Source organism: Juglans microcarpa x Juglans regia, chromosome 3S, assembly GCF_004785595.1.
Source record: "Juglans microcarpa x Juglans regia isolate MS1-56 chromosome 3S, Jm3101_v1.0, whole genome shotgun sequence".
Classification (NCBI taxonomy): Eukaryota; Viridiplantae; Streptophyta; class Magnoliopsida; order Fagales; family Juglandaceae; genus Juglans; species Juglans microcarpa x Juglans regia.
In genome coordinates, this window is record NC_054599.1 from 12,135,777 (window position 1) to 12,207,865 (window position 72,089).

The 72,089-nt window shown below is 37.3% G+C and overlaps 2 protein-coding genes and 2 long non-coding RNA genes across 5 annotated transcripts in view; all 4 read right to left on the reverse strand.

The window, feature by feature from the left end:
- Window positions 1-1,843: 1,843 nt before the first annotated feature.
- On the reverse strand, window positions 1,844-14,587 carry LOC121257134. The gene is made up of 8 exons (XM_041158037.1): window positions 14,363-14,587; window positions 14,109-14,235; window positions 13,368-13,443; window positions 11,427-11,499; window positions 10,922-11,017; window positions 10,605-10,655; window positions 3,944-4,306; window positions 1,844-2,245 (listed from the first exon to the last, which is right to left on the reverse strand). Exons 1-8 carry the CDS (start codon window positions 14,429-14,431, stop codon window positions 1,910-1,912), a joined length of 1,191 nt encoding a protein of 396 aa, XP_041013971.1. The 5' UTR covers window positions 14,432-14,587; the 3' UTR covers window positions 1,844-1,909.
- On the reverse strand, window positions 5,703-6,748 carry LOC121257136. The gene is made up of 2 exons (XR_005939160.1): window positions 6,391-6,748; window positions 5,703-6,232 (listed from the first exon to the last, which is right to left on the reverse strand). It is a non-coding gene; the product is annotated as an uncharacterized LOC121257136 (long non-coding RNA).
- On the reverse strand, window positions 8,552-8,758 carry LOC121257135. The gene is made up of 2 exons (XR_005939159.1): window positions 8,616-8,758; window positions 8,552-8,582 (listed from the first exon to the last, which is right to left on the reverse strand). It is a non-coding gene; the product is annotated as an uncharacterized LOC121257135 (long non-coding RNA).
- A 52,513-nt stretch (window positions 14,588-67,100) lies between the features above and the next one.
- The window catches only part of LOC121257137 (RNA demethylase ALKBH10B-like), a 6,635-nt gene continuing 1,646 nt past the window's right edge, over window positions 67,101-72,089 (reverse strand). Inside the window, exons 2-8 of one of the 2 annotated variants that reach the window (XM_041158038.1) lie at window positions 71,473-71,598; window positions 70,565-70,662; window positions 70,354-70,471; window positions 69,251-69,373; window positions 69,028-69,140; window positions 68,794-68,948; window positions 67,101-68,112 (exon numbers count right to left, since the gene is read on the reverse strand). In XM_041158038.1, the coding sequence (XP_041013972.1) occupies window positions 67,398-68,112; window positions 68,794-68,948; window positions 69,028-69,140; window positions 69,251-69,373; window positions 70,354-70,471; window positions 70,565-70,662; window positions 71,473-71,598 (1,448 nt within the window). In that variant the 3' untranslated portion in view covers window positions 67,101-67,397. The remainder of the gene's footprint in view (window positions 68,113-68,793; window positions 68,949-69,027; window positions 69,141-69,250; window positions 69,374-70,353; window positions 70,472-70,564; window positions 70,663-71,472; window positions 71,599-72,089) is intronic. The other variant, XM_041158039.1, reaches the window with a different exon arrangement.

Here is a 72,089-nt window from a genome sequence, read left to right on the forward strand (position 1 = left end):
AAGGACACCACGCATGATCTACCCAAGGATTGTCTCTACCAATGTTAACAACTAAGGCCAATACAAAGACGTCCCACCCCGATCATCACAGGAAATCCCTTTACCCATATGAAACTCGTGGCAACGTGTTGTAGGAATGGCTCGAGGATTCCTCAACCCGTCTATGATTATTAGACACACAATAAGACACGATACTTGGAATCACATCGTCTCAAATAACATCTCAAATCATCTCAAAATCATAACGTAAAGATACCCAATAAATATAATGGAAAAGGAATGTACTTTTATGTAAGAAATAGGTGAGATTACAGAATATGCAAACCCTGAACATACTCACAAACATTCACCCCAAATTCCCAGTTTAGTCATAGGAGCTAACCTACGTGAACAACATTTCTAATTCTACGGTTGCGCTTGTGTCGATCCTCTCGTCGTGAAGCCCTAAAGTCACTTGCTTTCTTGACGATTTTGACTAGAAGAAAGAGTAGAGACTTCATATCTCAACGTTGATATGTTAACTCTTGTCCAAGGCCTTTTTATACAACAGGACTATCAGCCACAGTCCTGACGTTCTTTTGACTCCTGACATGCTTGAATGAGAGACCTCTGATCTCAAACGTCCATTTGCCCTCTGGACTTAAAAAATAGTAAAGACTGAGTGACTGATAGGACAAGGCTAGCACGTTCCTGCATCTTGCCTTGGATCCAATCTCGCAGTCCTTCCCTTAGTAAGGGTCTCCTACGTGGTGCTACACCATACCTTGGAGATCAGAGGATATTGCCTGGAGGTCAGTAGTCTGTCTTCTCCAAGCTCACCCCAAATATGACGTCTCTGGTTAAGTACAAGGCTCTGGGTACGACACCTACCATCCTCTGAGCACCTCTGTGTTATCTCGGAGAGCTTCCATGTCTGCTTCGAGCTTGTCCTCGTTTGTTGCTCGTTATTGTATGGTCAGGGCATCATTTGCTCGCCTGTTGTTGGGCGGACTATCCTTCATCGCCCTATGATATATCTCACATCTATCAAACTCTCTACAATGTGCTACTCACCTTACGCCTTGATCGGTTGCACGTTGCCCTCCCGGCTACCTCCTTGTTGCCAGTATTTTGTTTGCAAGAGGAGATCTCTTCATTCAATTCGACGCAGTCCTCACAGCAACATTGACGTGCAAAGCCACCCTACTACGCTTGGGTGTCATCTTCTCCAAAGGACAAACTATAACCTTCAGGATTTCAAATCCAATACAAATGCTCGGATCCAAGTACAGATCGATCTTGTACTTGGGTTTGTTACTTTGATTTTGGAAAAATTTCTGCTTGATTTCTTTTTTATTTTGTGCTGGACTTTGGTTTATTTTTATTTTGGAAAAATTTTTCCAGGGCCTAAGCAACATGTCTGCCCGGTTAATGTGGACACGAACCAAGTTAGTCATCTAATCCACCCGCAAGTCTAGTGTTTTGCATTATGAAAAAATAAATAAATAAAATGCTTGGAGATCGAGAATGGTGCCCTCCAAAATGACCAATATTTTTTTTGCTTAATGATTAAAGAATTGAGTTTTAGTGAGTTTGTGACTTTTTTTCTTAATATTTAGTGTTTAAAAAATGTTTGAAAAAAAAAAAGTGCAATCACACTTATCGGTACAATGCAGAGCACTTTTCTCGATCCCCTAGCATTGTCTTAAAAAAATTTCAAAAAATTTTTCCTTTTATTTTGTTTTTAATAAAATAAGTATAGTTTCATGATTTGCCGTCCATTTTTAAGTATAGCAAGCACTTCTAGTCGGGGAAATCAACCAAATTTCTTGCTCGATTTTAAAGCAGATCAAAACCCAAAAGAGGCAGAGGGTAAATTTTTGGTATCATGCATTTCGAGTAGGTTAAATTAAAAGAATGTACAAGTTGATCAGAAAGATCCATTCGATGGAACTTCAAATATTGATTGATGGGTCCTCCAGTATGGTAAGCTTCTAAGAAATTCTTCATGTAACTGCGAGGAATAATCTTCCCATGCAGCAAATGCGGAAGCAAAATCTGCCCAATCGAACATATATTGTCTGCTTTCATTGCTAATCATGCAGCTGAAGAACATCTCGGCCTGCTGATGATCCTTCGATAATACAGACTTCAACCGATTAATTTTTTCCATATGCGATTGAGAGAGTACTCCCACCTTTCCATGGTCTATTTGGACTTTGGATGTATGCACCGCGGAGGCTTTCCAACAGTAAAACTGCGCAACCTGGTCAGCAAATTGAATGGCTTCCGGTTTAGAAACCCTGAATAGAAAGCTGTTTTAAAGCAAATAGAAAGATTGGGAGACAGGTACTTAATGCAAATGGTGACGAAGGGAATATGCACAATTCTTAGCAAAAATATACCGAGACAGCAGCATTAGGTGATTGGCTGGTTTGGTTACACAAAACCAAACCATTTCATTTTATCTCATATAATCATTACAACTTTCTCAAGCTCCTACACAAAATATAATAAACAATTCAATTTTTTCAAATCCCAAAAAAATAAATAATATTAAAATTTTATATTATAATAATATTTTATTCAATTTTCAATAAAATATCTTATCTCATCTCATCTAAACAGTGTAACCAAATGAGACCTGAATGTTCTAAAGAAATCTCGTTATACAAAATTCTCACCATGAAGAATTCAATAAGACATTAAAAAAGAATCTTTTTTTATGAGCAGATATTAAAAAAGAAAAGTGCTACATTATAACAATTGCCCAGAAATCCGAGTCCTTATATCCTGCCAATTGGAGAACACTCCTAAACTTTGAAGAAGCAATTATTGAATAGTTTCTTTGGCTGGGTTGATTCCCAGCACACAAATAACAGCTTTTACATAAACCCGGAACCTCTATATATGCAAGGGAACGTGCCAGGATGACAAACATCAACCACTGTCCTGGCCACCCTGTTGCCAGCGTTTATACAAGATTTCTCTTGAAGGGGAAGAAAGGGATAAGAAAGAAGGAACAACTAAAAAGAAGGAAAAAAGGCTTGATATTTCATGCAGTTATATGTTATAGCACGGAATACTTTAAGATAGAAAAATAGTTTTGAAACAAGAGGAGAGAAGAAGCAATCAGAGAGAATGACAAAGAAGCAGAAGAAGCTTAGGAGAGAAAGAAACTCGAGAGAGAAGAGTCAGGAAGAAGAAGCTAAAGAGAAGAGAATGAATAGAGAAGAAGCTCAGAGAAGAGAGAGGAGGGAGAGAAAATCCTTTCTCAATAAATTTTATTCCATTCAAAATCTCTCAATTAGGTACAAAAGATGCTTAAATTTTGTTTTCTTATAAGAGCAAAAGATGCTTAAATAGACTAACAACTATAGTATAACTTTTAATTCAAATAGAACACCGAATGAGATGAAATTCAAATAAAAGATAAAAATTCAAATAGACTCCTAATATCAACTAGATTCTGAATGTACCCTAATCCTACTTAGACTGTGACTTCATTTATTGAATTACAAAATAAAGCATAAAAATCCTGAATCAATCCGCATCAAATAAGATATAAGTTGCAAAGAGAACATCATGCAAAACTCACGAAGCTCTTTTAGGTCTCGTTTGTTTTCACAATTTCTCTTAACTCATCTCATCTCATCTAATCATTACAACTTTTCTAAATTCTCACACAAAATAAAATAAATAATTCAACTTTTTCAAATCCCAAAATAAAAATAATATTAAAAAAATATATTCTAACAATATTTTATTCAATTTTTAACTTTAATTTCAACTCATCTCATTTGCAAAAACAAACGAGGCCTTAGAAGTCAACAAAAATATGATCAATAACCATTTGTTGTCTCATTAACATCAACGAGGAAAAAATAGTACACTTTGAGGGAGTTGTCCCATTAACATCAACGAGGAAAAAATAGTACACTTTGAGGGAGCATTGAAAGAATACCTGAAGAGCATGCAAAATGTTGACAAATTCCACATTGAACAGCTCAATACCCCTTGCTAATTGCAGAGGCAACGCCAGTAACTCTGAAAAATCTGAATTACAGCTTCTGTCTTGATACGAGTAAACATCAAAGCCAAGAACATGCAGTCTTGCCCAGCATATATCAAAACCCAACTGGCGATGAGAACTTTGGTCCAAAGAAAACCAGTACATGTTACTGGATGCCAGCAATGGTAGGCATGGACCAGGCACATTATTGTGTAAGAGCCTCTGTGAGAGAAGGGAAACAAGTTTGGCATCCTCGTCATGGGATGCATCACGACTAAACCATAACGTAAGCGTAAGTCTTTCCCCACCAGTTATCTGTCAGATAATAATTTGGTATGACAAAATGCTGAGACTTGGAATAACAAAATACCAAGACATAGCAGCATGAGGCGAGATTCAAACTGAAGTAACAGATGGTACAACTCAGAAAATGTGGCTGGTTCAAGATCTACGGTGACAGCATGGCTCAATTTCATTAAATAGAATGAATAGCTCGGCTAGGAGGCATAGCCGAGCCAGAACAGGCAAAAAAAAGGATTAGATATAAATGAAAATGAAAACAAAGGAACATGAGCGAATCACTTTTGAGGCCTCTCAATGCCCACATTCAAAATAGGGTGTAGGAGAAAGAACCGTACCTACATCAATTCACATTTACATTTCTTAGGATTTAAATTGCTTGTTTGGTCGAATTCAAAGCCTTTCAGAAACGTAGGGTAAAGGAAGCAGGCTATTCAACCAACCATAATGTAACACACCTCAAGAACTTGATAAGGTAACAATGATTTGCTCTCTTCGAGGAGAGCTCCTCCAGAAAAATGAGAGGGAAAAGAGAGAATAAATGAGAGAAAATGATAAAGAAGGTTGAATAACATTCAAGAATGTCTTACACCATCCAGCATCTGAGGACATATACTCCCATGAAAATCCTAAAAATCTTACGGGGAGCTAACTAGAGGCCATGGGCCTTTTAAGTCCTAACAGCAAATAAACATAAATGGGGATAAAGCAACTGGGCTTACTAACACAACCCAAGCCCATATAGAGAAATACAATAAAACTAAGTAAAGAAAACATTAGCAATCCGAGCCCACAGAAGCCACTGAGCCCAGCCCAACCTCAACACAAGTACTTCAGTTTAACTAAGATCTCCCTGTTCTGAACCTCCAGAATCCTTGTAAACTGAACTGTGACACATAAGTAAAAGCTTTAAGCTAAGTGCCTTACCAAACACAAGCCCTGCTAAGCAGCAACATTTATTTTTCTTTATTTTGAAATTTATATCGAGAAGTTAGGAAGTATTTTTATTGCCTTTCTCGCCTCTAGCTCTAATCTGGTCTCATCACTCACGGTCAAAGAAAGGTGCTCCATTCTTTGGCTAGCGTTCATCAACAGCTCTGTTTCCAGCTTTTCATTTAATTCATGTATACTCCCAGAATCAAGAAAAACGAAAGCAATTACAACCAACATTTAAATTTGGAGACAAGGAATTCTTACCTTGGGTCCAAACATGGAGAAATAGAGGAAGGAGGAGGACACAGTGAGAAGTGACCAGGATTGCTGATGCTTCACTTGACAAAGGAAAAACCATGAGGGAAGAATATAGAGGAAGGGATATGGGGAAGAAGAGAGGGAGGAAGAGTCTTACTTGGGGAGAAAGAGAAAACAGGGATTTGGTGAGGAAATGGGCAGGCAATGGAATAAGTAGAGGTTTATCATTCACTGCAAGCATTTAGTAATTACTCTAGTAACCTTACGATTTAGGTGCCTCTGAGAACTTCAAATATACGAACCTAACCCTAAGGGGTTGGGGGCGTTATGGTTTCACAGTCTCACTTTTACCATCATCATGCCTATGGCGAAATGACAATATAACAGGTGTTGGAATGGGATAGTGTTCGAACTCCAGTTGAAATTACAAATACCACTGACACCTAAAGTAAGAATGTTTTCTTAGAAGAAGATTTTCAACATTTTTCCAAAACCCTTGCTGCATAGTAATTGACGGAAAGTTTTCTCATTTTATTTGGCAGGCTTTCAGACAATTGGACAAGAATCAATCAGGGGTTTATGGGTCGGAGTAGGTGGTAGCGTACATCATCGTAGATGTGAAAAAATATACATCATCATTCATCATTGTCTTTTCTAATCTCAAACTTAATACTTTTGCTGAAGTTTGGACTGAACCCTAGATGTACTCCAATGCTGTACCCAAGTCCAAGAAAAATGAAGTCTCCATACCTTTTACCCATTAACTAAATATTTGTGTATCTTCATAACTATATAAATCACAGCTATTATATACCTCAGAAAATGAAGGATTCTGACTCTCCAAGCATGTTTAAGACATAAGGAACAGTGACCTTTTTGAAGTCACCATTCCTATGAAGTCTCCATACACAAAGCCCCCATACCTGAACGCATTAGCTAAATATTTGTGTATCTTCATAGCTTTACACATCACAGCTACTATATACCTCAGAATACGAAGGATTATAACTCTCCGACCACAACATCTTTAACGCATAATGTTACCTATTCGAAGCCACTATACCTATGAAGTCTCCATACACAAAGTCCCCATACCTAAATATTTGTGTATCTTCATAGCTATACACATCACAGCTATTATATATACCTCAGAATACGAAGGATTCTAACTCTCCAAGGACTGCAACAAGTTTAACTTATAATGTGATCTTTTCCAGGTAACTATTCCAAGTCAAAACTTCTGGTCAAGCTAATGCAGGACTTATGCCAAAGTGTAACACTCCGTTCCCATAGGATAAAGATGTTACTAACATTCATAACATATTGCCTGGTAAAGAGATTCATATCCTGAAATACCTCATTTATTGAAAAACGGTAAATTGTTAAAACTGATTTAAACATAATCGTCTCGAAAACCGAACATAAAATAAAAGAACATAGACTAATCCTATGAATGACGTAAAAGAGATCTAATTCTTGTGTGAATATCACTTATTCCTTCCTAATTCTTTAGACTAAATCTACTCCTGGCCATCCAGCTCTGCATCGTTATAAACGTCATCTGTAAAAATTAGACATGAAAGAAAATAGGAAGACAAACAAAAATGAGTCGAATACTCAGTAAATAGCACATTATACTGAAAAACATAATCTGACCTAGCATGGATTTAATTTCTGAAGACTCTTAACAAATACATATAGCATCATAAATTCTCAATCATACACGTAACATCACTTTCTAAAAGAAAACTTCACATATATACCTATACCGTCATATATCCACATAGCACATATATATTCATAATCATGAGCGGAAGAATACATAATTAGAACAAACATGTAACGTGAATGCATAATAACTTGTTTATCTTATCTTAACATGGAGGGAAACACGCTTGAGTCCGTGTTCCCCCTTAATTGAATAACATGTAGTGAAACACGCTTGAGTCCGTGTTTCACTTAACTGGGTAACATAGAGTGAAACGCGCTTGAGTCCGTGTTTCACTTAACTGAAATACATGGAGTGAAACACGCTTGAGTCCATGTTTCACTTAACTTGTGGTTAACCACGCTTGAGTCCGTGGCACCGTAACATTTCTTATCTTTCTTAATGCATTAGAATTTATTGGACTTCATGAACATTTCTAACATGGCATATTCTTGTACATGGCATAGCATAACATAACATATCCTTGTCCATGGCATGGCATAACATGGCATATTCTTGTACATGATATAGCATAACATGGCATATTCTTGTACATGGCATAGCATGGTATGGCGTATTCTTGTACATGGTATATCATGACATATCATAAGATGGCATTTTCTTATACATGGCGTAGCATAACACGACCTGACATAACATGCTCTGAACGTTTTATGACATTCCATGGCATACATGATCTAAGTACTACATGAACATGGCATACATGATCTACGTACTAACATGAACATGGCATCCATCATCTAAGTACTACTACATGAACATGGCATTTATAATCTAAGTATTACATGAACATGGCATACATAATCTAAGTATTAAATGAACATGGCATACATAATCTAAGTATTAAATGAACATGGCTTGCATAATCTGGCTATTCCATTACATGGCATACTTGAATTACTACATGAACATCTCATGGCTTTCATATGATTTTAGTAACATTCAATCAATTGAACAACAAATTCATTCATTCAAGCATAATCTCATATTTCATCAAAGATCATAAGAGGAATCTAACCTTGACTTGCCTCTTAGCATAAAGTAGTCAACCATCATAAGCACATCGTATTTTCATACAAAACAATGATAATCACAGTATGCATGCATTTATATGATCATACTATTTACCTCTTAGCATTGCTTCCTGATTTTCAACTTATAGCGCGTTATCTATACGAGGTACTAATCGTTACTAACCTTTCTAGAAAGATGTGTCATAGCATTCTAAATACTTAAAATCATATATAATAATATTATTCAAAACTCATAACATATTCCTTAACTTATATTTAAAATATAACTTAATAATTTTATACAAATCTTAGTTAAAAGTCGATTGGAATATTACTTAAATAATGGACTCAAAAGATACTTTAAAAATTATACTTTTTTTTTTATAAGTACTTTAAAAATTATACTTTAAAATTATGCTTTAAAATCCCTTAAATACTTATCTATAAAAATGAGTCTATGACTAATATATTTGTTCAATTAAAAGCTTCGGCCTACTTAAAAATTAGCCCAGTTTAAACCTCAAACCCGTATGAAATCAAACCACTTAACCTAATACTATAGTTTCTGAAATAATACAAGTCCAACCAAATTTATAAGCCAGTCAACTTACAACTAAACCCAGCCCCAATAGAACTCAGCCTAGTAGAAAGGGTATTTTGGGAAAACTGAAGCAAAAGAAATAAGAAGAAAACAGGTTTACAGGAGAGGGGCTGTGTGATGCTCACCGAGAGAGAGCTGAGTGCGACGGCGGCTCTGGGTGGCTGGGAGTGACCGGCGACGTGACTGGGGGTCCCTATGGTGGTGCGACACCGAGAGAGGGCGAGAGAGAGAGAGTTTAGAGAGAAAACCAACAAGCCGAAAAACACTAGGGAAAGAAGTTAGTGGCCGACGGTGATGGGCTTACCGGAAGGGAGTGAGTGCAACGGGACTAGGTTGGCCGGCGTTTTCTGTGGTGGTGTGGGAGGTGGTCTTGCGAGGTGACTCTTGGTTGCCGAGAGGGGCTATGGTGGTGCTTGCGGGAGTAAGTTTATTTTCTCTGCGTAAACGAGTTTTCTCTAGCAATTTGTGTGTGTAATTCAGAGGCTTTGTGGGTTTCTTATAGGCGATGGGAGGGAACAACGTGAACCTTCAGGAGATTGCCTGAAATTTGAAGTTGCCTAGACTTTAGGAACTTATTCTTACGAGGATACAGATTCTGAGAGGATTTGAAGAGTTTGAGTTGGAGTTAATCTCAAACTGGAAACCGAGTCTAACACAGGAACTTAATGGATAAAGTATACAAAGGTTTTGGATAGGGAAGGAATCACTAATTTAATCTATCTGTTAGCACATTTTCTAAAATGATAATAAAAATATAAAACAATAAAAATAAATAAATAAATAAAATACTAGTTTTAAGCCCTAAATTTGGACCTGTATGTTACACAAAGAGATCTGAAAGTTACAAAAATTCTATTTAAAGATGGGCATAGAACTAGGAAAGTGGTGTCTCTGTTGTTGGCTGAGGCTGCATATTTATGTAGACAAAAATATTGGTAATCAACATTTTTGTTTGATAGGTAATCAAAAAGTCTCATTAATTAGATAGCAGCCTATAAATATAGCCGAAGTACGTAGGACGTATACATGAGTATTACCTAACTAGGATGATATATCCCACCTATTTGTTTGAAATAAGAACACGTGAATACATATAAGGAAGCCAATTGGATTGGTTCATAGAAAATAAAAATAGTTTTACAATATATAAGCCCCCTCTTGCCCATTTTAATTTTCATTCTTGTTACTAGCCTCACTGACAAACCAAGTGTCAAAACGCTTTTTCCTTTCTCACTTCCCAAGATTTGAATGTAGAACCTACCCTAAAGTCTTGACAACCCACTTCACACTGGACAGAGTGAGGCTTCGTTTGGAAACCAAACTCATCTCAACTCATCATTAGAACTTTTTCAAATTCCAACACAAAATATAATAAACAATTCAACTTTTTCAAATTCTAAAATAATAATAATATTAAAAAATAATATTCTAACAATATTTTATCATCTCAACTCAACTCACTTCAACATCTAAACGCAGCTTGATATTTCATATAGAACCTAAAAGACCAGAATCAAACCAAGTAAATAAATAAGCACGTGACTCACATGTCATTTAAAAATACAATTCACCAATAATGAAACAAGTCCACATCCCATATTTCATCTACACGTGGAAGCGCTAGGTGTACAATACTGCAAATAACATGCACAGCGCAAGCCACAATCTTATGACAATTTTAAAGGGATATCCAAACCGCATTAGATTTTAATTTGCATCTTACAATGGAAGACTGAGTTCTCTATCCTAGAAGTGAGAAAGAGAAAGGAATGAGGGTACCTCATCAACAGAATGAATGTTGTGGCCGTCAGCTGTGTACATCACAACATCCTGATGAAACAAAATAACATAATGTTATTTGCCAGGTCTTCACTGAAATTACTCTATAAAACAAATAATGCACCAACTAAACTTGAGAAACAACCATTTCAAGCACTGCAGTGAATGGTTAGAAATTTTCATTATTTCTTCCTTTCAGACATGGAATAATCATAAACTGATGATCATATCCAAAGCTTATGACACTCTCCACCCTTCATTGATGGCAAGTACTGAATAAAAAGATACCATAAGGAGCCATAACCAACTTCACTTACTCCAGCCAAGGGCTCAACAGTTCTTGGTTCCCCATCCTGGAAGTGAAAAAGTCCACCTGTGAAATCCTTCCCAAAACTGTTCAAATAGCAGACTGCCTTTGACCAACCCAAACATGAAATTGTCAGCAGGAGAACCAGGTATCACATTAAAAATAGATCTAACTGGAACAAGATTTTTTTTCTGACCGGAAAATATTATTTTATTGATGAGAACTAGGCATAGCTCAGGTACATGAGCTAACTGGAACAAGAAAATTCCAAAGAAAAGGATAGAAACAAAAGAGACCGTATGGGGCAAACTGACCGAAAGAAATGGGGAGGGGTGGCAGAAATAGATAGTTTACGGCCAACAAATAAAAGATAAGTAGATTGAAAAATGACAAAAGGGTTTACATCACCACTCAACAAATAGGTTGTGAACAACAAAATCGCTTCTTGTAATGATAAGTGACTAACAAAGAAATAAACATGAGTGATATGAGACGCCAAACAAGCTGATACACACCGCAAAGGCACGTTGTTTAAGATAGGGTCTGTTATCATCACTATGCCATCCAATGCTTGCCCCTCTGCACCAGCTGATTTATAATGTGAAACTTCATCAGATATATAAGTGACAAAAATTGCTAAAACTGGAAGATTGCAAGATTACTCCACAATACAGTTAAGAACAAGGTACTGTTTACTTAAACGTTGGAAAGACACATCAAATAAAATCTCGATGTCAAACCCGAATCCTAGGGCTTCCTTTTGGTGTGTACTGAATCCTATTGGATGATAATTTGCTAATTTTCTGGCATGTGTCTGAAATCTTTCTGAATTGCATGATTTATTGCTCATACAAAAATTTGCATGATTTATTTAATTTGATTAGATTGCAGTTTGTGGATAGAAAAAAGAAGGGAAATTATTTTTAATGGAAGTTCAAAGAACCTATGAAGTCTGCCATACAGTGGCTGGGCTGAGATTGATTTCAACTTGATAAAGCAAAATCTAAATAAATAAATGAATTGGTTCATGTTGTTTTTTTATCTGTGTTTGTGTAACATTATCGTGCAAACTATTTGGGTTAACATTTTTCCCAGTTTTGTTTGTCTCTAGCAAGACAAACTGTAACGATTTAAGTTAAGCGCTAGTCACATCCGTGCATAACCCGAAAAAGACAAGTTAATTTAAAACTTTCCTAGAATGATCACTTTTAAAGCCCAGTTTTACCAAGTAAATAGCCCACGTGGGACTTAGCACCCATGACTACGTTTAAAACTACTCTCTCTATGTCACTATTCATATTTCAATTGAAGCATTAGGGGCATTACAAACTCCCCCTCTTAATTCTTGACGTTTCTATATGTCATGCAGTGTTTCAAAATCACATGGTTAACCTTCACACCATGTAGCCTTATATCGACTACAACCCCAAAATGACTAGTTAATTTGGAGCTTCTCCAGAATCACTAATAAAACTCAACTCAATCTAGTAGGACTTAGCACCCATGACTACCTTTATTTTATTTTTTTGATAAGTAAAGCACCCATGACTACCTTTATAGCCTACCCACTCTACGTGGATTATTCATATTCCTAATGTAGGAAGTGGTGTTACACAGATAGGGACCACCATTTTAAAAACCTTTTTCTTCATCTTGTTCTTCTGTACTTAATTAGCAAATGAGTTTTTAAAACTGCTAGGATGCCAAATTGTTTAGAAGAGTTATCATTGACTACAGAAAACTCTTTTCAGTTGGTGAAATTCCCATTTATACAATCTAAAAAAAAATACTTCTTACTTATCAAAACAAAATTATACAATCTAATATCTCAATGCTACTGTTGATAGAAGGCCAACAATTTTACAACTTTCTGTGGGGGCAATCCCACTCACTGTAACATGGCTATAGTACTGGTTAAATAATCCATCTAAACAGAGTTGACAAAAGGCTTTTGACTCTTACTCGGTCAAGTTAAGAATGATGCCAGCCCATCGACATTGCTAACTATTTATAATTGTTTTCAGACAGAAAAGATGTAACTTACAAAGAATATTCTCGTTTTGATAACAAGCTAACTTATATTCCACTGTTTTATATAAGAAATTGATCATTATTCTGATACTTTCTTTTTATTGGCACCGGCTGTCCGGGAACAGCCTCTTAACTAATCCCGGGGTGCACAGGCCCTCGGCAAGGAGTTTCCTGCTAGTGCACCTCGGGTAATTCAAGGGAAAAATCCCCCAGTCCAATGGCCCCTAGAGATTGTTTGCATCCAAGGGGATTTGATTCTTAGACTTGGGGGAATATACCCCCAAGCCCAAGGCCTTTACCACTTGAGCCAACCCCTAGAGGTTTTATTCTGGATACTACTTTGCCCCAACATTTTGAATCTAGGACTCTTCTGAAAACATATGGTATCAAATATTATCACCTAAAAAAGGAAGCTGTTGGCTAACCTGATTAAACCAGTAAATTCAACAAAGAGCTCATACTCACACCCAAAGAATTCCTCTACCTTCTCTTTTAAACTCTCTGTTATTGAAGTAAGTACAACATCAGATTGCAGAACATACTTGAGTAACACACAACAAGGACTGAAAAATAGCAAGCAGATGTGAGAAATAAAAAATAAATATATGCAATTTCTATATGGCGGATTCCATAATGATAAAAAAGGAAAGAAAGAAAAGTCGTAAAATAAAAGAAAATTAAATCTCAACAATGCAGCTCTAGAAATTGGTATCCAAGAAACGATGAGAGGAGAGGGACTGCTTTTGGCCACTTGAAACTTTTTTATTTCTACAAAATTAAAAGAATATATAAGTATAAGATCCAGAGTGTTGTTGTTTTCGGTTCCCCTAACTTTTCAACAAACAATTAGAGTGCTACTTCATTCGGGTCATAATAGAATCAAAATCAAATACTCAGATGGCTGAGACCAGCACCTCTTCATATTCGACATGCTAAGGCCAATTTCCATTATTTTTTGAAAAGAAACAACGACCAAATATAAAGTCTTCTTTCGGTAGCCATTGCAATAAGTTCTCAACTTTCTCATTCGCCAAAACTGAGGGTTCTCAACCTAGTTTCAATGACGTAATCAATAATAAGCCTCTCCAAGACGAACGTATAAGAACGAGTCGGAATCACTAAGTTTGATTTTTTTCTATGGGTTTTTCTGTGAGCCTGTGGGTTACCTCGGATTGGAACAAAAGGCATGACGAGGTGTGGGGAGTTGGTGGCAATGAGATGGGAAAGTGTGGTGGAGAAGACGTTGGGTCTGTAACCAACCGTGCTGTTGCTCTTGTGTATGAACTCCAGCTCCTGTTTGTTTGTGGACGGTGGACCCGAACCCCACACACAAAATCAACGATCATCAGCTCTGTACACGTGTATTTATGCAGAATTTATATACCTAAACTGATGATGATGCATGGTGGTGACGACGAACCTTGCATTGAAAAGGGGTAAGGAAATTGCGGAGGATCAGACGAGGGTGCTTTTGCTTCGCCTCCGCCATTTTCTTTGCCTTCTTAGCTTCCTCGTGCCTCTGTTCACTCGCAAACTCTTCGAGTCTTTTCCACGCTCCGCGGTCGCCTCCAGTGCAAAATCTGAATTCAGCTTTTCGGTTAAAAACTCACCAAATACAATAAAGATTCAAATTTAAAATAATTAAATTAGAAACATTAAAAATAAATAAATGATATTTGCATCTGTATATAAAATAAATGAATAAAACTACTATGCCTCTCTATTTTGACTGCTGGTTAAAAAAAATTTTTTTTTACTTAATGATTAAGGAAATTATTTTAAATATATTGGTATATCTTTTATATTTTTTAAAAATATTTAAATGTATTAAAAAAATGTAAAAAAAAAAAAAAAAAAACCATTGGGCAATACGCCCAGTGGTAAGAGTGAGGCAGCATAATAACTCCACTCAAAAGAAATTCAGATAAATTATATTTATTTTTAAAATGAGTGCATGATTTTTGGATAACTTATAATTATATTTAATATTACTCTTTAAAAAATATAATTCTTCTATTCATCATCTTTACACTACACAACAGACTTGATTATTTATTTGTTTACTCAATGTATATTGTATGGATGATAAGTAGAAAAGTTTTTTATAAAAAATAAAAAAAAAATCAAGTGTGATACGTTGTGTAAAGATGATTTAGATCTCGTTTGTTTTCGTAAATAAGATGAGATAAAAGTTAAAAATTATATAAAATATTATTTTAATATATTTTTTTAATATTATTTTTGTTTTGATATTTAAACAAGTTGAATTTTTTATTTTATTTTGTGTGAAAATTTAAAAAAATTGTAATGATGAAGTGAAAAATTTTATGAAAGTAACTAGACCTTATATAGATATTTTTCTATAAACAAATATAGGTAGATGGTGTTTTTGGTTTTATTATTCTTAAAACAATTGAATTATTCTACTCATCATCCATATACCACATATTTGGTAAGAGAAAAAAATTAAAAAAAAATCACAAAAATAGTAGTGTGAAGTGTATGAGGCTTATGAATAGATTTTTTTTAAATTAATTGTTCATGTTTGTAACATCCCGCTCCTTCCTTCTAACTTATGTTCTTTCTTTCTGACGTAAGCAAATTTCAGAGATAGAATTTATTACGATGAGGAGAGGACGTAACTGTCCACTTCTCTCTAGTGTCTAAGAGTCTCGTTATGCGTGTCAGGCCTCGATAGCGTGTTTTTAAAGATACTATATGATTTCTAAAGCTAGCTTTGTGTTTTGAAGTTATGTGTATTCTAAATGGAATATTTCCATCATTATTTAACTAAGTAATATTTTAAATAACTCAATTATAATATATTTGAAGAGCTCCAAAAATATTATAATTGTGGGGAATCATTTTATATAAATGATTCCAGTTATTTAAAACATTATGACATTTAAATTATGTTTAAAACTCTAATTAAATTAAATGATTTTATTCTTTAAAGATATTAAACAAGACTTCATCATTTTATTAATGATGAAGAAATATTATTTTATAAACTAATATTTAGTTTAAATAATATTCTACCTTAATTCCTCTCAGTGTTTTAATTAAATTAACGTTTAAGCATTTTTAAATCAGTGTTTGAGGTCCGTTGTTAGATTGTTGCGTAGATCCCCAGACATTGGGTTTTAGAATAAAACCCTAGCCCCTCTCTCTTTCTCCCTCACTTTTCCTTCCTCTCTCTCTCTCTTCCCTCTCTCCTTCGGCTTGCACTGCACGACACCCTCTCACCCGATTCCTCCACTACCCAGCCCGTCGCCGCCGTGCACCGGTGAGCTTCACTGCCCCTTCCACCGGCACCACCTCACTCCGGCAAGTCCCCCTACACCGGTCTCCCTCTCTCACGCTCTCTCTTCCTCTCTCTCGGCAGTGCATAGCCCGAATGGGCTTGATGTTGCTACGCCACTGTGCGCCATCCTCTAGTGCCACCACCTCCACGATAGCCTCCCCTCCCACCGGCCATCCTCCTCCAGCAAGCTCGGCCTCCATCTCCCCGCCATCTGCTCCCTCGAAATATACCTCTCTCTTGCACGGGTTCTCCCCGCAACCGTCGTACGCCACCACCCACGGCGTGTGGCCACCCTCTTCGGCATCCTAAGGCCACCACCGACACATCCCGACCACCCATGGCCCCGATCTGCCACCTATGCTCCCTCACTCTCCCTCACTCTCTCACAGCATCTCTCCCCCTCACACACGGCCAGTTTCACCTCCACCACCGTGGACCGCCATGCCACCACCACCGAGCGTCCACGGCTCCACCAGCAGCCTCCCTTGACCTCCCTTAGCCGAACCCTAGGTCCAAACCACCACTTTATGTGGTGGGCAACCACTACGCATGGTGACAGCCACTGCGCGTGGCTGACCGCCACTATACACGGCTAGATCCATCGTGTTACGCTCATTGCCACCATTACAAGGCCAGCACGAGCCCTTCCAAGACCACACTTAGTTATCTAAATGCCTAAACAGCTACCGTACGTGGGTTAGCCGCCACTTACAACCCTCCCGACATCATCGACCGTGAGGATCAACGAGCAATGCACGGGTTATCCCATCGATGGTATAACCCTCTATCCCTCATTATTTATGTTAGATGTTAAGTAGTTGATTAGGTTGTGGACTGTGTTGTTAGTATTTGTGGAGTTCGTTGTTTTGTGATGTGATGTGTTATGAAGTGTTAGGCATATCTGTGTAGTGCACTGTGAAGAGTTGAACGTAGTTGGGAAGTGTGCTGTGAAGTGTTGTAGACTGTGCTGTGTAGTATGATTGTGGAGTATGTGCTGTATTGGTGATGTGGCATGTGGAATGGAAACAGTACACACTGAGTGTACTCTGTGTGTGGCGTAGTGTGTATGAAGGGAGTACACACGGAGTGTACTCTATGTGGTGGAGTGATGCACCATATGGCATGTACGCCATAGTGGTGATGTGACGTAGCATGTGAAAATGGAGTATACGTGGAGTGTACTCCAAGAGGTGCAGTGACACATTGTGTGGCGTGTCGCCAAGATAAGGATGATTGTGTGGTTGATGGGCGTAGAGCGTGGTGAGTACTGTAGGGAACTGTCGAATAGTGTCCCAAAGTAGTTATAGTGTAGCCTGTAGTCTGAGATGACAAATGTCATCGTAATTGACTTATGGTTGGGAGTATGTGTGAAGTGGCAGAACAAGTGTAAGAGTGCGCAGTGAAAGCATGACTGAGGAATGTCATGAAGTGACATGGTTACCAGCAGTCGTGCTTATGACGGGTGAGGAGTTAGGATAGGCATGGCGCAGTGGGATCGTGACGAGATGTCACGATGTGATAGGAGTACGTGAGGAATCGTACTTGTGATGAGTTAGAAGTTGGCGTAAGAATGGCATAGTGGGATGTCAGGTGAGGTGACAAGGTCACGGTGTAACTTGGGAGTAATCTCGAGCTATATGACATGACATAAGGCGTGGTTGTGAACGGAGTCATGTCGTGTTAAGAGTTGGGATGAACTGTCAAAAGGGACGGGTAGCAATAAGAGTCATGCTAGCTAGGTTAAGAGAAGGTTGGTATCAAAGTATGACCTTTGTCCCTTCGAGCAAGTGATCAACATGTTATATGTTAGTCTCAGGTGATAAAGGGGTAAGGTACATGTGTGATCTGGTTAGACACATGTGCCGGACAGATTCACCATATGTAATGGGTAATCTGTCCTAAGTACAGTTACACGGTGCTTAAGCCTCAGAGTTGGCTTAGAGTCATGTGGCTTGTATGGATGAGAATGAGGATTTAGTGTGGGCTAAGATGCATGAAGGTAGTGACGGGTGTATTGTTAGGATTGAGATGCGTCGGAATGTGGTTAACAAGAAAATAAAGACGAATGTCTTAGTGTCTTAATCCTAAAGTGCATCATGGATTCACTTTAGTGATGAGCACTTGAGGCAAGAACATTGAGTTTGGAAGAGGTAGTGACTGTAAGTGGTCTCTGATTGAGCTGAGTTATTGCATATTTTATACATTTAGAACCAATATATTTTATTTATTTCATTACATTATTATTGGTTTTAGATGGAAAAATAGTTCAGATGAATAAATCTGAGTTGTGATTTAAATTGGTCAATGGCAATATTTATGCTTAATTTTATAACTTGTGATTTAATTGGATAATGTTCATTCACATGCATAATATATTTTTGAGATTCTCTTATTCTTTTTTTTTTAATTTTTAATTTCTATTGTTTTTATAGGTCAAGAAATGAAAAGTTTGAAAAAAGTCAAGGTACCAAAAGGTTAAGAAATGAAAAGTTTGAGAAAAGTCAAGTTTACAGAATGGACACACTTTAGTATTTTAATTATAACTTTCTGCTCAAATATCGGATTGATAGCGTTGGAAAGCTATCTTAAAGGGCTACAAAGTTGTTTCTAATAAGGATTTCCAAATTCGAACTCCTGGAGCACGAACGTGGCTGCTAAGTTAAGTCCTAAAATTTAAGCGATTTTGTGTGAGAGAATATGAAGACATTAGGGTTTCTTTCCTACCCTATTTAAGCATTTCATTAGCACGAAATTGGAGACTTTTGCAGAGCAACGCCCACATTTGAAGAACTCTTCCAGGGTCCAATTGTCGCTCTAGCCACCTCTTCCATTACCTACCACCTCCATCTCCATTCATTTGGCTTGCTCTTTTTACTCTCTACTATTTATTTAATTTTAGTTTAAAGTTTATGGAGTAATTTTGAGATTTTTGGGTTAGAAATTTGGGCAATTCATTTGCTATTTATTTTATTTAATGTCGCTATTTTTCTTGCTCTTTTAAGATTTCATTGAACAGTAATTACAATTGCTATGGATTAATTTTGAGAATTTGTGATTTGAATACAAGAATGAACCCTAGAATCTTGATTTTTGGGCTTTTCAATTTTCAATTCATATTTTGTCAATTACTTTCTAATCTAGTTTAATTCTTAGCTTAGTATTCCTCATCTCATAGTTCCATTGCATATTAGATTGATTAAAGTTTAATTAGGACTTAAATAATTTCAGTTTTATTGTTTAATTTTCAAATTAATTAAGATTGTTTAGTTTTAGTTGATTCTTTGATTGTTAATTTCAATTTGTTAGTCTTTTACATTTCATTTCGACACTCAAAAATCCAAAAATATGAATCTAGTCCATGACTAGTGCCCTTTTCATTCTTGTTGCACCCTTCCATCCATTGCACATACCATCATTTTTATTTTCTCTTTGTGAATATTTTTACTATTTTAAACAAGTTTGATTTTAAATAAATTTTCCTAAGGAGATGATTTATGAATTTATTCATAATTATTACGCGACACCCTCCTGCACTTGGGAGAGCATTCCAAGTGAAGTGTAGCTTATGTCTTCTAAGTTTAAGTTGCTTATGTACTAGATAGAGAATGACACTAAGGTAATGTGTATGCATGTAGGTTGCCATCTGACACGCACATGAATGGACTGCATGATATGAAGTAGCATGGAGTCCAGGTAAGTATTGCGTTCATACTCTTCTAGAGTTTTTCTAAAATACAAGAAATGAAACAAAACGCTTTTCTTTATGATGCCTTACATGTTTTACAAGAAAAACATGCTAAGTATAAGTGCTGAAATGTATACATATGTACGGCCTTCCTTGGCAGCTCCTTTTTACGCACCAAAATTATTAATTGTAGGCATATGAATAGATGACTATACGCTGTATCTATTGTATGTATTTTCTAAGAAAATCCATGAACTGATGAGAATGCATGAAAGACGATTTTCGGGCTTACGTCCCAAATGATGTTTTCTCATGAAATGATGATGTTTAAGCCCATGCTTTCAAATGACGTTTTTCCATGAATCAACTGTTAAATGAAAAGGGCTGAACTGAAAGGACTGAAATGAAATGAACGTTTATTGTATGAAGATACGTAACAGCCACATGAATGAAAAGGGATTCCCAACCCATGGCCACGGGCAGAGTCCGGGTCCAAAAGAAGACCATTAGCCCCAATACATGAGGCGTGACAGTGTGTACCGGCCAATGAAAGTAATAAGAAAGTATGGATGAATGCATAAAAGTATGGATGCACAAACTTTTAAGAAATGAAGGTACTGACGGAAGAAACGTTTTACAAAAAGAAAGCTCATTTTTAAACGAAAAATCTCGTCCAGTGATGTTTTCAAAAGAACGCACGTATGCACGCATGCATGTACGAATAGTATGTATGAATGATGAATGCATGAATAAAAACCTATGTTGTTATATTTTAACTGTATGAAGTAATGCTTACGAGTCATCGACTCATTTTAGCTTTTATGTATGCCCTTCCCCCCAAGAACTGAATGAGAAGTACGCGTCAGGTGGACATGGCTCATGGGGAAGAGCACGGAAGTTAAGCATGAGGATTTAAATGTATGAGAGGCCTTTTATTGTTAAAATTGATGATTTCCGCTGCAAACCTCTTTTATTCTCAAAGCACATTTTATTTTATAACGTAGAGTCTTGCACTCTGGGTATAGACGCAAAAAGTTTTAAATCGAATGGTAATTCCCGTCGTCTTTTCTAAAAATCATTTTGTAAAAAGTCCCACCACAAGGACGGGCGTTACAATGTTGATGTCGTGTTTCGCAACCCAAGCAGTACCACGACAGCCAAGCTCACAGAACCTGTAGCTAAGAGGAAGAATGGGCTCCGGTGACATCCAAGGTCCCTCCGATGCCAAAGTCAGTGAAGAATACTTGGGTGTTGAAGAAAGCTAAGAGAACTGGAAAAATAGTAAAGGGTTTAAAGAGCCTTCCCGTGGGAGGGATGGTTGTTATTTATGCCTGGTTTGGACCCGATTGCCGAGGGAGATCATGGGGTGTTAGGCCGTGCTTGGGTCAGACCTGCTACCACTCTCATGCCATGACAGTGTGTCAAGTCGCGGCTCAAACTGTCAAGGGAGATCATGGTGTGTCAAGTTGTGCTCGGGTCAGACTTACTACCACCCTCCCTCTTGCCGTGGCAGGGTGTCAGGTCGTGCTACGAGCAGTCTTACGATACCTTTGGCAACACGTTGTTGCGTGCTGGGTTCCCTGACATGCATTGAATGCGACGTGTCTCGGGTCTGGCATGCCCAACCACTTGCGTCTAGGGGCGATAGTCTGTAATGTACCTTATGGTAGGGCTCGATAGTTCACCGAGTCCCGAGGCAATCACTGCCTTATGGTGGGCTTCTTGGCATGGCCGAGCTCGGTGCCATATCCTTACCGAATGAGCCTGTGGTCGTGGGCTCGGTCCTGGATTTTTCGCTCTGGGCTTCTGGCCTGCTTTAGGTTTCCGCTTGGGGGCTTGGGGTCTCTGCGGCTTGATCTCTTTGGGCCTGGGCCCCTTTGAGAGGGCCCCCCTCACAGTATCCCGCGAATTCCTATCACAAAAATGTGGTGGGAATTCAATATATCTCTCAGTAATGGTGTCGCCCGTCAATTTCTCAAGGTCACCTGCCAGTTCTACGTCTCCTCGATTCTCGTGGCCTGTCTGTCTTCAGTCTTCAACGAGCCACCTGTCAATTGAGCTCTCGAGGTCACACGTTAGGCTCCCGTTGATTCGAGTTCCCAAGGCCACCTGTCCATTCAATGTGTGCGTCTTCTCGATTCCTGTGGTCCTTCCGTCTTCAATGAGCCACCTGCCAGTTGAGGCCACTCGTTCGGCTCCCTTTGATTCGAGTCCTCGAGGCCATATGTCCATGCAATGAATGCCTTTCCTCGTTTCCCCTGGTGCTTCTGTCTCCCAACGGTTGATTGGACGTGTCGGCTGCCTCCCTCCCCACATCCTGGGAATCCCATTGGTCTATGTCCCCCACAAGCCTAACATGATGGCTGCCATCCATGTCGTCACCTCAGCTACTGGATCTATGTGGCTTTCGCTGATGTCATCACTGTCAATGTCGCTTCGTTTCCCGATCACCTTCCAGCCTTCCATGGCTATATAAGTCCTCAATCTCCTTCCTCTTCCTCTATTTCTTCCTTCCATCTCTCTGAGCCTTTCCCTCCTCTATTGAGCTCCACCTCCCGACAATTTCTCCCAACTTCTTCTCTTACCGTCGCGCCTTCCTCCCCTTCCCAGGCCTTTTGCTCCTCTTCTAGTACCATCCCCCTCTCCTCTTTATGTACCGCATCCGTCAGCTTCTTCCCCTCACTTCCTGTTACTACTATGGCTCCCAAAGCTTCTTCCAATATCGTCGCTCCACGCTTTACGGAGAAAAGCTGGGTTTTGTCAGTCTCCAGCACTGACCTCAAGGCGTTCCAAGCCAAATACAACATCCCCTCCTTCGCCGTCTTGGAAATTCCCAGAGGGAGTGAGCACACGGTGAATCCCAACGATACGGCGTCTCAAGTGGCCCTCTTCCCCTTGATGTTCGCAAACAGTCTTCGCCTCCCATTCTGTCACCCCATTCTCAAGGTTCTGAATTACCTCGGGCTAGCCCCGGTGCAGCTCCACCCCAATGCGTGGCGACTCTTGGTGTCCAGCTACATCATCTTCCTGATGACCCTTAATGGAATTATTGAGGAGTACCTCGACTTGATGGCTCGAGAGTTCCTGTCTGTGTACCGTATCAACCGCTAGCCAAGGAGCATATGCAGCTTCTAGGCTCAGACTCTTGGCTGGAAGATTGCTTCGCTCCAGCAGCGCCACGCGAGCATTCAGGAGTGGTCTCGAAAGTACTTATTCGTTTCGGGCTCAGGCTGGGAATTCCCTGAGAGGGAGGCAGCCCACAAGGAATATCCTGTCTAGGCAGTCTGGGGGTTTCTTCCTTCTTCACAGAGTTTGGGCCTCACACTGAACCAGAGGGAGGAGGCCCGTCTAGAAATATTGATGGCTTGGGTGAGGGCTCATCTTGAGGAGTTGCAGACTGACCTGGCCCTCTCTGACGAGAACATTCGGGACTACTTGCCAATGAGATTCCCTCTCCCCAAGATCGGAAGCATGCATCAAGCTCCTATGGCGGCCAGGGAAAACAACTGAAGGTGAGTCACGATCTGCCCCAAAAGAATCCAGGTAGTGAGGCCGAAGGCTCCTCTTCCTTTAGGGGTCGTGTCGGGGAGTCGAGGAGTCGTGCTAAAGTGCCCCGGGGCCAGGAAACTCGTGAACAGGGACAATAGGAATACATGTGCTAGTAGATTCCAATCCCCTCAACCTGGGGGAGCACAACATCGTCTCCGAGTGGTTCGTGCTCCACCGTTAGGCCCTCTTCTTCTTTGGTAGGCCCCCGGCCTGCCTCTGCTGGCTCCTTCCTCGACCCCTTGTTCCCCCGAGGAAGGGGAAGATGAGTGCGACCTTCAGGCGTCTTTCTACAGTTCCTTCACGCACCCCCCTCGTGGGCCTAGTACGTTCGAGCTGTTCGTGTCCTTCGAAGACACTCTGAGGGAGGACATCGTCCACGAGGCTCCGTAGATGACCCCAAAGACCAGGTGCTAAAAAGAAGAGCAAAGTCCCTCTGGGGCCGCGAGCCCAGAAGGAGAAAGGGGAGGAGAAGAAGAAAAAAGAATGCATTCATACTACTGGTTTCAAGTAGAAGAAGAGGAGAGTCTCTCCCTCAGGGGTTCCCCGATCTCCACCTGGGCCGCAAGCCAAGAAGCTCCCAAACTTTTCTTGGCAGCTGGAGGTCGCCGACCCTTCCTCTTCCAACTGGGTCGAGTGGAGCCGGGCCCCAGCCTCGTACCTGTATAAGGCCTGGGCTACGGCCACCAAGCGGGTGGCCCAGATGCTGCGACCTTTCTTCGCCCAGATAGGTTTCCCCTTCACTCTGCTTACTTTGTTGAGCCCTCTTGGCCCCTTACCTTGATGTTTCTAATTGTTCTTTTCCTTGCAAGACATAGATGAGTTGGTTGTGACGATTGGTGAGGACCTGGGGGAGTTGAAGGAGGCCAACTGACAGCTCAGGATGTTGGGCCACTTTAGGTACTACAAGATGAATAGGCGGCCCAAAAGATCAAGGACCTCATGACCGAGCACAGAGGGCTGATCAATGAGGTGGAGTACATGAAGGAGCAAAACCAATTCTTAGAGACGATCGCCGTGAGGCGCAAGCAGAAAAAGAATGTTCTGAAAGGCCTACTGCACAATGCTGAGGAAAACATCCGCCGGTGGTCGTCAACGAACAAATGCCTTGAAGAGGCTCGTGCTGTGGCAGAGTGCAACTTGGTCACCGGGAGGCAGAGCTGGAGTCTGCTCGGGGAAAGCTAGAGGAGTCTCAACGGGATTGGGCCTCGGTCACCGAACAGTGCTCGAGGTTGTTGTCTATGCACTTCAAACTCACCCAAGAGGTCCAGCACCTAAAGGAGCAAATGCAATGGGCGAAGGCATGTGTTGGTGAACTCTCAAGGGCGGGGACCCAGAAGAATATTGACCTCCTAGCCCGCGACATCGAGATCACAAGTTTGAAGTCTTGTTTGGAAGACGTCACCCAACATTCTATGGAGATCAGATCCCAAATCTCAAAGGCCAATGCTATCCAGGACGTTGCCTGGTCTTACGGCTACTGAGAGGGTCTCGAACAGATGCATGAACACCTACTGTAGAACCCGGGCTGGACCTACATACTCTATCCTTAGCCTCCCTTCCCCGAATGCCCAAGCGCAAGATTTTGTCAAGAACTTCAAGAAGTCGAGATATCCTCCATACCCTCCTGGTGCTCCTCCTCCCAGTGACTAGCTCGGGGCTTTTTGTCTTCGTAGGATTTTCGTATGGTACTTCTTTTGTTTTCTATTTCTGTAAAGGTTGCACATTTTTTTATGAATGAAATGAAAGTATGTTTCTTCTAACTGCTTGTGTCTTACTTTTCACTCTTTGACTTTACTGTGAATCTCGAGGCTTAACCTCGCATTGAGTCTAGCGGCTTTGTTGAACGGGGGGTCGACAAGTCTAGGGACTTGGCCTTACCCGGAATGAGTCTAGGGACTTGAATTTGTGGCGAGTCTAAGGACTCGGCTTTGTTGGATGGGCGGTCGGCAAGTCTAGGGACTTGGTCTTACCCCGCAGCGAGTCTAGGGACTCGACTTCGTGATGAGTTTTAGGACTCGACTTTGTTGGACGGGGGGGTCGGTGAGCCTAGGGACTTGGCCTTACCCCACAACGAGTCTAGGGACTTGACTTCTTTGGTTGCAAGGCCTAGACGAGGGCTAAGGATCTAATGCCAGGCCCTGGACCCCACGGCCAGTCTAAGGACTTGGCTTTGCTAGACAGGGGGTCGGCAAGTGTAGGGACTTGGCCTTACCTCGCACCAAGTTTAGGGACTTGACTTCATGGCTAGTCTAGGAACTCAGTATTGTTGGACGGGGGGTCGGCGAGTCTAAGGACTTGGCCTTACCCCGCAGCGAGTTTAGGGACTCAACTTCGTGGCGAGTCTAGGGACTCGGCTTTGTTGGACCAGAGATCGGCGAGTCTAGGGACTTGGCCTTACCCAGTAGCGAGTCTAGGGACTCGACTTCTTTGGTCAAGAGGCCTAGACGAGGGCTCGGGATCTAATGCCTGACCTGGACACCACGACGAGTCTAAGGACTCGTGATAGGAACCAAGGTGGGCCTACTCTTAAAGATCATTTGCAAGTTCCAGATGGTCGGGCCAATTACAATATCAAGGGCCAAGAAGATCAAGGAAGCAATGCACAGATTGGTGCAATCAACTTGGGATGAAGCTAGCAAGAGCTCAACACTCAAGATGAGCTTGAAAGAAGGAGAACCAGCTTTGATCCACTTGATTCAAGCTGTGGAAGACATGACTTAGAGATAGGGCCTATTGTTATTGGAGGCTTCCAATTTGGTTTAATGATTTATTTTATTAGTTTCGCATAAGTGGGCTTGAAGATACTTGGCCCACACTTATTATTTTTAATGAACTAGGGTTTTCAGGAAGGCCTTGTATTTTGGCCAATGGCTTATTTGGAAAGTTACTTTTTAGGAACTAGGGTTTCAAGAGGTTACTGTAGCGTTCCTGTAGTCGTACTGTAGCCACGACACTGTTCATCAAGGGCATTTTGGGTAAAAGGGACTTTATTTTGGTTAGGGTTTTAATTAGGTTTAGTTTGTAGCCTCATTTGAAGCTTAGACATTATTGAATTTTATTTGTGAGTTGAGTTTTCTCCTTTTGTTCTTGATTGAACTCTTGAATTTATCAAAGGTAAATCACAACCTTTGTGGCGTTCCTCCTTTGTAATCTGGGTTCTTGAGACAGGTTCTTCAACGGGTCTAGATTTTAATATAATCTAGGTTTTTTAAACGAGTTCTTATCGGGCCTAGATTCTCCATCCGTTGACTTGATTTTGACTTTCTTGTGGAGTTTTCAAATTGATTGTGGGTTCAAGGGATTTCATTCCCACGGGTTCATATCATTTGGTATTTAGAGCAATGTTTCCATTCAGGTCTGATTCTATCTTTTATTTCTTGCATATCTAATTCTAGGGTTTCATTGTTTTAGGATTGATTATAAAAATAAATAAAAAAATAGAGGTGGCTGCCGGATTTCTTCACTATTAAGGTTGCTGAATCTCATTGTTCTAGGGTTTGTGTTAGCTAAAATCTCTTGTTCTATGGGCTGCCATATATCACTTGTGTTAGGGTTTTTGAGTTATTGTTAGGATTTTCTCAATTGGATATTCTTGATTGTGATCAAATCAATTGATGAAAAGAAAAGAAAAGAAAAGAAAAACATTTGTTGATTGAGTTTTATAATCAAATGGGCTGAATACATATTTGTAGTTAGTATCTTGTTTTATAATTACTATTTCCCTCATATAAATTCCTTGAGTTTCTTGTTTCTTGGATCTAGATTACTGGTTAGAATAATACAAGGTTGTATTGTCTTGATTTAGTTCAACTAGTTCTTAAAGAACTTGAGCGGAAAAACTATTGAGGTAAAAGGCAAGAGAGTGTGAGAGACTATTATCGGGAAAAAACCAATTAAGAGTGAAACACGAGTGAAGTGACATTATTCTAGTGTAAACATGTAATGGAGTGTGTGGGGTTTTTCTACTAATATTCTTTTGTGCAGCACTTTACAAAATCTCACCGGAGTGGCTCTTCACCAAAGGGGATGGTAGATAACTCATCCTTTGTGTTGCAATCCATGCAACAATAGTTTGAGCAGTTGAACTTGGTATTGGGTGAAGTGAGGGATAGAATGGATTGTCAAGAAGTGGTAATTAGAAATCTACAAGGGAAGAGAGATAGGAGGAGGAATGAGCCTTGTATTGAACATAAGTGTAAGAATGAAGAGTATGGTGAGTCTCTTATTGCCAGGCGTGCTCTCAATACATAAATTAAGATGGATGATACAAAGCATCAGAGCGAGAACATTTTTCATACTAGCTGCCACATCAATAACAAGGTATGTGGTATGATCATTGATTTGAGGAGTTGTATTAATTTGGCTAGCACTACTTTAGTTGAGAAAATGAATTTACCTACTTTAAAACACCCTAGACCATACATGTTGCAGTGGTTGAGTGATTGTGAGGAGGTTAGGGTAAATAAGCAAGTGCTAGTTTCCTTTTCAATTGGGAAATACTAGGATATAATCCTTTGTGATGTAGTGCCTATGCATGTTGGCCATATTTTGTTGGGGAAACCGTGGCAGTATGATAGGAAGGTGATCCATGATGAGTTAAGGAATATGTACAATTTTGAAATTGTTGGAAAAACAATGAAACTTGCTCCTTTAACTCCAACACAGGTCCATGGGGACCAAATGAAACTCAAAAGTGAGGTTTCTCAAAAAAAGAAAGAGTGAGAGTGATAAAAAAAAGAAAGAGTGAAAATGAAGTGATCAAAAAAGAAAGAGTGAGAGTGATAAAAAAAGAAAGAGTAAAAATGAGAGTGATCAAAAAAGAAATAATGAAAGTGAGAGCGATTAAAAAAAAAGTGAAAAAGAGATTGAGCTAAAAAGGAAGAGTGAAGTGAGATTGAGCTAAAAAGTAAGAGTGAATGTGAGATTGAGAAACAAAGAAATAGTGAGGCTGAAATGGATAGAGAGAGAAAAATGTGAGAGAAAAAAGATGACAACGAGGTTGAGACCTCAAGAAAAAAGAGAATGGATTGGAAAATAATTGTGAGCTCGAGAGTACAAAAAAAGATGAAGAAAAATAGAGTAATAGAAAAAAAAATAGTGAAACAGAAAAAGTGAGTGGAACAGAAGAAGTGAGTGGAAAGAAAAGAGAGAGTGAAGAACATGAGAGAAAAACAAAGAGAAAAATGAGTTTTTATGCTAAAGCGAGTCTTAGTACTAACGAACTTTACATATCGTTGCCTACTATTGTTGTCTCTTTGTTGCGAGGATATGAGGTTGTGTTTCCTCTCGTGTGTTTAGTGGATTACCACCTATTAGGGATATAAAACACTGCATTGATTTTGTGCCAGGTGCGACAATTCATAACTGACCTTTCTTTCAAGAACATAAGTCCTTGACACACATGAAGGGACAAGGTAAGTTGCTGACTAGAATGGCTAAGTGGCAGGACTGTATTGATACTTTTCCTCATGTATTCAACTACACACAAGGTATGTAAAATTTTATGGTTGATGCTTTAGCAAGAAGGTATGTCCTTGTCTTCATTTTAGATGCAAAATTGTTGAGACTGGAATATGATAAGGAATTGCATTCTAATGATGATGACTTTGCTAGTGTGTATGGAACAAGTGAGAAAGCATCGTTTGGTAAGTTCTATAAACTAGATTGGTACTTGTTTAGAGAGAATAGACTTTGTGTGCCTACTAGTTTTATATGCAAGTTGCTTGTGTGTGATAGACATGGTGGTTTGTTGGGTAACCTTGGTGTAAGGAAGACTTTTGTTGTGTTACATGAACGTTTGTGGGAATATCATTTGTCATTCAATGACATGTTGCATAAACGTTTGTAGAAGTATCATGTGTCATTCATTGAGGTGTTGCATGAACGTTTGTGGGAGTATCATTTGCCATTCATTGACGTGCTGCATGAACGTTTGTGAAAGTATCATTTGTCATTGTTTAACACGTTGCATGAACGTTTGTGGGAGTATTGCTTACCATTCATTGAATTTGCATATAATTGGAGTGGTCATTTTTGTGTAAGGAAAACTTTAGGTGTGTTTCATGAATGTTTGTGGGAGTATCATTTCCCATACATTAACTTGTTGCATGAACGTTTGTGGGAGTATCATTTGCCATACATTGACTTGTTGCATGAACGTTTGCAGGAGTATGATTTGTGTTTCATTGAGTTTGCATATAATTGGAGTGGTCATTTTGGTGTAAGGAAAACTATAGATATGTTTCATGAACATTTGTGGGAGTATTATTTGACATTCATTGAGTTTACATATAATTAGTGTTCATGCTACTATTCAATATTCACATTTTGAAATTATTTATAGACTTAATCCATTTGCTCCTTTAGATTTAAAGTCTTTACCAGTTGATGACAGGAGTATCTTGGATGAACTATTCCAAATTCTTGAGAAAATTAATGACAATGCATATAAAGTGGATCTTCCAGGTGAGTATAATGTTTCTGCTACTTTCAATGTTTCTGATCTTTCTCCTGTTGATGTAGGTGAAGATTTGAGGTCGAATCATTTTGAGGAGAGGGGGAATGATGGGAACCAAGGTGGGCCTACTCTTAAAGATCATTTGCAAGTTCCAGATGGGTCAATTACAAGATCAAGGGCCAAGAAGATCAATGAAGCAATGCACGGATTGGTACAATCCACTTGGGATGAAGCTAGCAAGAGCCCAACACTCAAGATGCGCTTGAAAGAAGGAGAACCAGCTTTGATCCACTTGATTCAAGTTGTGGAAAACATGACTTAGAGATAGGGCCTATTGTTATTGGAGGCTTCCAATTTGGTTAAATGATTTATTTTATTAGTTTAGAATAAGTGGGCTTGAAGATGCTTAGCCCACACGTCTTATTTTTAATGAACTAGGGTTTTCGGGAAGGCCTTGTATTTTGGCCAATGGCTTATTTGGAAAGTTACTTTTTAGGAACTAGGGTTTCAAGAGATTACTGTAGTGTTACTGTAGCCGTACTGGCCGCGCGTACTGTAGCCGCGACACTGTTCATCAAGGGCATTTTGGGTAAAAGGGCTTTATTTTGGCTAGAGTTTTAAGTAGGTTTAGTTTAAATACTCTTTGTAGCCTCATTTGAAGCTTAGACAATATTGAATTTTATTTGTGAGATGAGTTTTCTCCTCTTGTTCTTGATTGAACTCTTGAACTTATCAAAGGTAAATCACAACCTTTGTGGCGTTCCTCTTTTGTAATCTAGGTTATTGAGATGGGTTCTTTAACGGGTCTAGATTTTAATATAATCTAGGTTCTTGAAACTAGTTCTCATCGGGTCTAGGTTCTCCATCCGTTGACTTGATTTTGGCTTTCTTGGAGAGTTTTCAAATTGATTGTGGGTTCAAGGGATTTCATTCCCATGGGTTCATATCAACTCGGCTTTGCTGGATGGGGGTAGGCAAGTCTAGGGACTTGGCCTTACTTCGTAGCGAGTTTAGGAACTCGACTTCGTTAGTTCTAAGCTTAGACGAAAAAGAATTTGAGATAAACATTCAGGCATTCTCATTCATCGAATAGGTTTACAACGTTCATACAAAGTAGTACTTCTTCAGGTGTTCGGCATTCCTGGGGTGGGGGAGCTCGTGTCCCTAGCTGTCCTTGAGGCGATAGGAGCTGAGTCGATTGCTTGTGGTTACTACATATGAACCTTCCCATTGGGGTCCCAGTTTTCCTTCTTCCTGGGTGGTTACTCCGGTCTGTCGTAGCATCAAGTCACCCACCTTGAAAGAGCGCAGCCCCGACCTTTGTTGAAGTATTGTTCCGCCTTCCGTTTGTTACTTGTCGTTTGGATAGTCGCCTATTCTCTTCTTTCTTCCAGAAGGTCCAACCTCTCGGCTAACCTTTCGTTGTTAGTGTCCGAGTCGAAGTGCTGAATGCGGAATGTGGGCATTCCAACTTCTATGGGAATTACTGCTTTGCTCCCATAAGTCAGGGCGAAGGATGTCTCCCCAGTGGGGGGTCCAGACAGTCGTTTAGTATGGCCATAATACTCTAAGGAGTTATTCGGCCCATGCTCCTTTGTGTGCCTTGAGCTTTTTCTTGAGGGTGGAGATGAAGTCGCCTCGGCTTGGCCATTAGCTTGTGGGTGTCCCGGCGATGAGCACTTTACCTCCGGTAATGTGCGCAATCGAACTGCCTTCGACTGTTCGATATGAAGCTCTGAGGTATGCCAAACCTGCAAACTACCGACTTACACAAGAACTTTGTAATGGTTTGGGAGGTGATGCTTGTGAGGGCCTCCGCTTCGACCCACTTCGTGAAGTAATCGACTGCGACGACCACAAACTTGGCCCCTCCTCTGGCTATTGGGAATGGTCCAATTAGGTCTAGGCCCCATTGGACGAAAGGCCAAGGGGCCGTGATCGATGTTAGCTCCTTTGACGGGCAGTGCAGCACCGGCCCATGCTCCTGACACTTCGGGCATTTTTGGGCAAAGTCTTCTGCATCTTTGAGGAAATGAGGCCAGTAGTACCTGGCTCGAGTTACTCTTGAGGCTAGCAACCTTCCCCCCAAATGGCTCCCACAAATTCTTTCGTGGATCTCCGCTAGTACATATTACGCCTTGTTCGCATAAAATCTCTGCAAGTGCACAGAATCGTAACAAGTAGTAAAGTGTTTTTAAAGAAAATGGATGTCGAATCCACAGAGATTAATTATGCTATTGAGTACTAAAATTTACTAAATTAATTACTATTTGAAAAACCGAAATTTAAGGAATAGATTATCTAAATTAAACCGAAGAAAAGAGCATTAAAATTTAAATTTTTAAAGATAATAAGAATAGATCTAGAGCTTTTGATTTCACTTAGAAAATCACACAATCTATTCTTCATTGTTATAGAATTCCAATTATCCCAAGTTGATGATTAAAATCCCTTAACTATTCAATATTTTCTTTCGAACAATACTAAAAATATCTCCAATTAATAACTTCATATCTCTATTTGAATTTAAATAATTGGAAACTCATTAAGTTCTTTAAATTTTTCTTGAAAATCACACTAAGCGCGATAAAGTATCTCTCATGCCGTGAATCCTCTTGAAAGAGAGGGGTGCCTTCGGGAACGCAGACACAGGTGGTGCATGGCTGTCGTCAGCTCGTGCCATAATAGTGCCTAATGCTAGAGTTTTAATCACAAATCACCTCTCAGTCTCATTACGATTCAATAGATTGAATAATAATTAGCTAGAAAATTGCAAGCATTAAGAACAAGGAATAAACACTCAATCATGAAAATATTAAAAATTAGAATATAATTGTGTGTTCAATGCTAGACTACATCAAAGCCCTAAAAAATAAAATTAGTTTATAATAAAACTAGTGTTTTTCGTTGGAGTCGGTTGATGAAATATGCGGCTCTTCCCACTGCTCCCCAGATCCGCCTTTTCGAAAGAAACTTAAAGAATAAATTTTGGAATATTGAAATCTAAAACTCAGGCTCCCCTCCTTAATTTCGTACTAATTATATGCTTATATATGGTAGAAAAGAAACCTTAATCGTTTCCATGATTCTCGCCTAAAAATTCGCCTAACTTTTAGGATTTTTATTGGCGGCTTTGTATGGACTCCAAAAGTCAGAATTTAGAAATCCTTATTGGAGACAAAGTTATATCCTTATAAGATAGCTTTTCAACCCATCTAGAATCGCATCCATCAGATATATGAGTAGAAAGTTATGATCAAAACACTCAGGAATGTCCAGGCTATCTCCTAGTGTATTTTGAACTTGAACTTCTTATGGATTCCTTCTGTAATTTCTTTCTCTTTTTCTTAATCAAAATTACTTTCAAAACCTTTATTAGTTGTTTCCTATGATGTCGTTTAGGTTTGTTTTTTAAGTTGGTTAGTTAGATTGGTCACCCAATCTAACCGCCTAGAGCTTTGTCGCCATGTCTTCTCGCCCAGGAGGTAAAATATCTTACTCATCGTCAAACTCTTGTTGCCAATTTTGGTCGCCATTGAGTCTTCTCGCCTAAATCTCTTCGACTCTCTTCAGATCCCATTGCCTCTTTTCAGTCTGGATTCATAGTCTCTTCTTTTTTACCAAAATGCTCTACTTTCGCACTAATTATTCTTATTCCTTCAAATCCAAGAAAATAAAGAAAAATATATAGGAATAAAATAAAATCAATAGAATTAAAGGAAAACTGATACTTTTCATAAATAAAAGAGTAATAAAAATACACTTATCACGCCTCGTCCGACGAAAGGCATATGAAATTTCTACAAAAATACATGACAATCATGACTTTTCTATCCACTTTTTTTCCATTCATCAGGGCTCATGCATATACAGAGATTTGAAGTATAATCGTTTGGCAACTTCACACCTTGGAACAATTTGCAAAAGTCCATCCTCTCATTCTTTGTCATCGTAAAACATGCATACGGCATAACCACCCTAGTGCCTTCCAGCTACAAATGAAGATTATGTTTAATTCTCATTCTCTCAAGATCTATCCTCGTCTTAATCGTGTCTTTCTTCTTTTTGTTAATGCTCATCAATGTCCCCAGTATGTTATCACAAATATTCTTCTTTATATACGTTACATCCAAACTATGTCGCAACATGCATGAAGACCAATATGACGAGTCAAAAAGAATACTCCGCTTTGTCCAATTCAATTCTGTTGCATCTTGTTTTCTCTTGTTCTTTCCCCAAACTTTGCCAAAATTGTTCTCTCCAAGTTTCATTAATTGTTCCACTATCTCATCCCCATACAACTCCTTTGGTGCAATTATGTCCTCCACTCTCCCATCAAATTTAACGCCTTCCCTTTGCCATTCATGATTTGCTGACAAATACCGTCAATTGCCCATGAAACATATCTTCTATGAATATTTTAGCCACTCACTTGCAGTTTTCTTATTACACGTAGGACACACCAACTTCCCTTTAATACTCCAACTCGAAAGATTGTCATATGCTGGAAAGATGTCGACGTGTATGCATCAAAAGTTCGGACACCATTTTCCCATAGATCTTTCAACTCTTCAATTAATGGCTATGTGTATACATCAATATCATTCCTAGGTGATCTTGGGCTAGGGATAAGCAAAGTTAACAGAAAGTTTGGCGCCTTCTTGCACTTCCATGGTGGAAGATTATATGGAATCAACACTATAAGCCACGTGCTATAACTTACACTCATATTACCAAATGGATTGAATCCATCCGTTGTTGGTCCTAGACGCACATTACGAGCTTCATTACTAAAATCTGGATATTTATTATCAAAACATTGCCATGCATTTGAGTCAGTTGGGTGCCTCATATATTTGTCACCCTTAACTTGTTTCCCCTCATGCCACCTCATATCTTGAGTTGTTTTGCTACATATATATAGCCTTTGCAATCTTGGTTTGAGAGGAAAATAATGTAAAATTTTCACTGGAATATTTCTTACCCTTCCACCTTGACTCTCCACATATGGGACAAGCTTGTTTTTTCTCATTCTCCTTCCAAAATAGCACACAATCATTCCTACATGCATGTAACGATTTATACTCAAACCCTAACCCATTTCTCAACTATTTCACTTCATAAAATTTCTTCAGCAATGCAGAACCTTCAGGGAGCACCTCATTAAATAAGTCCAATACCATGCTGACTGCTTTCATCTACATCCCACACAACGTTCATCTTACACTTCAGCAATACAGAATCTTCAAAATAGGTAATAATGATAATAATGATAAAAACAGTATGGTTTGATGAATAAAAAAAGCCTATGATAAGAATATGATTGAAATTGATTATAATTTTTAGGAAAATTTATCATTGCTTAAGTCTAGTTGTTAATTCTTTACTTAATCTTACTTAATTTAATATTTCATCTTACTTAATTTAATATTTCCTACGTTCAATAAATGCCTCTTACGATCATTAATTGTTTTGAGTACCCAAAGAAATTTTATGTGAATTTGTATGGTCTCAACTTACTCTAGAACTTGTTTAATTACACTTGAGGCGAAATCCTAGACAGAATATTACTGAGAAAATGATGCATTCTTTGGACCGATTGAGCCTTTCAAGCTTACCTATTTATTATCTTTATCTTTAGTCGCCCCTTTGAGTTTTATTGAAATATATTTTGGCTTTATATTTTTCTTTCTTGTAAACCTCATATTCCCTACCCTATTTGAGATTAAATACTAATATCCTTACTTTTCAAGATAACTAAGTTTACATAAAGTCACAGGCTCACAAGAGCATGAAAGGCAAGAGAGATAAAAGGCCTACAAGTAAAGTAAATTATAGCAATATTATCAAAATCATAAGTTTGAGGGTGTGAAAAGTCAACTCGTCTATTGTGTGGCCAACAAGAAAATGCCGACGAGAGTCATCCACAAAGGCAGAGTCGAAAAGGTATGGAATATTTTCTAAAAAACAAAATCTGATCTACCAAATAGAGAGGTAAAGAGAGAGATACTTGAAAGTACAATAAAGAGAGGTATGTTGAGAGATTTACAAAGATTGAGAAGAGATGTTTGTGTTAGAAGTGAGAATGCTCTATTTATTCTGTTCATGTTCAAACTTATGTTCTCTTGCTTTGTTTGAATCCCACATTTTCTTTGTAACCCTCACCCTAGCCTTACATTATAAGCTTAATGAAAACCTATTGATCCCTGGTGATAGTTTTTGTCTACATTAGTGGAGAGTGATTTGAAAAGCAAGCCTATGGAGTTTTTAGATATCCAATATTGATTTACTTGTTTGCATAAAACTATCCAAGTAGCTAATGATGAAGTGAGAATGATGGGTATGCATGAATGTGGGGATGGATAATGCGGTGGAATTGAGTTTTGAATTAACTTTTGGACTTGATTGATCTTGAATAATTCTTTTGAATTATAGACTTTAGACAATCTTTGAGGTAATAAATTTTGTGAATCAAACCAATGCTTGTTTTAATTGTCGTTCTTTCTTCTTTACTCGAGGGCGAGCAAAGCTTAAGTTTAGGGGTATTTGATAAGTGTTATTTTTATGTGATTTTTATTACTCTTTTATTTATGAAAAATGTCATTCTCCCTTCAATACTATTGATTTTATTTTATTTCTACATGTTTTTATTTATTTTCTTAGATTTGAAGGAATGAGAAGATTTAGTGCAAAATGAGAGCATTTTGGTATAAAAGAAGAGACTTTGGATTCAGACCGATCAGAGGCAGTGAGATCTGAAGAAGAGCCGATGAGATTTGGGTGAGGAGCTTTGTCCCGTGGGCAGCAAAGAGATTTCTCTCACCCAAAGGTCAAAAGACTTACCTATCGGTAAGTGAGGAAACTCGCGACCAGAAGGTGCGACCAGAAGGCACAAAGATTTGGCAACAAGGCTCTAGGCGGTTAGATTGAGCGACTAGTCTAAAGACCAACTTAAAAGACCAACCTAAACGACATTGTTCGCAACAACTAGAAAATGTGAAAGGAGTTTTTCATCCCGGTTGGGAGTCTTTCCACTCAGTAGGCGAGGAGAGGGCCGTGTGGTCTTTATGACCACCATGCCTGTTCATTTGTGACCTCCACGCCAGTTATATTCAACGCACACGGCATCTACCCAGTGGGATAATTCCTCCTGACTGGAATCAATCTGCTGCTGACCACCAAATCCGAGTTTCGCAATCAATTTGTTGGCAACCAATCCTTCTGAGCTTTGCAATTCATGCCACATATCACTGAATCTTCCATTTTAGATAATCTCATTATTCTTGGGATAATTTCTTTTATGTTAACATCTATTTTTAGAAACTATTTTTCAGATCATTAGGTTAGATTGTAGCCGCAATTGTGTTGTCCTGTTTCCGGATTTGAATTTCAACATCTATTTAATCTCGACTTGTGAGATGAATAGAGGGGAGTTCTAAATCAGAGTGGAGAGTTTTTATGTTTTAGAGTCTGAGTCTGAGTTTAGAGTTCCAGAATTTATTCTTTAAGTATTCTATCGAGAAGGCGGAACTTGAGGGCAAAGGTGAGAGTCGCATACCTCATCAACCGACTTCAACGAAGAACACCAGTTTTATTCTTTTTCTTTTCAATACCATTATGAACTAATTCTATTTTCTAGAGTATTGATGTAGCCTAACATTGAACACATAGTTTATATTCCAAGTTATTTTATTTTCAATATTTCTATGATTGAGTGTTTATTCTTTGTTCTTAATGCTTACAATTCTCTAGCTAACTATTGTTCGATCTTTTAGATTGCAATGAGACCAAGAGGTGATTTGTGATTAAAACTTTAGGATTAAACACCATTAGTTAAGCAAAGGCAGAGATGCTTTACCATGACTAGTGTGATTTTCAAGAAAAATCCAAAGAACTTAATGAGTCTCCAATTAGTTAAATTCACATAGAGATATGGAGTTATTAGTTAGAGATATTTTTGGTATTGTTGGAGAGAAATTATTGAATAGTTAAGGGATTTTTATCATGAACTTGGGATAATTGGGATTCTATAACAAGGAAGAATAAATTGTGTGGGATTTGTTAGGTGAAGTCAAATGCTCTAGATTTATTATTATTATTTTTAAAATCTTAATTTTAAAGTTATTTTCTTCAGTTTAATTTAGAAAAACCATTCTTCAAATTTTGGTTTTCCAAATAGTAATTAATTTAGTCAATTTCAAAACTCAATAGCATAATTATTCCCTGTGGGTTCGATAACCGTTTTCCTTAGAACACTTTACTACTTGTTACGATTTTGTGCACTAGCAGATATATTTTTATGCAAACAATGCGTGGAATTGGCTTTCTAATGTAGCAGCACCACGGTCGTGCCACTAGTTGTCTCGGGCTAGCCTCGCTAGTGGCAACAGAGTGGAGGTCTCGATTTGTTCGTCAAGGTACAATAGCAAAAGGTTGAATGGTTCGCGACAATTTACAGAGGTGCAAGCTAGGTTCGTTGGGAAGGTGGTGCAGCAGCGGCAACTTATTCTAGGGTTGCAGATGATCGATATAAGCATGAGATTGAGGGCTAACAGTAGGTATATATAGATGAATGGAAGACCAAGACAAAACCCTAGAGAAAAAGAGAGAAAGAGGAGTGCATGCAGTGGAAACGGAAGTGGAGCCGTGCATGACGTGGGGTCTTTTCTTGGTTCTCACAGGCTTGAGCTTGATAAAAAAAAAAAAAAAAAAAAATGGGCCATTTCAAATATTTAGCCCATGTTTCGTAGGGAAAAAATAAAAAGAAACTATTAATAAATGGGCTCCACTTTGAGTTTTGGGCCTCAACTCATCTTAAGAAAATATACTTGTTCTATAAATTCTTCGGCCCATAAAAAGATTTTCCATCCGACCCAAAATATTTAAGGAAATTACTAAAATAACAAGTCCAAAAAAATTCAATATTCGCCAAAATATAATTTGGACCCACAACCAATATAAAAAAAATAATACTTGAAAATTAACTAGGCTCTTCATACTTATAAATCCCAAAAAAGAAAAGAAAACAATTTTAGAAAATGGCTGGTTGCTGCACCCGGGTGTTACATCCTTCCTCCCTTAAAAAATTTCTTCCTCGAAATTTGCTAGTACCACAAACAAAGCCTAAATATTTATCCGCCCCCACCATTCCATGCCTATCCTAATCTTCGATCATTTTATCGAACCTAATATTCCAAAATTCTAACCCTCCATTATTAAAGCCCGATGCCACTCATATTTCTCCTAGACATACACATCATGCTTATTGTATTGCTTATCGTACACCTCAAGGGTCTAAATCAAGTCTAAAATATAAAGTTCAACAATGTAATTAAAAAACCTAATAATAAATTTCAAGTTCTCCACATAATATAATAACTTCATACCAATGGAAAATATACTCTCAAACCATCATATTACCAAAAACCACGTTTCTGTTGAGCACTCTGACAACTTATAGTCCTAAACACATTGTATCATACTCACGTACGTCTGAAATTAGCTCATAAAATTTGCAGAATCTAACACTTGAAATTTTATAAGTCATCTTTCCTAAAGTCTGCAGATCCTAAAACCTTATATACCAATAAAATCACCTCTTACAGTCCACAAATGTCTACACCTCAACTCTAAAAATTATTTCCTCAAAATCATGACTTGGTGCCTACAAAATTCTAAAACCTTAACTTTCATCAACCACCTCATTGTAGTATGCATAATCTCAAACCTTAAATATCCACATAATCATCTCTTAGTTCTCAAATTTCTACATCTCAAATCTGAAGTTACTTCTTAAAACCCACAGATATCTAAACCTCATATGTTTATAGTTTGTAAAACCTCAAACCTGTCATTCGGTCAAACTTATGTCAACTTCAAAAACCTAAATCTTAAATCATATCCAAGTCATGTTCTATAGCCTACAGAATAAGCCAATCGAATAAAAAAACCTCAAATTCCCAAAATCTCAATCTATAAAGTCTGCAGAATCTCAAACATGTCTCTAATACCAACTGTAACGCCCCGTTGTAGGGTCTCTAACTGAACGGAGCAGAAACCGAATTAGATACAGAACCAGAGAGTCAAGCCAAAGGTTTTTCAGATGCCACATCTTATCAAAACAAAGTATTTAATAGAATCAAAACATAATAGAATCAGATCATAAAAATATAAGTTATGCACAAATTTTCATATTCTTCATATTTGCTCTTTTTACATAGTTTAGACATGGAATGTCAAAAATAACTCATGTCTGCACCAGTCATGTTAGAAAATACTTTATTCTTATATAGAATTTCATGAGTAATGCAGAACAAATAACTAAAGTTATTTCAAAATTCTTTTCATAACAAAGCATCCATGTTTTCATAAAATTAACCTTAGATCATTTATTTTATGCAAAGTTAGGAATAACAACCCCGCTAACTTTTTGAATATCTTCACAACAGTGTTGAACAAAAATTACTCGTCACCAATAAGATTGGCACGTAATTTTCATAAATATCCTAAATTTACGCCTTTTTTCAATACCTAAACCTGAAATGCTACATAACCTCTTTTCCTAAAAATAATATTTAAAAATCTCGAAATTCTAAAATATCATAAATTCTCAAACACCTCAATATTCATTTAAACCCTCTGAAAAATACAATAATTCTAAAATATTTCTATAAAAATGTAATTTTTGTACGAATATAAAGTGAAACTAGGCCCAGTTAAAAACTATTTTTACAAATTTTCTGAAAAACTGTTGAGGCCCATGGTACAATTCACGTCCAAAATAAAAATGCACTTTGGCTTATAACTCAAGGGCATAATTGTACTTCAAAATCTTTGTTTGTTTTCTTTATAAGTTATAAATATAAAAATGAAGTCCTCATACAAAAAAACTATTTAATATAACACTCATCTAAAGGCAGGGTGTTTTAGTAAATCAACTTAAAGTGCATGGGCTACGGGAAGGCACGGCACAACAAAAATAGACATTTTAAGCTTCCTTAATTAACCATGCAGTAGAGTCATGCTCACCGTGCGGGAAGGAGTTGTGCGAAGAGCTGGGAGGTGGACGGTGGCTAAGACGCACGAAATTGGCTTTCTAATGCAGCAGCACCACGGTCGTGCCACCAGTCATCTCGGGCTAGCCTTGCTAGTAGCAGCAAAGTGGAGGTCTCGGTTCGTTCGTCAAGGTGCAGTGACGGAAGGCTGAATGGTTCACAGCAATCTACGAAGGTGTAGGCTAGGTTCATTGGGAAGGTGGTGCAGTAGCGGCAACTTATTATTGCAGATGATCAATATAAGCATGAGATTGAGGGCTAGCAGTAGGTATATATAGACGATGGAAGACCAAAATAAAACCCTAGCGAAAAAGAGAGAAAGAGGCGTGCATGCAATGGAAACAGAAGTGGAGCCATGCATGATGTGGGGTCTATTCTTGGTTCTCACGGGCTCAGGCTTGATAAGAAAAACACTAGGCCATTTCAAATATTTGGCCCATGTTTCGTAGTGAAAAAAATAAAAACAAACTATTAATAAATGGGCTCCACTCTGAATTTTGGGCCTTGACTCATCTTAAAAAAATATATTTGTTCCATAAATTCTTCGGCCCATAAAAAGATTTTCCATTCGACTCAAAAATATTTAAGGATATTACTAAAATAGCAAGTCCAAAAAAAATCAATATCCGCCAAAATATAATTTGGACCCTCAACCAATATAAAAAATAATAATACTTGAACATTAACCGGCTCTTCATACGTATAAATCTAAAAAAAAAAAAAAAGTTTTAGAAAACGACTTGTTGCTAGACTCGGGTTTTACATCCCAAATCCATATCATTCACAAATATATGACTTTCTACTTCATCCAATCCTATAGCGCACAAATTTTCGCACTCTCAACATAGATAGTTTACGTAACCTCGACTATAAGCAAAGGCCTGAGCAAAATCAATAAATTTTTTCACTTCACTTGCATACAAAACGTAGTTTTTTCCAAGTCTATTGCCAAAACGCATCCAATTTTTGTAAATTTCTAAAAAAACAAAAGCCTATGGATTAGTACAATGACAACTAATTTCACATGCATCACATGCTCAAATCCAATTCCCCATGTTCTTTAGTTAAAGGTAGTTGGTCCTATTTCATTCGAGATTATATCGTCTATATTGCACAAGGTTCATCACTCTTTTACTCTTCACATTAGTAAAAATGTTGGCAGCACCTCCCCATAGTTCTCCCAGTATACATGGTCGTAGAGAGGGATTGTCATCCTGCGAACAATATACCTAAAGAACAAATGAAGAATACGCTGAACTTTGTATCCAGAACGTGTAAAGAAAGAGTAATGAAAATGTGCAATATAGATAATATTATCTCAAACTATCCACACTGGACAATTCAAGAATTAGTGAACACTTGAGTGTTCACTATTTCCCAAACGGGTCTAAGGTTATTCATGCGATCTCACACACGCAAGCTATGAAATAGTAACATATAGTTATAACACACAAGCTATAACATATAAGTAATGATGTATATTCATACTAAACTTCTTCGAAACCCTCAGTATCCATTGTTGGGCCTTAACTGTGGATTTCGAAAAAGTTTAGTATGCTTTGTCCTAAGTATATAGTATGTGGATTTGGTTATTTGTTATTCTTAAATTAATATGTAGATTTAAATTAGATATGTAAGATGTGTTTAATCTATATTTGATTCCAAATAAATAAGGTTATAAACTTAAATAATGTATATTCATATTGAACTTCTTCAAAACCCTTAGTAAAGAATCCATTGTAAGGTCTTAACTGTGATAACCCGAAACTTAACTAGATTTCATCCGTAATTATTTTGGTTGCCTTTGTATTATTTTAGGGCCATGAGAATAGGTCTAGTTGGATAGAGGCCTTGGACTTATAGTTAACAATCCAAGCCCAAGAGAAGGCCAACCAAGGCCATGTATATTCAGCTACCATAAGAAAATCCAAGCCCAAAAACCCTAGAAACCTATAGCCCATGATCAAATCCATTGCTACTAGTGCCATGTATTATGCATGCATAACACTATGTATCTGGACGTGACAGTGGGCTAAGGGAAAGAAAGAATAGTGTTTGGGAAGTCAAAGGAAGGCATACACGACTACACCATGCCATTTGGCAAATGTTTGAGTTTCAATATTGATTTCCATGGGAAGTGGCACCTAGGGAAAACAAAGGGGATTGATTCTTTTCAAGGGATTTGAATAGGGAAACCCAAGGGACAAAGAGGAGTTTCGGTTTTTCCTACACCCACGCGCCCACTCAAGTGTTTTCTTAAGATTTTGTCACTTGTCAACAGTGCAAGGAGTTTCTAGAAGGAATGAGAATGGACATTTGCACAAAATGACTAACCCACGCTCATATTTTTGGCCACTACACCCAAAGGCACACTCACACATGCCATTTGTCACATTAGGGTTACAAAAGGAACCATTGGTAAGTGAATGGTCACCTAGGGAAGGGACACTAGAAGATGAAGAATCATCCTGGGATTTGGAGAAGGAAGTGGAGGACTAGGGCAAGGCACACGCCTATGCCATTTGTCACACATGCAAAGCTTCACTTTTTGGAAGATGAAGGGACTTGGTAGTTGTTTTACCTTTTTGTCCCAAGGTACATTTCATCTAGACAAAAATGGAAGGGACTTAGAGAACGAAGGTTTCGGCCAAGGCAAAGGGTTACATGCCACAGTCAAAACCTTTTCATCTTCCCAAAGCAATCCAATGATCTAGAAGAGGAAGAGACATTCGGCTAGAGGGAAAAAGGAGAGTACACTTGTCTTTCAAGCAATGGATCACAGGCAACCAATGAGAGATTGAGAAAAGTTCTATAAAAGAGGAAGAGAGACACATGCCCAAGGGATTTTCTTTCTTTATCATTTTCAAAATTGCTCATACTCTCATCTTCTCCATACTATTTTACACAAACACTTGAAGATTTCTCATTTTCTCTCACTTTTCTTCCAACCAAACAAGAGAAACCACTCTTCTCTACACTCAAGAGAGGACCATGGCACTACCAAGGAGGAAACCACAGTGAGGATCTCATATTTTTCTATTTTCTCTTCACACTACTCACACCTAACTCAAGAAGATGACAAAATCTCCAAAAAGTTGTAGATTTTTGTAAAGCACACACGATTTCAAGGTTATTTCATCTTGAAGTAACTTAGGGTTTTCCAAGAAATGAGAGGAAGCCAAAACTTTAAGGGCTTGGATCCTCCACACAATCAGCCACCCACATGAACTACACACATCTTCAAGATTTAGCCAAGAGTCACACGAAATTTGAAGGGTTTTCATGTTTAAAAACCCTAGAACCGAATGGTTTTGAAGTCTCCAAGAACAAGTGACAACCCCAGAAAACCTCACACACTCATGCACATGGATTAGGGTTTGAATCTAACGAGTTGTACATCCAATTTACAGCTTGCTATTATTTTCTCGAAAGATTTTGTAAGTAAACACTCAACTTAGTTTGGTTAACTTGCATATATTTGTGTAAATCTTTCTTTGTTATTGATTACCTTTGATTGTTAATCTATGTTTTGCTTGGTTGAATATGTTGTTTGACTTTCTGTAAGATCATGTAAGAGGTTATATGATTCGAATCTATGTTGAAAATACCATGATTCACATGCACATGTTTCAATTTTGCTTGAGGACATGTTGATGTTTTATGTGTCATGAAGATTCGGTTATTGTAATGTTATGCATTCCGGATTTTTGTAATGTTGCCATGATTTCATGTTTGTTTCACCCTTGCCACGACTCTTATCTATGATGCTTCAAGTTTGGAACATGTTAAAGTGAAATTTCTCTATGTTACATGCCTTTGATGTTTTGGCCAAGTCATGTTCTTCTATGCTCATGAAGTTGTTTTAATATTTCATAGGTCCTATGTTATGATGCTATGATTTGAATATGTTACGCTTGATGATTTCATGCACGACATCTCATGTGTCACATGTCTAGTGTAAGAAGGAACACGTCTTAAGTCTCATGTCACATGCATTTGGATAAATAGTTTTTTAAAAGAAAAAAAGTGTCTAAAAATATTTTATCATGACCCCAAATGCTAGGACGGGGGAATATCTTGGTGGAACTCTTCTGTCCACTCTGGAGTGCTTAAAAAAAAGTGATAACCCCTAGATCGACAAAGAATCGTCGGCATGCCTCAAATGGATCTTTTTGGAAAATGATGCTGGAGTGAGGTAGCACCTAACGCTAGTGGATGCCATGACTAAGGCTAATAACTTGACAAAGTACTATCGTGCTATAATGAATACGAATAAGACCTATTCATCACGATGTAAGGACTATTGATGGTGCGGTAACTAGCAGGAACACGCGGTGCTTAAGGGAGCCGTGATGTGTCCACCATGTATTATAAGAATAAGACAATGAGCTCACATGATACGGATCGCGTGATATGAATTCCATGATATGACATGATATGATCAATATAATATGGATCACGTGATATGATAAGATAAGATATGAAATGATGTCAAAGAGTTTTTTTTCGAAAATTCCAAAGAATCTGTTACATGTCTTTTGAAAAAGATTAAGTGCATAAGTCAAGTTTTGGGTCACATCATGTGTCAAGTACATGTTCATGCATGGATTCCATGATTTGCCACTTGTATGCTTATGTTAATCATTGTATGTTGTATGTTTACTTGCTGAGATTTCTCGAAATCTCATTGTAGTAGTTTTCACTACTATTCCCCCACTCAAAATGCTAGAAGTTGTGATAGGTACCCAAGACCATGGACTTGAGTAATGAGCTAATAGAAGATGAATTCACCATAGAGGCCCGCTATGACTTTATTGCCAATTTTTTGAAAGTCACGACACAACGCCTTAGGGAACTTTTGGAAGCGCTCAACAAGGATGATTATGAAAACGAGACTGAGAAAGCCTCTACAATCAAGGGACAATTGGATTTTATAATTGGATATCTGGGTCAAGCAAAGAATCCTCAACAGAGGCCAAGGAAGTTACTACTAGTTTGGGGACTACTAGAACCGAAGCTCGTGAGGACTAGAGGTATTTTCTTAAGTCTCACCAGTGAAGGGACCTTAGTATTGGTGAAGTTCCTTGTCTCATAAATTAAGTTCTTGTGATCAGTCCCTTTGTTTTGGGAAAAAAGGTTTTCTTGTTAGTTGCCCTTGTTTTGGGAGACAATGAATATATCCTTCATTGGGTACTTTTGATATGAATTTGGGTTATGCATAGTCTTTCGGTTCCAAGTGCTAAGGCAATTGCTTTCATACGAACCTTATATTTTCTCTACATTAATTATTGTATACTGCTAGTATACCTAGGAGCATTGCATTTTATCTGTCATGTACGAAGAGTGTATAACCATGTGTTGCATGTCTCAGCGTTTTAGTCACCGTCCAATCCCAAGCATTGGCTGGGGGTGCCACACTAACTGAGGGATTCGAAGAAGATCAGTATGCTTTGTCCCAAGTATAGTATGTGGAGTTGGTTATTTGTTATTGTTGCAATTTCCTAGCAGTTTAAAGTTATCATTAATCTTAGTATATATTATTAATTAGTTATTTGTTTTAATTTTAGTATAGACTATAATTACTTATTTGTTTTAATCTTAGTATAAATTATTAATTAGTTATTTGTTTTAATCTTAGTATATATTATTAATTACTTATTTTTTTAATCTTAGTATAGATTATTAATTAGATTTATTCCAAATTTTGTATTCTAAAAATTAATTTATGTAATTTAATTATTCCTATCATTTCCAATCAAAAAATAAATCCCCACATAAACATAATATAATCCAACAAATCACAATATAATCTCAAAAATCACAATATAATCACAATATAATCACTAAAATCACAATATAATTAATTAGTGAAAAAAATAAACATAATAAACCTATAAACACAAGAAATATTCCTTAAAAATAAAAAAATCAAAATAAACACAAAAATGAACACTATAATAAACACAAAATAAACGCTACAACTACCTTCAATTTCACACCTTCCAATCTCTCTTTCTCCCTCTTTCTCCCTCTATCTCCCTCTCACGCCACTCTCTTTCACACACCAAAAATCTCTCGGTCCCTCACTCTCTCTCACAAGCACTCTCTCTCTCTCACTCAAAAGCATGAAATGGGGAATAAACAACATTCCTCATTTCTTAAACACATTATAATTTTTAACATATTGTAGCAACTTTTATTGCAGCGACTTTTATTGTTGCAATATGTTAAACTAAATAGTTGTTTAGTGTAGGGCCCTTTTGCAACAAATTTTTAAGTGCAAAGTCATCACACCAAAGTGGCATAATGTTCGAACATTTACAGTTAATGTTCGAACGTTTTGTAAAATTTTACAATCCCGCTAAGTGTCTCGCCAAGTCTGTTTACATACCACAACTTTGGAATGTAACACTGTTGACATTCGAACATAGATAAAATTAAGTCCCTGTAGATGCCATAAAATTAACGTGGGAAAGGTCCAGCCAATTTTTTTTTAAAATATTAGAACCTAACTATTCCACATTCGAACATACCAAACTAACATTCGAACGTAACACTACTGACATGGAACGTAGTTGAAATTAGGTCCCCGTATATGCCATAGAATTAACGCGAAAAATTTCCCACCAATTTTTTCGAATACGTTTGAACTTAATTATTCCATGTTTAAACGTACCAAAATAACATTTGACCGTAATAATATTGACATGCAAACGTAGATGAAATTAGATCCCCGCATATGTCATAGAATTAACGAGAGAAAGGTCCCGCCAATTTTTTAAAAAACGTTCAAACTTAACTATTCCACGTACGAACGCACCAAACTAACATTCGAACGTAACAATGTTGACATGCGAATATAGTTGAAATTAGGTCCCCGTATATGCCATAGAATTAACGCAAGAAATTTCCCGCCAATTTTTTAAAAATGTTCGAACTTAATTTTTCCACATTTGAACGTACCAAAATAACATTCAAATGTAAAAGTGTTGATATGCAAACGTAGATGAAATTAGGTCCAGGTATATGCTATAGAATTAACACGGGAAAGGTCCTGCCAATATTTTAAAAAACATTTGAACTTAATTATTTCATGTTCAAACGTACTAAACTAACATTCGAACGTGTATTTAATATTCAAACTTGGTTTATATATTATAGTTATATAGTATATGTAACATAATTATATAGCATAGTATTGTATATAGTATATATTATATGGTTATATAGTATAATAATCTATATAGTATATATTAATATAGTTACTATAGTAAATTATATAGTATATAATAATCTATATAGTTATTATAGTAATCTAGTATATAGTATATATGATTTAAAATATATATATATATAGTATATATAGTATAGTAATGTATATAGCCGCAATAGAATACTATGAATCTGATTGTAACTTCTTAAGAAACGAAATTAAAAGTGTAAGAAATCATTTGAAGATCCTTGTTTTTTTTTTTAAAAAAAAATGAGTAAAAAATCACTGATACAGATTCTTACAAAGATAACCTATAACTAAAGAGAATGAAGTATTTTGGAAAGCTTGTGTTTGTAAGCCATGAAAAACCGATAGTCAGCCTATTCATGTTAGAAGACTTTAAGGGTAGTCCTGGTGGTGTTCCCTCAAGTTCTTAATATACATATTTTTCTTTGGATATAGGAAATCTTTGTTTAAAACTTGTATCAATAAATTCTTTACTCAAACCTAAGGAATCCACTACTAGTATCCCCATAGAACATGATAACATCAACCAAGAAGATTACAGTATAATAGATATAGAAAGAAATCTACAAGACTGGACAATTCCTAATGTTCCAAAAACCAAATATACAAGCATTCTACTTTTTCTTCTAAATTATCATTTCTTACAAATTATACAATTAAAACAATAGAAAAAACTATTAGTTTAAATAATAATTATGAATCGTTACAACTATTAACAAAAGAAGCAATTAAACATCACAAAGAACAGAAATATTCTTTCATACATATTGAACTAGTACAAGTAGCTATAAAATCACTCACTAGAAGTGGATTAAACACCTCAGTATTACTCTGTTTGAGAAACGAAAGACACTATAATTTTCATGATTCATTTCTTGGAATGGTAGAATCAAGCATGTTCGAAAGACTAGTTTATTTTAATTGTTATCCCAATTATTCCCTTTTATTATTCGATGCTAACATTTTACATGCTTTAACATTAAATATTAAAACAAATAGTTATCAAATGATGAAAGGATCACATCCTTAAGCTCTTATTACCAGTCCAAAATGATATACATTATTATTACAATCTAGTACACAAAACTCTAGCATACAAATTCCTAAACAAATCAATTGGAATCAAATTACTCTTCCTAATGAATGACAATTAAAGAATATTACTCCATTACCTAAGATAGAAAATAATTCTGAAGCTGATCTTGAATATATAGATCAAAAAGTGAACAAAACAGTCCAAATAGCTTTTTAACCTTTTAGAAGATCTTTTTCACATTATTCTTCTCCAGCACCCTCTAGTTATCATACACCTAGATCTGTTCTTACATCAATCTCTCGAAATAAATCTTAAAATTTTGACATCAGATCTTTTGATACTAGATCCCAGAATCTTGACATATAGATTCAAGAAATTATTCCTGAAAATATTATGGACACAAATATATACTGTTAGCCATCCTGATAGAGCATCCACCTCTTATAATTCTGAAAAAGATCATTCTTCTCCAACATATTCACAAGTAGTTGGAGATGATGCCCAAATCTATACTCTGAATAAAGAAGAATTTAAAATTAACAAAAAATATCTCAAACAAGATTATATGAAAGAAGAAAATAGTCACAAAATATTAGTATTTTTCTCAACTTTTACAAAAATAGAAAGAGATTATAATCAAGAAAAATATTACGAGGATTTAGAAAAAATACAGATTAATATACCAATCAATTGTCTACCATAAACAGGACTACTAACCAATGGGTTAAATGAGAGAATAATCAAATTATGTGTGAAGAATATCCCCCTTTTGAACTCATCAAGTTCAATCAGAGAAATACTCAAATTTTGACTTCACCAATAAAAAAAATAATATTACAAACACTGACAAAAATCTTGATAATATAATCCAACAAAACAATTATATTAATTTATATCTAAATAATTAGAAAGAACTGAAACCCAAATATCTCCTATAAAACCCACTATTAAAGAAGTAAAAGAAACCCCTTTATTTGTTCCCCATGAGATTCCATCTCATTTAAAAACTATTTTTTCAAAAAAAAATGATTTATTGGAACAAATCTCTAATAAATTAGAAAAATTAACTATTAATAATACTGCATCTATCTCAAAACAACCCTATATTAATGTATTAAGCAAGACAGATTTACCTGTAATATCTGACTCTGAAATTAGTAATATTGAAAACTAATTTAAAAATCTAGATTTACAAATAAATAAGATTAGAAGAGATCATGTTAATAGTTTTTCAGCTAGAGATTCTAAATATCAAATTTCTATTACTCGTAATTGGTATCCGAGACCTACTTCACCGAATATGCAAGTCGAGGAAAGAGAACATATAGTAAGATCTGTTTTCGCACCAGATGTATTATATGAATGAAATATAGATGGATTATCTAAGTATAAAATATTAAATCATCTCCAAGAAATTATTATGGTTGCTAATATCTATAAAAGTAATAGAAAAACTGATCACCAAGTAGCACATATTATTGTCACAGGGTTTACGTATTGTATTAGTATATATTACTATATTACAATCTGTACTAACTCCATATAGTATTTCTCCAGTCGATCTATATTTGGAAAAATATATTATATATAATATTTACAAATCTACAATGAATAAATAAGTGTCGATGGTTGTTTTTACTTTTCTATCCTTTTATGTTTTCCTTTTGTGTTCGTTTACATAGGGATAGTTTGGTCATTTTACTGTGTGGTGTCAGGGGGCTGCAGGTTTTGCATTTTTTTTTTTTGTTTTCGACTTTTTGTTTGCCTCCCTTTTTGCGTGTTTTGACATTTCTATCTTTTTTTTGTTTTATGCTTTTGTATTTGTTTACATAGGGATGATTTGGTCTTTTTCTTTTATTGGTGTCAAGGGTTGTACGTTTACTTTTTTTTTTTTTCCTCTTCCGCCTTTTCATTTGGCTTCTATCTTCTCTCTCTTTCTTTTATCTTCTGTTCTCCACCTTTTCTTCGTCTCTCTCTTTCTTCTTTCTTCTTCCATTTTCTGTCTATTTCTCTATTGGCCGTTTATTTTTGTCTTCTTCCTTCTCTATGTTTTGACTTCTGTTATTTCTCTTCAGGTTTGTTCTCTGCAAGGTGGATTTTTTTTTCCCGTTTTCGTTCGGGTTGTTTGTGGGTTTTTTCCCCTCCTACTGTTGGTTTGCATTTTTTGTTGCATTTTTTCGTTTTCATTCGGGTTGTTTTGTGGGGTTTTTTTCCCTCTTGCTGTTGGTTCGCATTTTTGGTTGCATTTATTGTATGATCTGAGTTTGCATTTTTTTTTTTTTTGCATTTTTTGTCAATTTGTTTTTTCCCATGGTCTCTTTAGGTTTGTTCTCTGGAAGGTTTGGTTTTTTTTTTCGTTTGGGTTGTTTGGTCGCATTTTTGGTAAAATATTGTATTTTTTTTTTATTTTTTCCCCCTGGTGCTGTTGGTTTGCATTTTTGTTCTTTGCAACGTTGGGGTTGTTCTGGGTTTTTTTTTTGTTTTTTTCCCCCCTCGTGCTGTAGTTTTTTTTTTCTCTTACTATTGGTTTGCATTTTTGTGGCATTTATTGCATGATCTAGGTTTGTATATTTTTTTTGCATTTTTTGCCAAATTTTCTTTTCATCGTCTCTTCGATTTTGTTCTCTGCATGGTTGGGAATTTTTTTTTTTTCGTCCAGGTTGTTTGGTCATATCTTTTGGTAAAAAATTGTGTTTATTTTGCATGTTTTGTCTTTTTTCTTTTTTTTTTTTGCATGGTCTCTTTTCTCTGCAAGGTTGGATTTTTTTTTTTTTTTTTGGCACCAGCTTCATATGAGTCCCTATATTTCTCGTGCGGTCTCTTCATCTGGTATGTTTGTTTGTGTTTTATAATCCAGTGTTGGGTATTTTGTATTTGTGGGTTTGGATACTCTAGGTTTTTGCCATTTTTTGCTAAAAACAATATTTTTTCATGTTGTTTTTTTTTTTTTTTATGCTTTTAAGTGCTTATTGGTCTTCGGAGTCTTATATTTTTTGAGTTTTGGGTTGTGTATTTTTTTTGGATCTTTTTGAGAATGTGTCTTTTTTTCATGGGTTTCCTTGAGATTTTTGTGTTTTATGGGTTTGCATGTTGCGAATTTTTTGTATTTTTCTTTTCCTCCTGCCTTTATTTTTAGGTATTTTGTTTATAACAAAGATTGTGGGTTTGGATGCTCTCAGTTTTTGGTATTTTTTGCTAAAAAAAAAAAAAATCATTTTCGTGTTTTTTTTTTTATGCTTTTGAATGTTTGTTGGTATGTTTGTTTGGGTTTGCTTTTTCTTTGTTTCCTGTATTTTTGTGTGAGAAGATCGATTTCTTGTGTCCTTTGTATTTTTTTCAACTTAGTTATGGTTTTTTTATATAATTTTTTTTTATAATTCAGCATTGTAAGGTTTGTATTTGGCTGTGTTATTATTTGTGATTTATAGATTCGTAAGAAAATATAATTTTTCTTATGATTCAGCTTTGTATCTTTTTTCCAGTAATGTGATGTTGGTTTTTATTGTTGGTTCTGTGATTTGCACCTGCAATATTGTATTTACAATTTTTGTTGGTTAATGAGGCTCCATTGATATGGCAGGATAATCCTCACCTGAATTGTCATATTGCAGTTTGTGGTACTTTCCACAAAAGGCAAGCGGGTTTTGGGTGGAGGTTTTGTAGCCATTCGATGTGAATGGCTCTTTGTGATTTGCATGATGTTTGGTTGTTGTTTAATGTGAATATGTAAATTGGCCAATCTGTTACATTGCTTTGTGGTGTGATTCTATTTGTTCTAAAAAAAAAGAATTTTCCTCTTTTTTTTTTTTCGGATTAGTTATGGCTTTTTTACATAGTTCTTTTTTATGATGCAGCATTGTAAAGTTTGTATTTGGTTGTATCATTATCTGTGATCTATAGATTTGTAAGAAAATATGATTTTCCTTATGATCTGGTGTTGTATTTTTTTTCATAATGTGATGTTGGTTTTTGTTTTTGGTTTTGTGATTTACATATGCATAATGATCACATTTACATAATGCTTGGTTTTGTGATTTACATAATGTTTTGGTTTTGTGAACCAAACATTATGTTTTGGTTCGCATAATGTTTTGGTTTTGTGATTTACATTTACATAATGATCCGGTTTTTGTTTTTGGTTCTGTGACCAAATTTTTTAAAATTTGTTCTGTAGAGTTTGAGATGTGGGGAGTTTATTTTTTCATGTATGATGCAATGTTATGTTTTTCCGTTTAGATAGGGATAGTTTGGTCTTTTTAGAGGGGCTACTGGTTTTGCTCCTTTTTTTTTTTTTTTCTCGTTCTGCCTTTTTGTTTGCCTTCATTTTTGGGTGTTTTGACTTTTCTTTCATTCTATGTTTTACTTTTGTGTCTTTACATAGGGATGGTTTGGTCTGGTCTTTTTAATGGGACCTCATCGATATGGCAAGGTAATCCTCTCCTGGATGGCCATATTGCAGTTTGTGGTACTTTTCACAGAAGACAATCGGGGCAGGTGGGGTTTTGCAGCCATTCAATGTGAATGGTTCCTTGCAGCTATAGAATGCTTTTATTTAATATTGTTGTGATTTGCATGCTATTTGCTTGTTGTTTTGTGTGAATATGTGAATTGGTCAGGTTTGTTACATTGGTTTGTGTTGTGATTTTGTTTGTTCTAAAAAACATAATTTTTGGTTTTTTTTTTTTTTTTTTTTTTTATAATTAGTCATGGCTTTTTTATATAATCCGTTGTATAATACAATATTGTAGAGTTTGTATTTGGTTGTATTATTATATCTGTGATCTATAGATTTGTATGGAAATATAATTTTTCTTATGATCCAGTGTTGTATTTTTTTTCTTTATAACGTAGTGATGGTTTTTATTTTTGGTTCTATGATTTACAAATGTAATCTTGTATTTGCATTTCTGCTGTGAAGTTGGTTTTTATTGGTACAATCTGCTTTTTCTTTTCTTATAGTTAAGTTTTTTTTTATGTGTGGTGTTCAACAAACAGGTATTTCTGTTTGTTTTCTATTAACAGTGCAAGATTTGGGTTTATATCTTCGTTTGTATGTTTTTTTTTTTGTATGTTTCAAGATTTGATATGTAATATATGTTCTATGGTGAATAAATAAGTGGCGATAGAGACGAACAGTAAGATTGTCGTCCTCCGTGCATTCCATCCGTTTTTTGGGTGTTTTGTTTTTTCTATCCTTTTATGTTTTTCTTTTATATCCGTTTACACATTTGTTTTCTATTAATAGTGCAAGATTTGGGTTTATATCTTCGTTTGTATGTTTTAAGATTTGATATGTAATATATGTTCTATGGTGAATAAATAAGTGGCGATAGAGATGAACAGTAAGATTGTCGTCCTCTGTGCATTCCATCCGTTTTTTGGGTGTTTTGTTTTTTCTATCCTTTTATGTTTTTCTTTTATATCCATTTACACAGGGATGGTTTGGTGTCTTTACTATGTCAATGTCAAGGGTTGCAGGTTTTTTTTTTTTTCTTTCCCCCTTTTCATTTGCCTTCCACGTTCTCTCTCTTTCATCAGCTTTCTCTCGGTTCACTGTTGGTCGTTTATTCTTTTCCTCCTGCCTTTATTTTTACTTTAGTATAGAAGATAAAACTCGTAAATTATTGTCTTATTGTCTTCTTTTGATGTTATGAGGACTAAGTGGTTTGGGCTTTTCATTTCAGGTTGGTTTCTCTTGACTTTCTCAATTTGGGCTTTGATTTGGCCTTTCTAGCAAATTTATGTTCAGTGTTTAATATTGATTTGTTTGTGGCAGGAAGTTTCTAATAGTAGCATTGACAGTGGAGTTTTATTTTAAGGTTTGTCTTTCTCAAATTTTTCGTTTTGTAGTTATTTTTCGTATTTTAAATTTCATTATAACATGTGATTATTAATTTATTTATAGTTTTAGGAGTGATCAAGAGTTTGAAATTTGTCAACAAATACATTTTTCCTGGCCCTTTTTTACTGTGCAACTGATTTTTGATGATATAGATAGAATTTTTTGTTAACTTTTTTTTTCCATGTATGATGTGTGGTGTTCTATTTTTTTTTTTTTTATTCTGTGATTCTTTGTTGTTTTCATTGTTGTATGGGTTTTTTTTGCTATATCATTTGTAGCTATGTTATTGTTTTTTGCTTTCTTTAATTTGTATGTTATGATTGTTGTGTGGTTCTTACAATGAAATAAAAAAATAACATGTCATTCTGTTTGTTCAAAAAAAAAAAAAAAATTAGATGGTGAGGGTTTTCATAAGATGATGAAATTTTTTAATATGATTGTCTGCAGTGATAATCTTCAAATAAAAGAACAAATTGTTATGGTCTTATTCCATCATCTGACAAAAATCCTCCTTATTTATATTCTTTGTACTGGGATTAACAGCTTGATAAGTCAAATAATATGAATGTATTCATCATCTGCAGCTCTCTCTGTGCGTTGGCAAGAAGAATCATTGGTTTTATCAAATGATACAGTTGTGTTCATGTTTTTTTGCAGGAGCATTTGTCATTCTTAGAAAGCATGGCAAAAGAAATCTCAGAAAAAGAATGGATAATTGAACTTTGTGCAGATACAGACCAAATAAACCAACAACGCCATAAAAATTTTAATATCTTATCAATTAATTCTGCAAAAGAGAAAGAGATATGTTAGTTACTATGGTTGTAGCATAAACTTTAGTTATTGTTTAAAACTTAAACCAAACTACATTTTGTAAACTTATATCAAGCTTCTTTTGCATATATATTACTATGGTTGTTGTATATATTATTTATTCTCTTTGACATTTTTTTTTTTGGCTATATGATTTATAAATTTGTGAGAAAATATAATTTTTTTTATAATGCAATTGTGTTATTTTTATTTCTATCTATGTATAGTTCATATATATATATATATATATAATTACCATAGGTATTTTCTCTCCACTGGGCAAACGTCCCTTGGACGTTTCATTACTACTACTAGTAAATATACTATATATAAAAAATTCATTCCTTTTACGTTCGCATGTTACTTGTATATATGTTGTGCACCTGAACGTTGAATAAAATTTCAACCCACATTCAAAATTCGAACCATCGCACTCAGCCATTGAATCCGTCTCACGCCACCATCAATCGCCACCACAACCATCACATAAAAGGTTAGTGTCCATTTCTCTCCCTTTTATTGTATTTCTTTTAACCTTTTTAGGGGGTTTGGGTATATTTGAGGCCAAATTTGTAATTTGATTTTCCGGCCACCATAAATGGCCACTATAGATAGTCTACACTTAGTGTATATTTCAATTCTATAGTGGCCATTACAATATTAATGTCCTCTTTGAGGAAATCAGCCATTTCTGGGTTTAAATGTCCGAACGTTCCATTGGCAACATTCGAACGATTATATGTACTCCAAACGTATGTTAATCTACATTTGAATGTATAGTTACGTTTGAACGTTTATACACTAAAATGTTCGAATGTAACGTTTTCCTGGCCGTTAGAATCCTAATGTTTGAATGTAATATTTATATAGTTTGAATGTTTATGTTTACGTTCAAACTGTATACATCAAACATTCGAATGTAAGGTCTCATGGGATGTTTTAGTCCTAATGTTAGGACGTAAACCTATGTATAAGTTCGAACATTAAGTTAAATAAGTTCGAATGCACTCGCACGTTTGAACGTATTTACATGAAACGTTCGAATGCAACCGTTTTGTGGGTCTTTTGACTCATAACGTTCGAACATTATTACTACACGTTCAAATGTTATCCTTTTATGCTTGAACGTTAAGTTCTATGTTCAAACATATTTGAGAAGAAATTTAATTTGTTCCCCTTTGTATATATGTATACTAATATTTTTTTCTTTTTGCAGAATATGACTCATCCTTTGACAACTAGGAAATGGGGGAGGGAAGGAACCCAAGACACCTCTCAGATAGGCTATAGAACTGTGATGGCCGAATGTGAAGTGTATATCAACGAGTTCGATGAGTTGACATGGGAGGAGAAGAGTTTGAAGTCTGTCTTTACTTCTAGAGGTTGGACTAACATCTGTGCATTGGTCCAACCTCTGTGCATTGAGGGGGAGGATATACCCCTCCATGGTCTGCGAGTTTTACATAGAGATGTCGTCCATGCCTCGAGATGCATCATCTCACACTGTAACTATACGCGGTGTTCAATTCGAGATTTTGGCGGATGTCATTGCCGAGCTACTCGGGGTCTGTCGCATATTTGAGGCATCAACTACAATGAATGTTCAGGCTGAGGATGCACCATATGTAGGCATATTTGCATCATCTACTAGCCCAATCGAGTCTATGGTCAAAGATGTAGATCGGTAGGAAGGCGAGGGAGCTAATTAGCCTCAAGATGACGATCGCAATGAGGATTTCTTCATCCTCACTAGGAGATACCGCACACTGTTCGATAAGAAGAACACGTTCTCTCAGACGTTGCTGCTACCATTTTTCCCATGTTGCATCTCATAGTTGCAACAAACGTAGATCCTGTGGCACATAAGGCCACCTTCAGTCGGACTCACACATAGTTTCTCATATGAGTGACATGTGAAGAGCCCATTGAGCCACTACGGATATTTGAGAGGATTCGTTACGAGGTGAGCATCATCTCCACTGACAACCTACCATATGAGGTGATCATTACTCGGCTATTACTAGACCGGAGAGTGCCACCCTAAGAGGAGGAGTGGTTGACTGAGCAGACGAACCCCTTAGACATGACCTCACATCATCAGAGCATTGGACAAGGAGGGGGGAATGATCGGCGTGAACCTGGGCCTACACCAGATCTTGTTCCTCTGACCCAGTCTGGGGTTGGTGTTGCTCCCCATAGTGGGAGTACTAATCAGCAGTCGATGGGTACATCTGCAGGGGATGCTCACCCTGCTTGACTCGATGCGTGCCATGCTTGGGTTGATGCAATGGTCTCAGATATTACTGCGCACATCGATTGACAAATCACGTTAGTACAACAGAGTGTCACCGAGCATCGTTTAGATATCCTAAACGAAAAAGTCAACACCTGGACTAAGGAATTTCATACATTTGTAAACAATACGTTCTGAGTGTTTTGTACTTTTACCGTATTTTGTATTTATATTTTAATATATTTTTTTTATATACTTTATGTAATGGGCAATATCATTTAATATATCTAGTGTTTTTGTATTTCAATTTTCAATCTTTTTTAATTTGAAATTCTATTTTTAATTTTAAAATAGTTCACATTCAAACGTTCGAATGAATAACTTACACGTTCGCACGTCAGTGGGCTTAATGTGTAAACGTACATGAACCGTTCAAATGTAACATTTTATACGTTCGCATGTATTCATTCCAAAATGATATCGTCTAAGTTACGTTCGAATGTAACATTAATATAGGTCGAATGTATAACTATTTCTCGTTCACCTTTAGTGACAAACACAAAAAATGATTTTTGGTAACGGTTTCAGGATCGTAACAAAAACTCAATTATGTAGTAGTGGATCTTCAACTTTTTATTTAATTATTACAAATTTTTCAAACTTTCAAACAAAATATAAAAAATAATTCAGCTCTTTTAAATCTTAAAACAAAAATAATATTTTAATTTTATTATAATATTTTTTCTCTCATTTTTCAAAATTTTTTAAAATATTTTAATTCAAATTATTTTTAACTCATCTCATTTCAACTCATTATTTTGAGAGAGGGTAGGTCATAGCTGTAGGTTGATGTCTGGATGAGATTTGGGAATTCTCGGAGAGGCGAAAGAAAATGGTTTTTAAAAACTTCGTCTGAATTAATTATCTGGAAAAGAATAGTTAATTTTTCCTGATAGTTAACTTTCAGTTTGACTTATTTACGGATAATTTTTTATATTAAAAAGAAAAAAGCATGAAAAGAAGAAAGAATCAGTAATTTTAGCACCCGATTTTACAGCTATATACCAAACTAAACTACTGGATTTTTTTTTTTTATATTAAAAAGAAAAAGAGCATGAAAAGAAGAAAGATATTTGTTTGTACGACACGAAGTTTATGGCTGAATGGTTGAATTGTTTATAGCTGGTGGTTGGTAAATTGTTTTTTACGACATGCTTTGGACACCATGCTTGTCAGAGTCAAACCGACCTGTGGAGGATTTCAAGCGGTACACTTTCTATGATTCCTAAATCCTAACCTGTGTAAGAGCATCCGCATCAATTTTTTTAAAGTATATTTGTTAGGTCCCAACAATTTGTAAATGCCGAAAACAAAAAAACAATTTTCTTCGAGTGAGAATAAACTACAACTTTGAATGAAATATTTGATTAATTCCATTACTAAAACGATGGCTGCTTAAATAAGCAAAACCAAACAATACAAACCGAAATATAAGGAAACTGCAATTGAAAAATAAAACTTAACACATGTAAAACAGAATGCAAATAACAGAGCCAAATAACATAGCATATTTAGCGGAAGCTAACTAACGTAAAACTCGCAACACTTCATTCCTCTTCTGCACGTTGAGCTACGACCCAGTCCTGCATGCAGCCCACGTCCCTTGAGCCATGACTCAGTCCTGTATGTACTCACGTAACAGCATGCACTCACGTAACAGAATATTTAGGATTCGGTCGACGCCCCCTCTCAGATCGTCGTGGCTTAACAATCCCTTCCCCATCAAGCGAAACCTTGTCCCCAAGGTTCACATGCGGAAATTGCTCAACCAACGCTTGAGTCGGTTCCCACGTGGCTTCTTCTGCCGGTAAACGCTTCCACTGAACGAAGCTCTCTTCTTCAAACTTGTTTCCGCGTTTGACCCAGCGAGTGTCCAAAATCTGTTGAGGTTCCAGTAAGATTACGCCTTCATCGTTCACTGGTGGCAGTTCTTGAGAAGGCACCCCCCGATCTCCCACGAATTTTTTGAGCAGTGAGACATGGAAGATTGGATGAATTCGTGCTCCCTCTAGCAGCTGAAGCTTGTAAGCAACCGTTCCGATCTTCTGTAGGATTGGGTAGGGCCAGTAAAAGCGACTCGCAAGCTTCTGATGGACACGTTTGAAAATCGATTGTTGCCGATACGGATGTAACCTGAGAAACACCATTTCACCCACTTCGAAATTCACATCCCGTCTGCTTTTATCCGCCGTCTGCTTCATACGATTAATGGAAGATGCCAAATTTGCTTTAAGTTGGTTCAGCAACTCATCTCTGGCTGAGAGACTCTGATCTACCTCATGTACCGAAGATTCACCGTTACGGTAGTTATGAAGGGAAGGAGGCAAACGACCATACAACGCCTGAAATGGAGTCATGCCGGTAGACGCATGGAACGTCGTATTATACCATAGCTCAGCCCACGGAATATAAGTGCTCCACTTGTGCGGCCATTGATGAACAAAGCAGCGAAGATATTGTTCAACACATCGGTTGACAACTTCCGTCTGCCCATCGGTTTGCGGATGATAAGTGGAGCTAAGTTTCAATTGAGTACCGGACATTAGAAAGAATTCCTGCCAAAATCGGCTAATGAAAATTGGATCCCGATCACTAATAATTGATTTTGGAAGACCATGTAACTTGATAACTCCTTCCACAAATTTCTCAGCCACACTCTTAGCCGTAAACGGATGGGACAAAGTTAAGAAATGTGCAAATTTGCTTAACCTGTCAACGACGACTAAGATAGTATCCTTGCCATGGGAGGTTGGCAATCCTTCGACAAATTCGAGCGTAATATCATCCCAAACTTGATAGGGAATGGGTAACGGGTGCAGTAATCCAGCCGGAGAAAGTGTCTCGGATTTCATTTTTTGACATACCTCACAGTGTTTGACATACTCTTGGACTGATTGGTGCATTGTAGGCCAATAAAATTGCTGAGCTAGTCGTTTGAACATCCGTAAAACGCCTGAGTGACCCCCAATTTTGGTGTCGTGTGCTTCATGCAGTAGCTTAGTGCGCAGTGTCACACAGGAAGGAATAACCACCCTTCCCTTAAATAACCAAAGTCCTTGGTGCTGAGAATACGGACCTTCGGTTTGAACCTTTGCCACCCGTTCGACAGACTGAATATAACAATCTCCTTCATACGCAGCTTTAATCTCGTCCCACAAAGTAACAACGGCTGTGTGCAAATGATGCAATACTGGACTGTTGGGCTGGCGTGAAAGGGCATCTGCAACGGCGTTCTCACGGCCTGGACGATAAACAATTTCGTAGTCGTAGCCCATTAACTTGGCTACCCACTTTTGCTGCTCCGGCTTTGATATACGTTGATCCAGAACATACTTCAAACTGCGTTGGTCGGTTTGAACAAAGAATTTCCTCCCCAATAAATAAGGTCGCCACATGCGAATGGATTCTACAATGGCAAGCATCTCCTTAGCATAGGTTGACCATGATTTTTTTGTAATTCCAAGTGCATGGCTCATATAGGCAATGGGCTTGCCCTACTGAGTCAAAACTGCACCAATCTCATCTCCAAAGGCATCGGTCTGAATGGTGAAAGATTCATTGAAGTTAGGCATAGCCAAAATGGGGGTGGTGGACATTGCTCGCTTAAGAGCCGCAAAAGCTGTATCGGCCTCTTCATGCCAGCCGAACTTCCCCTTCTTGAGTAGGTTGGTGAGTGGTTGAGCGATAATACCGTAGTTCTGAACAAACTTCCGGTAGTAACCTGTCAAGCCTAAGAACCCACGTAATTCAGAAATATTAGCAGGTCGGGGCCATGCGAGCATGGCTGCAATTTTTTTCTCATCAACCTTCACTCCTTGTGGCGTGATGATATGCCCCAAATACTCTAATTCTTGCTGGCCGAACACACACTTGCTTGCTTTAACAAAAAACTTATGCTGTCGCAAAATTTCTAGAGTTTGTGTAACATGTGCCAAATGCTTCTCCCAAGTGGAGCTATATATGAGGATGTCATCAAAAAAAACCAAAATGAACTTTCGAAGATGAGTTCGAAATATTGAATTCATGATGGCCTGAAATGTGGAGGGTGCATTACAGAGGCCAAAAGGCATTACGAGGTATTCGTAATGACCATTATGAGTACGAAAAGCAGTCTTAGAAATATCAGGAGGATTTACCCTTACTTGATGGTATCCGGCTCGCAAGTCCAGCTTCGTAAAATATGCGGCGCCGTGTAATTCATCTAGCATGTCGTCCACTGTTGGAATGGGGAAACAATCTTTGACGGTGACGTTATTAAGCGCACGGTAGTCTGTGCAAAATCGCCAGCTCCCATCTTTTTTCTTTACAAGTAGTACCGGAGAGGAAAATGGGCTGGTGCTAGCACGAATATGTCCTGAATCCAGCATCTTCTGCACTTGCTTCTCGATTTCCTCTTTCTGAAAGTGAGCGTATCTGTAGGGGCGTACGTTAACAGGTTCGGTGCCCTCTTTTAGTGTGATGCTGTGGTCGATCTCACGCATAGGTGGTACGCATGAGGGGTCTTGAAATAAATCGTTGTACTGCTGTATTACCCGCTGCATGTCTGGATGATTAATGCCATGAACCGCACTCTGTAAGGAGTCCTCTGTAGCCGAAGGAAAACATACTGCAAATAATGTTTGGCCTTGTCGACAAGCTTTGGACAGTTCCTTTAATGTAGCCTCCTGAATGGACTGCTTGTCCAGTCCCTGTAGCCGTCGGGCTTGGTTATTCCAGATGAAGTCCATGGTGAGTTGCTTCCAATTACAGACCACGGAACCCAACATTTCCAACCATTGGATGCCCAGTACTAAGTCAAGACCTGATAGGGGCAGAGCAAAAAGGGTAAGATCAAACTTAGTGCCTTGTAAATTTACGGATACCTTATCAAATCTTTCTTGACATTTTAGCCGTTCGCCATTAGCAACTCGAACGATGAACGGGTCCGTTGGTACTACTGGTAAATGCAGCGTATTTGCCAAACGAGCACTGATGAAATTGTGTGTGGACCCGCTGTCGATCAACACCATCACGTCGTGAGGACCCATAGTTGCTGTCATACGCATCGTTCTTGGGCCAGTCCATCCGGTCAACGCATGCAAGGTGATTTCTGGCTCCAGTTCGGGTTCATGCACCTCTCCCGTAACGTCTCCTTGATCGATTACTCCCGTTTGCTGGTCAGTGACATCCTCACAGATCACATCACCTGCATAACCATCCAAAAGTAATAGCTGCGGCTTTTGGCATCGATGCCCAGCCGTAAATCGTTCGTTGCAGTTAAAGCAAAGGCCTTGCGCTCGTTTCCTCTGCATCTCCTCCCAGGATAAACGCCGGACTGGAACAGCTGGAGTAGCTGGACCCACACGAGTGGGTTGGGGAAGAGCTAGAGGAGCTCTTGGAGGTGGTGGTTGCATGAATCGTCGCTGTCGTGCGAGCTGCTCGTCTTTCATCTGAGCTAAATCAGTGGCCTCCTTGAGGGATTTTGGCTTAAACATCCGAATGCCATCAGAAATTTCAGTTTTTAAGCCACCCATAAACGTCCCCACCAATGCCTTCTGTGTCCATCCACGAACTTTGTTGCCGAGCTTCTCGAATTCACGTTGGTAATCCCGCAATGTCCCCAATTGTCTGATCTTTGAGAGAGCTTCATCAAAGTCTTCACAGTCCGATGGCCCGAAGCGAGCCCATAATTCCTCTTGGAACTTCTCCCAAGAAATCACACGTCCTTCTTCTTGTAATGTCCGACGAAGCCATTGCCACCACTGATTTGCTTCCCCTTCAAGGTGGTAAGCAGCTATGGAAACCTTTTGGTTGTCAGCCGTACCTTGGTATTCGAAGAACTGTTCGACACGGTTAAACCACTCGGTTGGATCATCCCCTGAAAATCGAGGGAATTCCAACTTTGCTGATTTGGAGGAGACGATGTGTCGACCCCCATCATTTCCTTCTCTCTGTGGATTACCATGGTTGGGATTCTCTTGATTAACGACCAACATAGTTGAAATCCGATTGAGAGCTTCCTCCATCCGTTGTAGTCCTTCTTGGACTGTACCAAGTCCAAACTCCAAATGCTCAATACGCTCCTTGTTAGTTCCCATAGCAAACCTTGCTCTGATGCCAATGTTAGGTCCCAACAATTTGCAAATGCCGAAAACAAAGAAACAATTCTCTTCGGGTGAGAATAAACCACAACTTTGAATGAAATACTTGATTAATTCCATTACTGAAACGATGGCTGCTTAAATAAGCAAAACCAAACAATACAAACCGAAATATAAGGAAACTGCAACTGAAAAATAAAACTTAACACATGTAAAACAGAATGCAAATAACAGAGCCAAATAACAGAGCATATTTAGCGGAAGCTAACTAACGTTAAACTCGCAACACTTCATTCCTCTTCTGCACGTTGAGCTACGACCCAGTCCTGCATGCAGCCCACGTCCCTTGAGCCATGACTCAGTCCTGTATGTACTCACGTAACAGCATGCACTCACGTAACAGAATATTTAGGATTCGGTCGACGCCCCCTCTCAGATCGTCGTGGCTTAACAATATTTCATTTTTAAATTTAAATAATTTTATAAAAAGTTGACTCATATTGAATTAGTCAAGTCATTTTCAAATGAATTTTGATCTACAGTATTTTCATCTTTCATTCTAAAGATAAAAAGAACTGTTTCAAGTTTAAACGAATTATTTATTGTTTTCGGCTCCCTCTCCCTCGATTTCTTTCTTTCTTCTTCTTCCCTCTTTCTCTCCTGCGTCTCTTCTTTCCTCTGTCTCTCTCGTCTCTGCCTTCTTCTTCGCTCTCTCTCTCCCACGATTTCTTTTTTTTTTTTTCTCTTCTTTCTCTTCTTCTTCCCTTTCTTCTTCCCTCTCTCGTGTCTCTGCCTTCTTCTTCCTTCTTTCTCTTCCGCGATTTTTTTTTCTCTTCTTTCTCTTCTTCTTCCCTCTCTCGCGTCTCTGCCTTCCTCTTCCTTCTTTCTCTTCTTCTAGGTTTTTTTTCTCTTCTTTCTCTTCTTCTTCCCCTTTCTCTCCCGCCTCTAAAAAAGCTTGCATCTTGTCTCCAACACGGCACCGCAACAGCTTCTCTCCAGCACGACAAACAACTCGGTAAAATTTGAAACCCTAGCCTTGATTTTATTGTTTGGGTTTGATTTTGTTGATATTGTTTGGGTTTGATTTTTTTTTTCAGCAAGAGTTTTTCAATTTCTAGTTTTGATTTGAACACGATAGGGCTCAATTTCATTTCTGTTTTCTAGTTATGTTGCTTGTTTTCAGCAGCTTCTATAAACTGCTGTGAGTGTTGGTTTGAACTCGTGTGTTAGTGTTTTGAAAAAAAAAGAAAAGAAAAAAGTCTGGGCATTTTGTATGTAGTAGCAGACTAGCAGTGGTATAAACTTACAGGGTGTTGGCATGTTGTATATCCGCTTCAAGAGCTTTGAGAGATTCTTTGAAACAAGATCTTTTGGACTGTTTCTGCCACATTTGTCTTTCTTTCTATTCCTTGAGTAAAAGATGGAACAAAGGGAGAAAGAATTACAAAAAGACTCACTTTTTGGGAGTGGTTTTGTTCTGGAATGGAATACTGGGGAGGAGAGATTAGATGAAGATGGGAGTGGTTTTCCCAGAAGCTCATGATCACCAGAATATGAATGAAACCTCATGATGATGAATTTCCCAAAGTTGAATGCTACAATTGTAGAGGATATATTCTGCATTACTCTTCTGCAAAATGGCTCATGTAAATCTGTCTATATTCAAAGTTCTTATTTTTATTCAAAGCTCATGTAAATCTGTCTTTATTTATTTCCCTCCTCATTTGACTTGACAAGCATTTGGAAGGGAAAAAAAATAATATATATGAGATAGCATTTTCTATGGCTGCTGTTTGTATGTGGCTGCTGTTTTAGTAGCTTTGACTTGACAAGCATTTGTATGTCTCATTTGTTGAGTTATCTTAGATATTACATATTTGTATGTGGCTGTTGTTTCAGTAGCATTGTTTCTGCCCGAGATTGTCTTATATGCATGCTTTGTTGTTGGGTTATCACATTTGATGTTGCATATTTGTATGTGGCTACTGCCCGAGGCTTCTATTGTAGGTTCTTAATTTGACTTGAGATTGTGGCTGCTGTTTTAGTAGCACTGTATTACTGTTTCATTTTGCATTAGTTGTTATCAAAGCCTTGTATAGCCTTCAAATGATGGCAGCCAAGCATACTGGCAAAAACCATTTGTGAGCATCCTGTTTGTGAGATTTGCTTGCAACCGGCAATGGGATTTGCTTGCAACATGTTTGTGAGCATAATCTTCTTTACATTGAGTGATGATGTTTGTGAGAATTGGCTTGGTTGTATTGAAGATCGATGGAATTATTTTGATAATATTGATATTGTGATGAAATTTTGTTTATTGGATTGTGAAAATGAAAATGAATATGATTGTTGGAGATTATAGGAGATTATGAAAATAGAATTAATTAAAAAATAAAAATTAATTATAAAATATAAAAATAAAAAAAATAATATTTTATTATTATAGAGAGTGTGATGAACTAATCCAATGTAGACTTTAAATTTTGAATGATTAGCTAAAAGTAAAAAAATTACATATTAGTCAAAATTTGAAAAATAAAATAACCAATCTAATGCCAATGCTCTAATACACTCACATCACACAAATGAAGTAAATAGTTTAGCTTTTCATAAATGGAACGTGACTATTTGAACCCAAAAATTCGAATCTTAGATTAAGAGAACATACGCCCAAGACCAAAACCATACTAAACTCAGGGGGGTTAATTTCAAAAGGTAGACTTTCTGCAAGAGGCGCGCAATGGGGCTGCATTGCTAAAACGAATCCCAAACCAAAACTTTTTTTTTTTTTTTTTTTTTGATAAGTAACCCCAAACCATAACTTAAGAGCTTGATAGCACAGAAACAACAGTTTAAAAAAAGGAAAAAACTAAGTTTTCCAACTACTGTAAAAGTTCATGTAATAAGACAACAAAAAAGGGTTGGAGGGCAAGGGATTCCAAAGAGAACTGAAGAGTTCTTCCTCCCTTAGTACCCCTCTCATTAGTATGAATGCCATGTGAATGTTGCCGCTCTTTACATTTGCTTCAAACTCATTGAAGTTGGCAACCTACCCCTTTTCCTCAGTAGGAACTCTCTCTCTCTCTCTCTCTCTCTCTCTCTCTAAACTGCTCCGGCTGGCTGGCTTGCCACCACATTGTCAACAGTCTGCTGTTCTTCCTTCACCATTGTTCGTCCACTGCCAGTTCCATCAACACTTCCATTACAGTCTTGCCTTTGTGTTTTCCCTTCTGATTTTCCTTTAGGGAAAGGACTTGCACTGTCGTTAGATTTCCCTGAACCATTTTCTTTTTCAGACAGGGAAGCCGTCTCGGCAGAAAAGTTCACCTCACCTGCAGTACCTTGTACCAGTTGAGGAGATGAAGAATTACCAGAGCCGGGTGGAGGAAGGAAAACACCAGTGCCAGGAACAGAGAAGCAAGGTGGAGGATGCCTTGGTGGTGCAGCTGGCCATCCAGTTGAACCAGGTGGCATGGGAACTGGTGCAGGGAAAGGAATGGCTGGTGGAGTGGGCACAAAAACTGGCGGGATGCTATTTGGTGGACGAATGGGTGGGGCTGGCAGCACACCAGTAGTTGGAACGGCAACATAGTTCTTTGGTGCCATAGGGTGGCGAATATGATTGGGAGATCTACTGGGTGGGGGACCCCAATGGGATGATGGCGCTACCACAGGTGAAGGAAAACGCTGACCATCATTAGGTGTGGATTTCTTTGGTTGAGACTTTGTGAAAGTAACTAGTATTCTTTGTTTGCGGAGGGAGGGAATCGCATGCCGTGCAACATCTGTAGATTTCCCTTGCATTACTAGGAGAGACCTGTGTTTCTCATGGTAATAAACATCATATCAGGAATCAGCAAAACTTCAGATGAATCTCATTAATTACAAATTTGCAATTCAAAAACCTGTGGGAAAATGAATAGATATTCTGTCTATGATGATATAAAATGCCCATTGATATAAACATCATATCAGAAATCGGGATGTCTAAAAGAGATGAATCTCATAAATTACAAATTGCAAGTCAAGAAACTAGCAGGAAGATAAATAGATTTGAATGTCTATGATGATATAAAATGCCCATTGATCATAACGATACGTTCATCACTTCCAAACGATGCAAACATTTGAATCTCTACTTGCTACGTGTATTTACAAAAGATGATCCTGATGGTTCTACGTATATCTTTCTGAAGACGTGAATAATAAGGCAGCTGTTAGTTTACAATGTATTTCTACCCTAATATATTTTTTGATAAGTGTATTTCTACCCTAATATGGACTCGGTAGAACTCAATGTTATAAGGTATTTGGCTTGGGCAAGTCAAGTCAAGGGAAATTTTCAAGCACATCATGCTATGAAGCTACCAACTTTCTTAGAAAATGATAATAGACAAGAGTACCCAAAGGATCAAACAGCATTAGTCATTTCAGTGTGTTTGAAGAGATAATGGGTTGCTCAGAGAGAAAGAGAGAGAGAAGGGATTCAATTAATTACCCAGGTGCAAGAGAAAGCTTGAGCGATCCTCTAAAATCCCCAGGATTATCTATTTTAATTAACCTTCCAAAAGTCATTTCACAGTGTGTCAAAAAAAGGATGCAAACAGGTCTCCCAAACCAGGAAGGGAATGCGTGTGGCTGCGAGTGATCACCCTGCAAATATCACGGTAAAATTAGGCTAACTTCACAAATGATAGGTAAAATGACCAAAGAAAATACCATAATGAACAACCTCATTATAGAAATCAATAATGCAAGAGTCTGGCTTTGAAGTCAAAATTTGCAAGCCTAAAATCCATTCAATAACATCTTGTAGCAAGGAAGGGATGGATTCTATTTTCCGATCTGCAAAATTTATTTAAAACAGAATCCATGAAAACGGAACATAATTTCCAAACCACACAAAGAACTCAGAACTTTTAATCGAAAGAACATCTTTGTGAAATAGAATATGCCTTTGTAGGTTCCAACTGCATTATCCTCTTCGGGAGGCGCATCTGCAATAGGAAGACCTAGCTGAATCATCTCTCTTCCATGTCCTTTCATAGGCCTCTTTGAGACCACATACGTCTGACCTGCTTCTTGTAATAACAAAGATTTAGCTATTATTATTGTTGTTGTTGTTATTATTTCTTTACCAAAAAGGGAATCTTCACTATTATTTAAGGACACAAAATTGCCTCAAAGAAACCTACAAGTGATTTCATGACAAGAGGTAATGAAAGATTTTTTTTATTTTATTTTATTTTTATAAGAGGTAATGAAACAATAAAATACTTTTAGATTAATGTAACTATCAAATATACTAGGCAACATAATTGCTTTTTTCCAGACATGCATACACAGTTTGGATCTGCCCTCTCTCTTGCTTTGGCCAGAAAGGAGACTAGACCATGTTTAGAGGGGACAAAATAATAACATCAGTAGTGAAAGCAGTTGCGATGGAAGCATTATCAAAGCTTTTACTTGGAAGGTTTTTCTCTAGAGAGCAAATAAATGGACTACCTCAAGATATGGGGAAAACAACTCTCTTACAATGATTTTTTTTTTTTAAGTACATCTCTCTAAAAATGATAATACAGCCAATACAAGGACCCCTTATAGTATCCCAAGAATTTATGACAATACTCAGTGAAGCAAATGCAAGCAAGAATTTATGACACAATATCCCTCAATGGTAGAGTTACACAATGCAATTTAAGCAAAGAACATTAAAAAGTGAAAATTTTCCAATCACTTCATTCCAACAATCTAAATGGACTATATTTACAAATTGAAAATAAGATACATAAAATTTTCAACTTCCAGTTCAGAATTGAATAATGAGGTAGCAGCACATGTAGGTTCTTACTTGGATAATGCTCTATTAATCACAGAAAAAATCACCAGTTTTCAAAATTTTGTGACTCAGATGTCATCTGACTTCAATAATGGCATCCAAATTTCCAAATGCAACAGGGAAATTATATGAAGATCTTAGAGACTTTCTTAGAGGGAGGAGAAGCAAAATGAAGAGCTCCTGTGATTGTGAACAAAGATACAGCATTACTAAACTTGCCTTGAAATTTTCCTCTTTTTCCTGAGACCCTCAAATCATTTACCAATGAAACAAGCTTTTGAACTTCCAAGCCATCAAATAATTCTTCGTAGTTTTTCAGCCCGTCAACCACATTAACCTATAAGAAATAGGTGAATTACAAAAGCAGAAAAAAATGTTAAAACTTCCATTTGAGGCATAGATATACTCAAAATTATTGGTAGAGTACTACCATCTTCCCTTCGAACATTTCAGTGCCAACAAAAGTTTTAGGAACGGTGGCAAGATTCTGCTTCTCATTCTGATTTTGTTCCGGTTGCAATTGATTCTCTAGCAGAACATTAAATGAATCCAGTTCAAATTCAATAATAAGAATGTGTACAATTAAAATAAAACTTAGTACAGCATACAGTTTAGGCCTTGTTTGGATACATATATGGTTTCATCTCATCTCATCATTACAACTTTTCTAAATTCTCATACAAAATTTAATAAACTATTCAACTTTTTCAAATCCCAAAACAATAATAATATTAAAAAATAATATTCTAACAATATTTTATTCAATTCATCTAAAACCATTTCATCTCATCTCACTATCCAAATGAGCCCTTAGTGTTGCTAAGTTAAGTAATAAACAACGTTAGTCCCAATATGGTAAGCACAATTAGTACTATCCATGCAACAGAGAGAGAGAGAGAGTTTGTTTTGCGTTTTGACAAGTTAAATCCATGCTAAAAGAGATAGGTCCTATTCCATATAAAAACGTTTCCTATATATGTGCTAACTGCAAGTCCTCTATGATAAAGGGGGCCAGAATAGCTTTCAATTTACATTCTACATGGCATTGTGGCGTTCCTTCCCTGTTTCTGACCAATCAATTGATGAAACTCGCACAATCTATAATCCATGATCTGACGGATGCCATGACAGCCAGTGTCATCAAGTCCTGACAAGTTTTAGACTCCCCCCACACTATTAAAGAACTTTCTAATAATTACAGTACCTGCACGCCCCCCCCCCCCCCCCCCCCCCCCCCCCCCCCCCCCCCCCCCCCCCCCCCCCCAAAAAAAAACAAGGAAAAAGAAAAAGGGAAGGCAAACCGACACATCCCAGAAGGAAACTCAAGAGAGGTTATACCTTTGGAACTTGACGTGCATACATCTTCTAACACCTTGGCTTCGGAGTCTAAGTTGCCACAAGCAATTCCTTCCGAACTTCCTGAGCTCTTCAGGCTACTATTTTTGAGAGGCTTTGTGCCAGAATCTGCATCAGCCACCAGAAAAGCATACATCAGTTTTGTCAGGTAGCTCACTCAAATAAAAGATGTCTTTTCAAACAATCACATCTTCAATTATTTGTCTATATCTGATACCGAATTTGTGTGATCAAGATAAGGCATGAAAAAGGATGTGTAGAACCTTTGTAGCAAGAGTGAGAACTGTTAGTCATGTGACCATTTTATGATAAAAAAGAAAAAGAAAAAGAAAAAGAAAGTCATAATTTTTCCCATAAACCAAGGATGAGGCAGGAGCAACACAAACATATAGCCAATTAAAAGTTTTGAGAATTATAAGCTTTCTAACTACCAAACAACTGAAGATATTGGCAGTACTGTAATATCATATCAAAACATGCATGCACACAGATCTACTAAAATGTTCTGTACATGAAAACAGTCCATTGCAAAATAAGTTTGTTGCGATTATAAATTCAAGCAGCAAGGAATAAGACAAAGCAGCTAAAAAGGAATGACA

Bases quoted from the DNA above. Each gene is read 5' to 3' on its own strand.
- LOC121257134 (XM_041158037.1), bottom strand. From the start codon at position 14,431: ATGGCGGAGGCGAAGCAAAAGCACCCTCGTCTGATCCTCCGCAATTTC. The intron at 11,018-11,426 runs GTGTGTATCAGC...GGTTGGTCAAAG, and splicing joins TTAAACAACGTGCCTTTGCG to GCAGTCTGCTATTTGAACAG. The intron at 10,656-10,921 runs GTAAGTGAAGTT...TTGTTTCATCAG, and splicing joins CTGTTGAGCCCTTGGCTGGA to GATGTTGTGATGTACACAGC.